Source organism: Marmota marmota, unplaced genomic scaffold, assembly GCF_001458135.2.
Source record: "Marmota marmota marmota unplaced genomic scaffold, marMar, whole genome shotgun sequence".
Lineage (NCBI taxonomy): Eukaryota > Metazoa > Chordata > Mammalia > Rodentia > Sciuridae > Marmota > Marmota marmota.
The window spans coordinates 25,565,667-25,637,755 of record NW_025999990.1 but is presented as its reverse complement, the minus strand read 5'-3'; positions in this window follow the sequence as shown (position 1 = coordinate 25,637,755).

Below are 72,089 nucleotides of genomic sequence, written 5' to 3'. Positions count from 1 at the left end.
AATAGAACAAAATGTTTAAGTTCCATGATATAGTCATACAGAAATAAAAATAATCCAAGTAGCTTGGGAAACAGTCTTATGACATTCAATCTTTTATGTGACACACTTGAAAGACAAAAGATCAAAAAAATAAATCTTAAATTTCACAAAGAATATTTGTTCCTAATGACGGCATTTTGCAGTAATTCTGAAACAACAGTGTCTATTGTGAGATGAACCAAATGAGTTAGTATATTAGGGACCAGTGTTCTCACTATGATTAAAAAGAGATAAAAATACAAAATGGCAGGGTCAGGAAGAAACCTGTGCCAATGGGTTTGAATTAGAGATATCAATATTAGTTTATGATTTCAATAAAAATGTTTAACTCTATTCTCTAGAAGAGTCTATAATGAATAAACTTAACAGCAGTATATTGATTTTTAAATATTATTCCTCAATAGCCAGGGCTTCTTAGGGAAATATCTGTTTCTATGTAAGAGATGGAAAAGAAACAGAAAACAAACAAATTCTCAGAAACTAACAGGAAGCCATCAAAAGGAGCAAATACTTGCTACAATTGTGACCACTAGAGCATTAAACTTAATAATGATGACATTTATAACATACTGAATACATCCTAAAAGCGATGTTAGAGTCAATATAATATCAAAATGATAAAGAAAAAAGATGATTACAAACAAGGAAAGAGAGCATAGACTTTCAAGATTTCCAGTTAATTAAAGAAATGTGAATGAGAAATAGAAAACAAATGATTGCAACATGAAATCTACATTATCCATAAAATAATTGATTCAGTATAATTAATATATGTTCATAGGTACTAAAAACCATTGGTTGTTTGGGAAGAGGAATTACTTATTCCTTTTGAATTATAGATAACAATGGTATTATTACCATGGGTATATCTAGTAGATCTGACCTTAAAAAGACATCAACTTAAGTATCATCAATAGAAAAAAAAATGGACAGAATGGGCTTATTAATTTCCTGGGCTTCCTAATGGATTTCTTAGATGAGGTATATAATATCTATGAGGACTGCACTTTAAAAAAATTTAATCTAACAGCATGAAAAAATAATCATTGCAGACAAGCTAATAATATCAGAAATTGCTCATATGTTTTAAAAATAGCAGTGTTATGAAAGGCAAAAATGGTTAGAATAAGGGTCATTATTGAAGCAGTATAAGACTTGACAATCAAGAGCAAATACATAACCCTTTACAATTCCAGACCTAAAGAACTAAATAGATAAAAATGGGGGAAATTAAATAATTGAAGAAATATGACTGTTCAAAATATATCAGAAAATTGTGACTTAATATTAACTCTCTTGCATACAGTGTCAGTGTAGTAGGTAGTAGGTATGTAGGTATGTAAGTAGTAGGTATGTAGGAAGTTACAGGTGCATTTAAAAATTAAATGATGAAATACTTAGAGGTGAATAATCTCATAACATAATTTTAAATGATTCAGAAATAAGAAAGGAAAGGAAAGAAATCTTACAAGGGAGAGAACCCTAAGAATTAATGAATGTAAGTAAAATGCAGATAGCTGTTAATTTAAATATCTTTCAACCTTTCAGTCACTTTGGCATTGTTCAAAAAAAGAACTACAATTAAATATGTAAAAATAAAGTGCAGTAGCCTTTTCTCAAAAATTAAAATCAAAACCAACAAAACAGAAAACAGAATATGCCCCTGACACATATATATTTGAATAACATATTGAAAAGATATAACTTACCCCAGGATTAATTGACACAGAGCATTTAGATAGCAAGTCACATGCTCATAAAATCAATGAATGTGTCAGGTTAAACAAACAAACTTATTTGATTGTCCCGACAGAAAGAAGACAGAATGAAAGCTGTTATCCAGTTATTGTCATTTATAGAAGACAATGAATTAATGTCTTTCAACAGAGAAATAATTATAACCTGAAGTTTTATATATAAATAAAAAAATAGTTCAAGTATAAATGTAAAAAAATAAGCATATTTAAAAATTCAAAAATTCAGAAAATATTATTGCCAAAATTCCATTCTGAAGAAACTTCTGGAGAATAAACTTTACTGAACAAGTAATAGTATCTGATACTAAAATCTCTAGGATATATAAAGCACTCAAAAAACCTTAACACCAAAAAAGACAAATAGCCCAATCAATAAGTAGGCCAAGGAACCCAACAAACACTTCTAAGAAGAGGATATACAATCAACAAACATATGAAAACATGTTCAACATCTCTAGCAATTAGAGAAATGCAAATCAAAACTATTCTAAGATTTCATCTCACTCCAGTCAGAATGGCAGCTATTAAGAATACAAATAACAATAAGTGTTAGGAAGTATGTGGGGGAAAAGGCACACTCATACATTGCTGGTGGGCTGAAAAATTGGTGCAGCCAATCTGAAAAGCAGTATGGAGATTCCTTGGAAAGCTGGGAATGGAACCACCATTGACTCAGCTAACCCACTTCTTGGTCTATACCCAAAGGACTTAAAAACAGCATACTACAGGGGCACAGCCATATCAATGTTTATAGCAGCACAATTCACAATAGCTAAATTATGGAACCAACCTAGATGCCCGGTCAGTAGATGAATGGATAGGGAAACTTTGGTATATATACACAATGGAATATTACTCAGCATTAAAAGAGAAAAAAATCATGGCATTTGCAGGTAAATGGCTGAAGTTGGAGAATATAATGAATGCTAAGTGAAGCAAACCAATCCCCAAAAAACAAAGGCCAAATGTTTTCTTTGATATGAGAACGCAGACTCATAATGGCAACTAGGGGGATCATGGGAGGAATGGAGAAACTTTAGATTGTGAAAAGGGGAGGGAGGGGAAAGGAGGCGGCAAGGGGGTAGAAACCATGGTGGAATGAGTTAGACATCATTACCCTAAGTATATGTACAAGATACAAATGGTGGGAAAATATTCTGTGTACAATCAGTGTCCTGAAAAATTGTGCTCTATATGTGTAATATAAAATGAATTGCATTCTGCCATCATGTATAACAAATCAGAGTTTAAAAAAGAATGACTTTAACTATTGAATATTACTTAATGTAAAATTATGACTGAAACAAATTTGAGCATGATGGTTATAATATAGATAGATAGATAAGATAGATAGTTTTAATCCTGATAATGTAGATTTTTTTATTATGTTTTAACCATTTCTTTTTTTATTTGTTCTAAGTAGTTATACATGACATTTGAATGCATTTTGACACATCAGTAAATAAATGGAGTATAACTTCTCAATTCTTCTGGTTGTTCATAATATAGAATCACATTGGTCATGTAATCATATATGTACATAGGGTAAGAATGTCAGGTTCATTCTACTATCCCTCCTACCCCCATACTCTCTCCTCTCCCTTCATTCCCCTCTGCCTAATGTAAATTACCTCTATTTTTCCCTAGACCACCCCAGCCCTTACTGTGAATTAGCATCGGCATATCAGAGAAAATATTCAGTCTTTGGTTTTTCAATTTGAATAACTATTCACACATGAAAATAATTCACATATGCTAAGGAAATCAGCTGAAAAGTTATAGAACTTGAATTAGAAGAGAAATCAGAAAAGTCATGTTGAAGAGGGTATGAAGGCTAGTTTTACATGTCCTATACCAGGCCCAATCCCAAATTCAGGCAGCATAACCTAAAGAAAGAATGTCAGCTATGGAAATGAGGAGAGAAGGGTATGCTAGATTTCTCTGGGACACCAACATCAGACCCACTTCAGAAAAACCCAGCGCTTTCTAGACTCCCACAGTCCACCCTCCAGGCCGTACATATATGTCCCAATGCTCCACCATATCCAAGATCCAGGCTTAATCAGGCTACCCTAGGTGCTAGACTCATCCCAATATTTACCAGCACTGGGCCATCCATGACAGACCTAAGCTTTGGCTTGGCCCTGTTGACCCAGGTTCCAGACCCAGGAATGAGAACAACTTTTGAGAACCTCACTTCCAGGTCAGTATCTACATGCCCAGCCTTTGGAAAATTCCCCACAGACCCCAAATCTAGGCCACTTCCATGTTTCAGGCACTAGAATAGGCATGTTAACTCCAGGCACCAAACTAGTATTATAATATTAGGTTCCAGACTGCACCCCCCATAGACTCAGGCTTCATGTCTTGTCAGTTCCAGACCAGATGTAGACTCTGATCCAAACTGATCCCCATGGACATACCATCCAGTACTACTTCAACAAATTCAGGATCCTGGCCTAGCACAGTATTTCTCACTGTCAGGCAGGCTCTTGTAGACACAGATTTCAAGCTAGCCCTGATAGACTAAGGACTCAAGCTTATCTCTGTGAACTCAGGCTACAGGCTCTCCTCATAGTTATACCAGCCTCTGTGGAGTCAGGTTTCAGGTCTATCTCCATAGATACACACATCAGACCCATTCTAATACCTCGGTATTCACTGTAGACTCAGGCTAAAGGATTATCTAGCTCTTGATATGCTCCATGAAATGAGGCTTCCATCTGGATCCCACAAAAACAGGTTCCACACTCACTTTTGCAAATTGAAGACTGAGGCTTATTATACTGTAACAATTCAACAAGTCAACCCCAATGAATACAGGTTTTGTCCCAATCTCATGAACTTAAGTCCCAGGCCCAGCTACTTGCTGACCCAGGAATTCAGGAAGCCTGTCAAACAAATCTAATAGTAAATCTTCCTATGACCTATGTCTACTCATAATCTCTGAATGAGGTAAGTAGTGAAGGGCTTTCTCAGACAAAGCCAATCTGCCAATCTGGAATAAATCTCTACTTCTTTAAATATCCATACACCAATGCACAACCACAAAGATCAAGTATAACTGGAAAGATAACATTTTCAAGCAAACACAATAAAGCACCAGTAACCAACCCTAAAGAAATGGAGTTATATAAACTGTCTGACAAAGAATTCAAAATATTAGGAATTGGGGAACTTCAAAAAAATACAGAAAAACAATTCAACAATATCAAGTTAATAATAAAAAACTAAAATGAGAAATTTAGAACAGAGATTAAAATTATGAAATAAAAAACAAATTCTGGAGTGGAAAATACAATGCATGAAATGAAAAATGCAATGGAGACTGTCAATAGAAATTGTTGACATAGAACTGAGGAGGCAGAATAAATAATGTTGGAATTTGAAGACAGATTAATTGGAAATATACAGAGAAAAAAAAATTTAAAAACAATGAAAAGGAATAAAACAAGCTTACAGCATTCATGTGATAGCAGTAAAGAGCAAATATTTTAGGAATAGGAGTTTTAAGGAAGTAAAGGGAGATAAGAGAAGAATTCTTATTTAAAGAAAGTATACCAGGAATGTTCCAAATTTGTGGGAAGACACCACTGTCTAAGTATGGGAAGGTCAGAGGTCTCCAAATAGATTCAAACCAAATAGTTCTACACCAAATTAGTTACATTAAAATTGAACTGTTAAAAAATAATGACATGCTGGGCATGATTTTACATGCCTTTAATGTCAGAGGCTCAGGAAGCTGAGGCAGGAGGATTGCAAGTTCAAAGCCAGCCTTGGCAACTTAATGAGAACCTAAGCAACTTAGTGAGACACTGTCTCAAAATAAAAAGTGAAAAAGGGCAGTTCAGTAGTTAAGTGTCCCTGGATTTAATTCCTGGTTAAATAATAATAATAATAATAATAATAATAATAATAATAAAATGTTTTTGAAAGAAAAAAATCAACCAAAAATAATATTTGAAGCTAAGCTACCCTTTATAAATTCAAGAGAAAGACTATCCCAGAAAAACAAAAGCTAAGTACTACTAAATCTGTTTTATGAGAAATTCTAAAACAAATTCATCAAGCTGAAAGAAAAAGACAATTCAGTAACATTAAAAACATGGAAGTATAAAACTCACTGATAAAAGTAAATCCAATCAAATTCAGAATACTTAAATATCATATTGGTGGTATATAAGGTACATTATTGTTATGAAAGTTAAAAGACAAACCTAGTTTAAAAATAATAGCTAAAATGATTGTTAAGGGATACACTATAAAATAGGTGTAAATTGTGACATCAAAAACATGAATATGAAAGAGAATAAAATAAAATGAGATTTTTTTATGCAGTCAAAATTAAGTTGTAATCAACTTAAAAATACATTATTATAACAATCAGAATTTATGTAGACCTCATGGGAACCAGAAAGCAAAAGCCTATGGTAGATCCACAAAAGAATAAAAATAAGGGACCAATGTATACCACTAGACAGTGTCCCCTCATCTCCATGGAAGACAGCAGAAAAGGAAGAAAGGCACAAAGGATCTATAAAAAAAAAAAATCAGAAAAAAACATAGAAAAATGATGGAAATGATTATTTTCCTATTTATTTCTACCTTGAATATAAATAAATTAAATTCTCTAAAATACATAGAGGGATTGAATGGATAATAAAATAATACCCCAAACTGTATGCTGCCTACAAGACACTCATTTTACTTTTCAGGAACCAAAATCAAGCGCTACAAAAAATATTAGATGAAAATGAAAACCAACATAGCACACGGGATGCTATACTTATACAACACACACCTTACCAAAATCTGTAACAATAGACAAACATGTCATTAGTATAAAGATAAATGAGATAGATAGCAATACAATAAAAGTAGGGTGTTTCCATACCCCGTTTTCTTCAATGCTCTGTTCATACAGAATTCAGTAAAAAATATTAACAATGACTCCAATGGTAACAGAATATAAATTCTTCTCAAAAACATAGAATATTCTCGGACTCCAAAGCACAGGCCAAAAAAAAAAAAAATGTGAAGATAGACAAGTGAGATCATGTCAAACTAATAAGCCTCTATGCACCCAAGGAAACAACGGACAAAGTAAATTAATATTGGAGCTTATTTTTTCTCATTAGGAGAAATATGAAAGAATGAAAGAAAATATTTTCACACAATACAAATATCTGATAAGGGGTTAATATTCAAATCATATGAAGAAGTCAAACAACTAAATTTTATGAAAATAAATTACCTGATTTGAAATATGGGCAAAGACCTTAGTAGATGTTTCTTGAAAGATGATACAAAGGTTAACAGATGCATCAAACAATGATCAATATCATTAATATCAGGGAAATGCAAATTCAAACTACAATGCAAATTCAACCTAACACCTATTAACATAGCTATTATAAAAAAATAGTGCATACAAAGATGTAGTGAAAAGGGAATCTTTGAAGATTGTTGGTGAGAATGTGCATAGTATAGACAAGGAATGCAGTATGGTGATTCTTTGAAATATTAAAAATAGAGCTACCAGATGCTCTAGTAATCATACTACCAGGTATGTATCCAAAACAAATGAAATCAGTATATTGAAAGCACCTCTGCACTCCCACATTCACTGTAGCATGATTCACATTAGCCACGATATGAAATCACGATATAGAGTCCATCAAGAACACAGAATAGAATGGTGATTGCCAGGAGCTGGGTGCATATGTGTGGGCAAGATTGTTCAAAAACCAACAAATTTCCTTTAGACAAATAAAGTTCAAGAAATTTGTTAGACAACACAATGACTATAGTTTATCGTAATGTTCTATATGCTTGAAAGTCTCTAAAAAAGTAGATTTTAAGTGTACTCACCACAAAAATGAAAAATATGTGACGTAATGCATATGTTAAATAGGTTAATTTAGCCAGTCTACAAGGTGTACATATTTCAAAACATCATGTTGCACAAGATAACTATTAACTATTTTTATTTCATTAAAATAAATATTTATTTTAATTACATTCAGGATAAACATTACAATTGAAATTCAAAACTTTAAATTGATTACAATAAGCACTCTCTTAATAACATAAAGGGACCACATAATACAAAGATTACAAGCACATCTGTACACTGAACAATGAATAAAAACAAAATGGATGACATAAATATAAAGAATTATAATTTAACACATATGCTATCAATGAATATTAATTTTCTAAGATGAACTATTAAAATAAAAATAATTTTAGAATTGACCATAGAATATAATTCCTATAAGTTGAGTTTTCATGAGATAGTAAAAACTCAAGACTTCAGAAAAGTTAAAAGAAAAAGAATGGTCAAATATTTTGCTCACAAAAAGAATTTTAAAAAGGAATAAATAAGCCATTCTATCTGAAAATATAAAATTTAGGTAAAAATGTTAAAAAAGATAAACAATATGCTTTACAATATGAAAGTGCAGTGTCCATAAAAGACTGAGAATAATGCTTATCAATTTAACAAATACTGTAAATTCAAACTTCAATAAGCAATATAGAGAAAAAAATACATTGGGAGAAGACTTTAATCTCTCCCAGTTCGTAACAGATAGATATTTTTAATAATACATAAAACTGAAATGACATATTTTAGCAAGGGCTGAACCCAGAGGTAGAGTGCTTGCATAGCACATGTGAGGCCGTTGAATTCAATCCCAAACACCATAAATAAAACAGGACTAAATAATATTAATATGGTAGGTGTAATTAATATATCTTGAACAATATTTCTTTAAATTAAAAAATGCAGATTATTTTCAAGTAATAACAGCAATAGAGAAAGTGACTTGTATGAAGCCACGAAGAAAACCCTGGAACTTCTCAAAAGTGGAAATAATACAGGGTTTTATTATATTATCATGACTTAATAAAGTTTGAAATTGATAGCAAACAACAATAAGTACAACCAAAATAACGAAGAAAAAGACTGTATAAAAAAATCGAAATTTTTGAAACAAAAATCTTAAAAAATGTAAGGCTAGTCAAGAAATATAAATTAATTCCTTAATAGCTAAAAATAAGTATTAAAAACTGTACATTAAATTCATAGCAAAAATTATAAGTTACACATAAAAAATTCATAGCCATGAATATATGAATAAAAATCGATTTAAGCATTTAAAATGTAAATAAATTCTTAATGAATCTGATTGTGCTACAAATAAAGAAACAAAATACAACTAATGTGAACAGAAGGAAGAAATGAACATATATTTTTAAACCATGCATGTATGAATTAGAAAATAGAAAAGCAATAGCAGTGTATTAGAGTTCTCTAAAGAAACAGAACAGGACATAAATATATATAATTTTAAAAAATGGATTTATTAGACTGACTTACAGGATCAGAAGCTGTTTTGTTAGCCTCACAGTAGCTGTCTGCAGGCTGGAGAGCTGGAAGAACCAGTCATTACTCAATCCAAGATGCTGGAATTTAGGAAGAACTGATGAGACATTCCCTGTCCTGGACTGAAGCTCTGGAAACCCTGACAGTCTCTGGTTAGAGTCCATTTTGGAAAAATGAAGGAGCTGGAATCTGATGTCCTCCGGTGCTCACAGCAGTAATGGAAACACCCATTCAAGAAGAATTGAGTTTGCCTCTGCATGGCTCTCTTCCACCTTTTTGTTCCATACAGGCCCCCAACCTATTGGACTGTACCGCCCACATTTAGGGTGGGTACTCCCTTCAGTTTGCTGTCCCACATGCCAATCATTCCTGGAAACACCCTCATCCACACATCCAGAAGCCTCTTAATTTTAGGCATTTCTTAATCCAATCAAGTTGACAATCCAGATTAACCATCATAAACACTATGACTATTTCAAAGGCCTAATAACAGACTTCTTGACAGTGTTGCTACTGGCATTTTATGAAGAATCGTTTGTTTTATGGGCTATATGATGCAAAATGGAAGACATTTAGCATGCCTGGCTTTGGGAAGAAACTATTATTCCTTTTGGTGATTGTGACAATCTAGAAGTCTTACATATTTTCAATGCTTTGTGGAAGCGTTTCCTTGGTCGGGAGCCATCAAAATAAATTCTATTGTGAAATAAGATAAAAGAGATAGAAACAGGTATACTTACAAAATAAACATAAATTAAGGAAATAATCAGAAATACAGATTAAAAGGAAATTTAATTTATATGTTAGTTTGGCTCTATTCAGAAGTCAATCTTCAGACAAAAATGCTGGTGCCATTACAGTAGTTTATTTGGAAGGCTCAGGATGTTTGGTGTCAATGGGAAAAAAAATAAAAGACAAATCAATCTGTAAAAGATTGTCATCTCTAGAGTTACCACCCTGGATAGGTAACTGACGTTTAATTATACGGAGTTCAAAGCACAAACTCAGCTTTACCTCATTGGTTGGGTGAAGGAACCGGATATATGTACACCTTCATCAATCATTGTTTGAATGCTGACCCCAGCAGCTGTAAATTAATTCCCAAGCATTTCCAGGTGTCTTGCACAGCTTAGACAAAGGCCTCATGCAAAGAGATGCAGACACTGACTGAAGAATTCCTGAGGGAGACTGGCAGGATACAGACTACTGCTGTGCAGTGGGTTGCTTTGCTCAGATCTGTTTTGAGAATGTGCATGAAATAGATTATTTTCATGACAAATATAAAAGTATTAAAGCTGAGCCAGAAAACAAAATCTAAACAGACCAATTCCATTGAAGTAAAAGAGAAAATAACCAAGTGATTTACTACCCCCATTACCAACTCCTACACTTGAAACAAAACAAACAAATAAGAAAAATAGGCCCAAGGTTCAAAAGAAGAATTTAACCAAATCTTTAAGGAACAAATAGCATCACCATGATTTAAAGAGAGTGCAGAGGAAAAGCAAAGAAGACTCAAAAAGCTTCTAAGTGAAGCAAAAGGAAATATCAGTGAATTAAAACATATTGTATTATCGGTCCTTAACATAGTACATATGCCAATCTCTCTATGCAGCCTAAAAATTTAACATAATTCAAATCAAAACATAGCACTGTAATTATAATGAAGACTACATTAAATAAAATATTTCAGAAAAATGTAAAACCATGAATGGAAAGAAAACTCTGAAAATAAAGAAAAAATATTTGTGATTCTCTCATGCAATATTAAAATATAAAGTCACAATAATTAAAATGATACACTATTAGCAGATGATTAGACAAAGATAATGTCTCGGAATGTAAAAAACAGTCATAAACACATGTACATTCTTGAACACATGCAGGTGTATATAAACAACCATATACATAGCACATATATAGAGAGAGTTATAAACATGCACATATTTGTAATTTTGATTGTATGCTCATAAAGTTCTAGCAATAAGTTTACACAAGAAGAAAAGCCTTGATTTTTGACATTTGTCATTTTCTATGATGGAAATGTTCTTGTCATAGAGAACTCCAGATATAAACTTGATGCTATAACAATCATAATTTCAAACAGCTCATCACTATACAGAATTTCTCTCATAGATCTTTAGATTTAGTCACCTCAAAAGCAAAAATAATAGTAAAATAACTAAAAAGGTGATTTTTGTTATTTGTTCTCATTATAATTTACATGCTGATGACTTAATTTAGAGTAATGTCTATGTTTAAATACTGGTTTCATAAGCTTAGAAATAAAACAATGCCAGTATAAGACAGCTTCACATATGGAGATTTCACATAGGATGATTTCAAGAATAAATGGGTTATTACATTCAAAGTGTTGAGAATGAGTGTGGTCCACATTAAGTGTTCTTACTTGTTGGCTTTTAATTTGAAATAATAGAATAAGAGGATTTTAAATACATTATAATTGACTAAAAAATAATAAGCTGGATTTCTGTTATAATGTAACACCCCCCCCAAAAGCCAAATGATTAAAACAAAATTCAAGAAAAAAACTATAATATTCCTAGAAAGTATAATAGTTTTCAAATGTTTATGGGACTTTTGAAGAAGCCTATCCAGAGGCAACAAAGAGAATTGGATTACATAAAAATCTAAATTTTTAAATAAATCATTAAAAATCAAATAACAGAGTCTAAAATATTCACAACTCATATTGTAGAAAAGTAATTAATCTCCTTAATACAACTTTTAATATGTAAATTGATTACTTACAAATCAATAAGGAGAAGCCTAATAAGCCAATATAAAAAAGGAATCAAGGAAACAGTTAAATAAAACGATGAGATATTACTTATGAACTAACCTATTGGGAAAAGAACAAATGATTTATCACTCATAATGTGGGTGAGGTTATCAGGCAATGGGAATTTCTACAAATTGCTGGCAGAGTATAAACTTGACAGTTTTATGTACTATAATTTAACATTATCTAATAATTTTTTTTAAAAAAAGAGAAAATATTTATACTGTCTGTACTGGCAAATACAATTCTATTTACTCTATAAATATGTTCATATATAATTATAATATAATTTGTGAAAAATGTTTTATTACCTATTTTGATTAGCCAAAGATCGTAATCACAGTCATGCACCACAGAATGACATTCCAGGCACAGTATACCACATATACAACATGGTCCTATAAAATTGCAAAAATGCTGAAAAATTCCTATCAAATATATGTCCATTATACAGTCATACTGAAATGCATTAGGTGTGTGTTTGTGGTGATACCGGTCAAAAAATCCTACTGGGCTGTCAATCATGTATATAATTATGGCTGGTAGGAAATACTTGATAATGGTAATAAATGACTATGTTGTAATTTTTGGAAAAACGAGATTTCATCACTACAGGTTAAAAGGAAACTAAATCTGGTAAACTATTTGAATGAACAAGTGGGCATGCAGTACTTTGTATTTCCGGAATTATTTCATATAATTAAGTGACACACTATTAAAGTAAATGTCTTTCTGACCCAAGATTTTTCTATTTTTATATAAATGAATTTTTTAAAATACCATTTGATTTTCTCTGGAATCAGTCTATCAAAAGAACACATTACTTTACAGACTTAATGAAAAGCAATAGTTTCAACAAATGAATAGGGAAAAATCGGAGAAATGGAAATGGACAAGCTGGTTTAAGCAAAAATAAGAATTATCCCAATCTCATTTTTATCCTGGTGAATCTTAATTAGACTTATGGTAAGCTGCATTAGTGTTAATAAGGCTTAATGTCATAGTGATAAGCAGAGCATACAAATCAATAAATGCTGCCATATCAATATATGAACAGCAACACAAATAGTCATTGGAGTTCTTAACAGAGAACTTGGTATGGAGTTACATATTTGCTATGTGGATTTAAAACACCTTGAGGAACAGGGGAAGACTACTTGCATGCAAGATAGTCTAACATTGCCTAGAGAACTGTACTGGGAAACTTCACAGATAGATGTGAACCTTAAATGATTTACAATCTTGCCTGTAGGAGTTATTTCATAACTTTGCCACAGTTGCAAGTACTGTATCTGGGTATCGGGGAAGCAGAATTATGATCAATTCATCAATTAAATGAGTTTTTACTGATTATTACAATGGAACTGAGTATTTGAGTTTAATCTCCCTCTGAGGGCAATGGCCACATGAGGAACTTGCAGTACTATTGAAGAAAACATAAATAAAAATAAAACATGAAACAATTATAAAGCAACATGCATCAGTTAGATTTAATTTTAAATTCAAGGAAAACAAAAAAGAGCTTTACTGATAATGATTTAAAGAAGATCCCTCCCCACTCTCCTGGGTGGGGGGGAACAAGGAAAATAATCTGGGGACCATATGACAGTGTTCTGCTATGGAAGAACTCAGAAACCACCAGATCTCTCTGTTAAACCATCTATTTGATATGACCTCCAAATTAATAGCCCAAGATAGGTCCCACCAGGTAGCAGGTGGTGAAAGGGAACAGAATCCTATTCTATTTTGAGGAAGCTCCTAAAGTCACATACAGCCGTTTTTATATATCATTGAACCACCGAGTAGACACATAGAATAACAAGGAGATTGAGAAAGGCAATCTTCATTTGGTTGACAATGTAGGCAGCGGTCAATTAATTTTATTTTTAAGAAACAAGACAAGAAGATATCCTAGAAAATAAGTAGTAATTTCTGCTGGAACCATAACAAGGAATAAGATAAATAATTGAACCATGCAGACTAATGTCTAACTGGTGAAGTAATTCACCACTCTTTCTACCAACATCCCTTTTCTGTTTCAGAATTTAGTACAGAATGCTATGTGAAATTGGACTGCCATGTCTCTTTAGGTACTTTGAATCCATGACAGATTCTCAGAATTCCCTTATTTCTCATGAACTTGAACCTTTTGAAAAGAACTGATCAAGGGCTGGGGATGTGGCTCAAGCGGTAGCGCGCTCGCCTGGCATGCGTGCGGCGGGTTCGATCCTCAGCACCACATACAAACAGGGATGTTGTGTCCGCTGAAAACTAAAAAATAAACACTAAAAAATTTCTCTCTCTCTCTCTCTCTCTCTCACTCTTAAAAAAAAAAAAAGAGCTGATCAAGAATGAACCTCAGTTTCCCTTTGTGTATTTTTTCCTTGTCAGCTAAGGATACAGATTTTTAGGAAGTATTTTATCATCTCAGGGATATTTGATCTCAAATGGCTAATAACCGGTGATTTTGATCTTGATTTCTTGATTGTTGTGATATCTGCTACATTGATCAATTATTAATTTATTTTCTTTCTTTATTCTTTGCCAGCGAGATAGTAACTCTGTCAAGCCCTCAGTAAAAAGAAGAGAAGTTAAGCCCCACCTCTTGGAGGGAGAAGTATCAAAGAAGTTGTGAATATATCTAAAACCCACCTCAGTTATTAATATATATTATGGGAAATTACTTTAAGGATATGCAAATTTCCTGCCTCTCTTTCAAGTTTCACCCACTAATTTTAGCTTTCATCAGTGGATCTTGCCTGAAGTAATTATTACTGTGGTGTTTTAATGATGATTCCTATTTCTCTCATTCCTTCTACATTTATTTATTGGAATTCTTCAGGGAGGAAGACTGTTCCATGCCAATCATTATTTAATTATTATGCAATCATCCATTTATATCAGATATGTTCATGTGTACATATAATTTTGGGATGTGATAATTTTCTACTCTCTTATTTGTTTTGTTGTTGAAAGTATTGTTCCTTCATCTATGGGAAACTCAGATTGACTCCTATGTGTTTTTTTTTTTTTTATATATACATCCTTTAATTTTGATTTGCACTTCCTTAACTTCTGGAACTATTAAGTGCTGCAGAATCATTTGGTGTTTTCTCTGCCTCAGCCCTAGAATTAGTCAATTTCTCCAGGATTCTCTGATTCCCTGAAGAGAATAGAATATAGATATGTATGTATAATATGTCAAAATGCATTCTACTGTCACATATATCTAGAAAGAACACATTTTTTAAAAAAGAGAAAAAAAAAGAATGGTATTATAGAGACCAAGAAGTATGCTGTCAGCATACTTCATATGATTCCTAATATCTTACTTGCTTTGTGTTGTATTTTATTGGTCCAGAATATTTTGTTTTGGTGAGAGTTTATGCACAGTTGAAAACTTTGTGTGTTCTATTCATTTTAAATAAGGTACTCTATGAAACTGATCAGTGTTTTTAAGATTGTGTATATCCTTGCCAATTTCATGCCCAATTGTTCTCTTAGTTAATGAGAGAGTGAGGTTGAGATCTCCAACTATAATTTTGGATGTGTCTTTGTCATTTCCAGTATCAGTTTTTGAGTGGACATCCACAGATGGATAGTTGAATAAAATGTGTTATATGTGCATAATGGAATACTATGCAGCTTAAAACATTTGCAACATCATGGCTGAAACACAATATGTAGTAACTGAAATAAGACAGGCACAGAAAAGCAAATATTGTGTGAAGTTAGTTATATGTGTAATCTAAGAAAGTCAAATTCAAAGTAGTAGAGAGTGGGAGGATGACTACCAAGGGCCTGATCAGCAGAGGAATGGAATGGTGTTATTAAAAAAATGAATAAATAAATAAATAATAAAAGATTTCAGATACAAACAAAAGAGTAAGTTTGGGAAATCTGTAGAACAATAGCTGAGCATAGTTAATAACAATGTGTTGCATACTTGAACATCATTGAGAGAATAAATTTGATGATTGTACCACAAAAAGAAAATAGGTATGTGAGTTAATGAGTGCGTTAATTAGATTGATTTGTTCATTCTACACTATCACAATACACACCTATGTCAAAACATAATGTTGAACTGGGCATAGTTTTTTCCTGCCTGTAATCCCAGATACTTCAAAGGTTGAAACAAGAGGAAGCGAGTTTGAGGCCAGAGTGGGCAACTTATCGAGTCCCTGTCTGTAAAACAAAACAAAACAAAAGCAGAACTCTTCTGTCTTCTCTCTCTCTCTCTCCATATGTGTGTATATATATACCCATATATAAATGCTTATAAAAAATAAAATTTAGATATGTGCACAATTTTGTCAATTTACAAATAAATAACATAAGAAACAAATAATGTTTTTTGCCTCATGCATGTGTGGCAGTTTTGTTTTTATCTACATATATATTTGATTTTTATGAATCCATGGATAAGTGACTCGTGGATGCTTTATAGTATTCTCCTTTACCTTTAATAATGTCTTGAATAACAATCCTTGTTCTGAAATTTACTTGGCTTAAAATAACAATAGCGGTTCTTGTAGCTAGTGTTTGCATGATATATATTTCTCCATCCCTTCACTTATTTATATCATCATATTGAAAAGAGTCTTTTACAAGTAACATATAGTTGGGTTCTTTTAGAATAACTGATGTGGGAAACCATTTACATTTAAAGTGTTTTTATATGGTTGGATGAGTACATACTTAATCTTTTAAGCTATTTCCTATATGTTCTGTGTGTACTTTGCATCTTTTTTTTTTCTTTTTGCCATCTCTAATTGATTCTTTTTAATGATTTCATTTTATCTCAGTCACCACATATACCATATTTAGGATGGTGGGACAATGATTAATGCATGCTGTATACATGTTTGGAAATATTATAATGAATCCATTAATAGGCACAATTAATATATATGAATAAAAATATTTAGAGGCTCCACTGAGTTTTGAAATATTCCTTCTTAAATAATTGGACTAGAAGTTAAAATAGTATCATTTTGCTTTGTGCACAGTACAAGATCTATATATCCATATATGCCCAATATCTCTTTTCTATACTTGTCCATACATTTCACTTTCACAAAGACATGAAACAGTGTTAGGAATCTTGTTTGGAATAGTCAGTTATCTTTATAAGTAAGGAAACAGTATTTTTTTCTTCCTTTTCTGATACTCTTCAGACAAGTTTCTAAATTGTATGATATTGTTCTTGTTTAACAACTACCTTCAACATTTCTCATAAAGAAAATCTGCTAGAAATATTTCCATAAACTCTGATTACTGAGAATGTCTTTGTTCTTAAGTTTTAAAAGATATTTTCCCTGGATCTAGGGTCCAGGGTAGGCTTCTTTTTAATTTTTTTCTTTCAATATTTTAAATTATTATCCCACAGTTTTCTTGCCTGTGTGATGTCTGTTGACAATCCACTATAATTTTTATTTGTTTTCTACTCTAAATTGTGTAAATCCCTCCACTCTGGCTGACTTTAAGATTTCATCTTTCTTTTTAGTTTCTCCAGTTAAATATTATGATCTTAAATTGTAATTGCTTTTTCTTTATTTCTAATTTCAACAGCTTGGTTTTCTACCAGCTTCTTAGATTTTTCATTTGGAGTCTTCATTCATTTGGGGAAATTACTGGTTATTATATTTTTTTTAATTTATCTTCTGTACTACTTTTACTTCACCCTCTGGAATATCAATATATACACATTAAATTATTTAGTATTGTCCCACAGTTTTTGGATATTGTATTATGTTCTTTTTTTTACTGTTTTTAATTTATATTTTAGTTTGGATATATTTCATTTAAACTATTTACAGGATCACTGATTCTTTCTTTGTGTTGAATCTCTGAATGAGACCACTGAAGATTTTCTTCAACTCCATTATTGAACTTCTTTCTATTTTTTTCATACTTATCATTTGCATTTCTCTAAAATTACCTGTCTGATATTGCCTGCTGTCTAGCATTTTCATGTAAAACTCTAACATGCTTAACATATATTTATTTTTAGTTCACATTCTGATGCTTCCCATAGCCATGTCATATTCAATCTGGTTCTGATAATTGCTTTGTCTTTTCTATCATATATTTTCTTGCTATTTTATATACCTAATGATGTTTGGTTGCAAGTCATTTGTGTTTGGGATGGTAGTCTGAGTTAAATAATTTTATGTTTGGAGATGAATTTAAATACTTTTGCTAGGCATTTAATGAGGATATTTGTGTTACACTAATAAAGGTTTGGGCTGGGATTGAAGTTTGCTTAGCTTTGGGTCTTCCTGTTTGTTGTGCATTGAAATATACTTTCTCTTGAAACTCTAAGGTGTATTCCAGCTTTACTTTTACACAGTATTCATTAGCATGGTGGCAAGGAATAAGAAAGGGGAAAGGCCCCTGAAATTCTGATTGGATCAGTGTTGGATAAGTGTTATGAACTTGGGTTTTAGGAGCATAGCCCTAAATAGTATACATGTCTTCTCTCCAAAAGCAGTTCTGAGCCTTGAAGATATATTGCTAATCTCTCTCATGGAAGGAGCATATTTTTTATTATTTTTTTAAAAATATTCCCCTCCCCTTAGATGCATCATGTTTCCAAAACAGAGTCCAGGCTACAGTTTTGATTCCTATCCACTGTGGAATAGGATTTTTGAAACTCAGTGAATATACTGTGGATTTTCTGAATAGAGTTTTGGTATTGACTGCCATCTCCCCCTCCAGCTGCAGGTAGTTTCCTCTGGTATTCTCAGCATAAACTTTACTATTGTTACTCTTTCATTAACTATTTAGTCTTTTAGTTTCTTAAACTGATGGGGGTAGGTGTCTGGATTTTGACAAGGTTGCTCTTTCCCACATTGAGCAAACACCACTGAATTATTTTTCCAAGAATCCCTCAATCTTATTTGTGAATATCAGGTGGGATACACTTATGTTTGAATTCCTCCAGGAGCTTCATGCTGTAATTTTTGGCCATTCTTAGAATCTAATAATTCTTTTAAACAGCTAGCTGAAAATTCTTACTGGCTTACGTACTAGTCAGCAGTATCCGTCCTAGTTAATCGAATCCTAAAGTCCTCTTTATACTGTAGCTTCTTGTTGTAAATGTGGGAATGATGCTATTTCTATCATTGTCTATTTTTGTCTCATCCATTTACAGGATTTTTTTTCTTTTATGTTGATAACAAAACACTTTGTTGCTTATGTATATAAAAAATATTTTTCACTCTGTTTCCTTCTCATTTTTTTCTAGTGTATAGAATTCCCTTGCTTCAATGTAGTTTAATTTCTATCTATCCTCTATGCTTATGCTTGATAGGTAGTTCTAAGAAATTTCTATCTATGTGGATACCAGAAAGATTTCCTGAAATTTTTACTTGAAGAATCATTGATTTATCTTTCATTTTTAGAACTATGATACATCAGAAATAGGTTTAATATGTTGAATAGAGGTCACATTTTATGTTCTTTATAAAAGTGTGTGCGTATATATACTTTATATATACATAGACCTACTTTAAATATACATATACTTCTAGAAAATTCCATCACATGGAGCATGATCATAGTAGCTAAATCTAGGTTGTTTTTCTATATGTAGCTTAATTGATTCTTGCAAAATTCTAATATAATTGCATACACAATGCTGTACCCTATTGTTTATTATGAAAATGTGCCACAAATATCTCCATAATTCTATGTAATGAATATTTATAAAATGTCTATCTAGTATTCAATTTCCTCACTGTATTTTGGCTAATCTGACAAGTTCTTAATATACTAATTGACAATTTTGTCTTTCTGAAAATAGAAGAAATTATACTCCTATAATTAGGGCTACAACTCTAGCCTTAATTATGCATAATATGGAGGCACAAGTTGGTGGATACAAATGATAGGAATCTTGGGAGAAAGCGATTTTGGAATATTCTAGAGCCTGATGAGTAGGGGGGAGATGTAGATTTTTTCTTAGTGTTACAAAGGCAGATTGCAAATACTTCAGAGAAATAGTAGACAACTTCACATGTCTTTAACTTAAAAAGAGGGAAAAATAGTAGTTGTAAAACCTCATGAGGAGATTTTAGATTATTTTATTAGTTGAGAAATCACATTTTTAGATAATATCAATAAGAATTAAGTGGTAATGGTCTATAAGTCAATGTGTTCCTTTGGTAATAGAGTTTAAGATTCATTAAAAAAAAGCACTCTGCATGCCAAGAAGAAAATCAATAAGATAATTCTGTAAGGATATACATTGCAAATATCTATTTGAATTTTGTATGAAATATGTTCTGAATATGTCAAAAAATAAAATATTAAAAGTAAAGTTGTTTGAAATAAAAATTCCTGGATCTTCAAAATTTGATCTAGAAATATGTTCAGAACAACATGATTTTGATAATGATTTTGAAAATATTCAGCACTCAATAAAGACTCAACAATATGTAAAATAGATCAGGAAGATAAATATCAATTTAACTGCATAACAGTGAGATAGTTATTTCTTTGTTTTGTTTTTACTACACATAACTTCTAATTAGCTATTTTGTTTTTCTAAACATATCTTTTTAAACTTTAATTTTGTTATCTTTTCTTGATTTTTTTAAATTTTTTTCATCTAAATAGAATTTTAGTTTTTATCTATCATATTTATCGAGAGATGACTCATCCGTCTCTTGGTAGACATTCATTAACTTGTATTTGATTATGCATTTCAACATTCATAAGTTTTGGCAAGTTATTCTTTGTTAATTCCCTTTTATGGGCAAAGTTAGTGATGAAAACTAGAGTGTTCTCTTTCAAAATGGTGGTGTTACCTCTGTTTGATTGACATTAGTAGCGTTTTAATGCTTGTTTAGCATTTTTCTACCTTTGCAATTTCATGTCTTTGTAAGATGATGAATGCTGAGGCCTTTTAAAGGCTATTTCTTTTCGACTGCTGCAATGCTTTTGTGGCATCCCTAAATTTTACTCTGGAGGAGCACTTTTAATCGCACCGGATACAAAATGGATACATTTAGCTTTCAGTGTATTAGGAAAATATAAATGTACAGAAATCCATTTAATAATTGTGGTTGACTGGGCTGTAATTATTTAGGACTACTCCAAGCTTAGTTGAGATTTCTCTATAGTAGAATCTTTATCTACTCTTCTACCACATTATAGGTATCCCAGGAAAGGCAAGTTGAAGAAAAGATCTATTTTATCATGGCCCCTGCTCATATACTGTGAAATAAAGTCTCCTTTGATGTCATCTTTTTGCCAATTTTTTGAGGGGGGACTTCTCTAAGTCAAGGATTTGAGGAAAAGCAAGTTAGGCTTCATGCATGACAAGATTCTTTCTCTCTTGCCTGATTAAAATGAGAGAAAGAGAGAACCCTGAGGGGTATTTTTAATACATTTTCCCCTGACACTGCATAAATCTAGGAACATTTATATGCTAATCAAATCAAAATAGGAATTATTAGTGACTGGAGAGCCCCAACATGGCTGTTATTTTCCCATCAACATATGATAACAGCACTGACACCGAATTAAGGAGCTGAATATTATATAAGCCCCAAAAGGTTATAATACATGACAGGTTTAAGCAATAATAAATCCTAGAAACCCTGACCCATCTATTACATATTTATTCAGTATTACAAATTGTAAATATTTAAAAATACACAAAGATACAGTGTGGGTAAATTCTTAATGTTTAATGAAATTATTCATGATATACAAAGAGTCGAGTAACTCAACAAATACCATGAAGGTTAATGCATGCGAATGAAACTGAAAAGTCCAGCCATCAGAATAACACATTGTGTCCTTTGCGAGGATGATCATGAAATGGAATTAACGTAACCTGATTTTCGTGGTAAAGGATATCTCTGAGGATAAAAGGAATCAACTTTCACCAAAGACCTACTAGCAGGTAATCCAAATCCAAAGTCAGGTCTCCATCTCCTGGGCTGGAACTCATTGATTCTTTGTACTGTTCTCATTTTAATGCCTTTTAAAGATAGAATCCTGGTTCCTGGGCAGGGGTGTGTGTGTGTGGGGGGGGAGGAGAATCTACGTATTTAGCTTGTCTTTTGACTTTATCTTTTTTATCTCTTATGAGGTCAGCTTCTAGTTGAGAATAGCTATGATATGTAACCATAGATGAGCAAATAATGTGAAGTTCCAGAAAAAGGCCATCAAAAAAAAAAAAAAAAAAGCTGAGGAATGGGCCCTGCAGAAACATTCTATTTTTATTTCAAGGATATTAATTGTTCTTATTGATAATGATTCCAGATCATAATACACCAGGTTTAAATTTACACATCCCATTTTTAATGCTGCAATGCCCACACAAGAAAACCTTGCCTGCAGTGAATGGGAAAGCAGAAAAATTTCTTTGGCAGACTCAATTTGCATCTACATTCAAAATGCCATTTTCAAGTTCCCACTCTGAGTAGCAACTGCAGAACTGCTCTGATGTTTATAGAGCCCCAAGGAACCAAGGCAGACAACTATGAATAAGGTTTCAGACAATGCCCTATGAGAAGTTCAATGTTTATAACACAAGATGAAGATTAGTTGAAAAAAAATTTTGGATGTAGAAAGTTAAAACCATTCTTAAGTACTTTAGTTGGTAAAGTTTTTTTTAATGTTTTTTAATATCTATCATCTATTGATATTCGGACTTTATGTATACATAACATAATCAGAATTCTTTTTTAAAAGACAAACATGAGAATTTACGTGGACCTCCACTTTCTGGATCCAAAACAGTCATGTTGAATTTGTATGATGATTTCTAAGAAATCCCTTTTTACAATTCTTCATGAGAAGTATGCAATTGTTTCAGTGCAATGAAAGTAGTTTTGCTCTTAAAAGCAAAAACATTATTCATTAGCAAAAGTTTTCATTTAATTTGCAGTAGTAAATTTAATTTTTGAGCATTAATCAAACAGGAATGGATTTGATTTCATCAAATGCATAAGATTCTATGCATCTTTTCAAATACAGTTTTCTTATGAAAAAGAAAAATATACTCTGCTTTACATGACTTATTTGATTAACTTAAAATATTTGTCATTTCCTGAAGAAAGAAAGGAGCAATAATCATATCATTTACCTTCCATCTAATCTCTGTATTTTGGGGGGTATTACTGAGTAGTTCAAATTCAATAATTATTTGATTCTCAATACATATATAGATATAAATATAAAGACTTAACTGTCATCTCATTGGATGACCTCTTTGGCTCCCTATCTAGCATATGAATGAATAAACAGTTGCAAATATGCAAATACCGAAAGTCTTAGGGTTTAGTCTTAGGATCCACATAAATATGAGTTTGAATTTACTGATACTAATTGCCAATGGGGAAAAAATATATATAACTGTTATCTAATCACTCCAAACTTTATGTTCTCAATCACAATATAGAAGCAATAATATTAAGTTATAGGGTTGTATTAACTAAATTACAAATGAGTCAAGACCCAGTCTCTAAGAGGCAAGCCAAAAATTGTAGGTACCTATGTCTGCTAAAACCTTGATAATATTTTCAGTACCTCTACTGACCAATAAGTTTTGAAAATTAGGCTCAAAGCTTGTTGAAATTAGGGAGTTGGATTCGTGAATGCCAAGTGAAATTGGTTAAGTAATCCAAAAGGTCATCTTTTAAAAATCCCAAACCTTTTCCTAATTTGAAACATTTAATCCAGAAACATCTTGTATAGCCAGATGAACACTCAAGGCACAGTATTAACGAGACAGAATATTAACTGTTGCAAAGAATTGTCTTATATGTCATGTCACAGAAATGATTCCCTGCTATATTTCATAATCTGGTAGAATCTGAAACACAGAGGACGCACTGAAAAAATACTTGTGGCATAAACTAACTAAACAGAAAATTTCTATTCAAGAGTTACTCAACCAGGGATATATTCTACTTTCACTTAATATTCAGAGTATGAATCAGAATGAGATTAAACTTCAATTCTATGTGGGGCTCATGCATAAACAAGAAAAATGATGAAAAATTTCCAATAGGGGCTATGACACCTATCAGATCAATTTCTAAAAAGTTCACCTAGTATTCAAAGTGCTTCACGATTTGTGTTTTACTGAATTTTCATCTATATCTCCTATCATTGGGCCAAAGTCACAGCATATTATTTTACCGGGCCAAGATCCACTCCCTCTGTAACTTTAAGTCATCTTTTACTTCTTCTACAGAACACTTTTCTTACTTCATGTACACAAAAAATCAGTTTCATGATTCAAAGTTTAAATGTAACAGTGTTAGTTCTGTGAAGATGTTCTCCTCCTACCAAAATTGTGTCACTACCTCTACTGTTATCTCATGGTCATTTTGTTTGTATCTATAATGTAACTGTTATTGAATTTTAGTAAAAGAGTTTTATTTATAATATTCTTGGGACATGCCATGTACTCCATGAGAATAGGATCTTTGATATTTTCATGCTTTGTGGACTTCCATTTATTTTACTTCCACTTAGTTTTAGTTAATCAAATTCACTGATTTATTATATTGTGTTTCAAAAGAGGAGGCCTGCAGGAGAACAAAGAATGCAGTAATTGGCTAACCTTTTGCACTTCTAAGTACCCAACCAAAATCCTGATTGCTGGCAGAATGATTCAAATCCAACCCTTTTCAATTAAATTGTAAGAGTTTTAGTGGGTAAATAACTACTCTATCATAATTTTCAGCAACAATCTGATGGGATTAAAATGTAAATCAGGGCATCCATCACATATCCTGCTGTTGATAGCAAAACACCCTGCACCTTTGGGTTTCTGAGAGTAATGGTTGTGCCCTTGTCTTTCTCTTCAATGAAGAAAAGTGTAATTTTGCTCTGAACAGTATTCTCAGCAGTTGAATGTCATTAAAAATAAAAATACTGATGGAAGAAATGAGCAGAAATAAACAATGAGCAATTTACACACTGAAAACAGTGACATAAGGTGGAAAATAATGGAAAATGAAAAAAAAATGTATAATGATGACTGGGTGACAGATTGCCATCATTTTACTCTCTGGAGTTTTGTCACAACCTTCAGTGGGGAGATAACACTGAACATCTGGTGGACAACCAGTGCGGAACCTCAATGAAGCTGAGCGTGTGCAGTAGAAGAGCAATGAGCTCAGGGCTGTGGTTCATCTCCTTATACATACCTAAGAAAATAAACTGGGCCAAGAATAATATTCACTGATAAGAGTTGCCTTCTTGGAAAACATTCGAGTCACAATACACAGCTCTTTCACTGCCACCAAACAGTAGAAAAATCAGCTGAACCATGCTACAAATTGTCAAATACTGTGGACAACACTCAGCCTCAGTGAAATTGAGTTTATCTTATAAGGTATGAAAAATAATAACTGATTATTAGTGCTACTGCATAGCAATTATGATGATATTTTTACCTGCACTTTTGAAACTGCTAGATAAGGATGCAATAAAAGAATAAGCTTTGTTTTACTTCTTTATAGCTGTGTAATTATCTGAGTAGGGACCTAGCTTTGCCAAGAACAGAAGATACCATGTTCTGTTTTGCAGTTCTGACATAAAATTAACATCCTTGGTACAAAATGTTAAAAATCATATGTAACTTTGTTGTATTTTGTTGGTTATTTAACTTACTACATTTCTGGTATTTGAACAGGACTAGAATATATTTTGATCATTCTTGGTTAATTTATTGGCCTCATCTCGCTTTCTGTTAGTGACCTTAATGTGACTCCAGGTTTTTAGAGGTTCTTCTATCTGCCATGTTCATCATCAGTTGAATTCCAGTGAACACTGAATAACTGGAAAAGCCCAAATATAAAGCAGTTGCCAATTCCTGAGGTGTAACTACTCCCTATTTGGCTGATCTTAAGCTACCAATGTTATATTACAAAGCTGGAAGAGTAGCCTACAATCAGTTCTCACCAGCTGGTAAGAGTTGGCTCTTGCCTATCCCTGCCTAATATTTCATATGCACTAATTTCTTCCAAGAGAAAATGAAGACATTTGGAAATTTCTTTTTTCTCTTAAATTTCTGTCTCAAAAACAAGCAAACCTTACTCTCTGAAACCTTTCAATTTGTACATTGAAAATAAACAATGGAAATTAGAGAGAATAATAAATAATTCAATATGACAGGTGCCACCTTCTAAGAGTTTTGATGATAATAGGTGGTCTGCTTTCCATTCAAATGTAAAACCAGGTAAAATTTTGCTAAAATTCCTGCACAGATTTCTTGCTGAACCCTCCAGTGGAGAAAGATACTGGCTTTGCCTGTGTTGTATTGACCTCTAGTACTTCTCTATCCACCCCTAATTAGATGAACCTTCCTATAATGAGAGCATGTTTCCAATTTTGTCCCAGAATTCATTTCTCCCTATACATATGGAAACTGCAGATGTATTATTTATTACAGGCATATCAGGTGTGCTGCTTCATACTTCTAGTGGGCACATATTAGACAGTTGACCAGGTGACTTTTTCAGGGAACCAAATATTGACAGTGAAAAAAGAAAGTTAAAAAAATGTGGGTTTCCCTCTATTGTGAAATATACTTATGAAACTCCCTCTATCTGTGAAACCCAGCCTAGTATTGACTGTAGAAGACCTGAAAGGAACAGGGTTCTATTTGGTAGCTTAGATGTTTTTGTTCTGAAAGCCTCAGGAGACTGCCTTTACAGGACTGCCCTTCTGAGTTGGAGCACTGAGGAATCTTATGTGAAGTTTGTTCTCTTTAAACTGGCCTATTTTGATTTTTATGTAGTAATTCCCTATACAAATTAATCAATTGGATTAATTGCCTATTAATCACCAATTTCCATTGATTATTTTCAATATTTTCTAGTAAAAATTTCAGAGAATAATATTTGGTTGTTTGTGAGACAGAAAGTTAAGAAAAAAATTCAAGAGTCTCTTAGTTTTTTATTGACTCATGGAAAAAAATAGTTCATATTGAACTGTGGAATACATGTGTACCAATCCCTTGTCTTCCATGTTAAAAAAAAAAAGAGCTCCGTTTAAGACACCAAATATTTCTGCTATGAAATTCATAAGACCCTAACTTCCAGCAGAATCTTTGACGATACCACAAAACTATTTTCTATAAACCCTAAAATTCTTTCATTTATTCCTGTTTGATATATTTGATGGATTCTCTTTTGAAATCTAAAGAAATAATCTCTCATTAAAAATATTCAAAGCTGATTATTAGGTCTGATTTTAGCCTAGGTATATTCACCCTTCTTGTGGTTGACATTGTCAATTCTTCGATGTATTTGTATCACATCATTTTTCCCAGGCAACTTGCAACAGATGGCAATACTCAATTTCTTAAAGATATCAACTGTTTTTCAAACCCCCAACTATGATTGCATTTTCCTTACCTTATTTTCAAGGCAGATATAATGTATAAAACATGTACCAAGTGAGTAGCTAGGACTTTCCTAATCTGATGTTTTAAGTTCTTTTATTTCCAAGCTGGACAATTCTGACTCTCTTCATCAGGCACAATTGCATTAATACAAAGAAAATAACACTTTTCTACATTTTCCCTCCTTAAGAGCAACTGGAGATTTGTTTTTATGTAAATAGAATTTTGCATTCAGGACTAGTTGGCAGATATATTTCCCAAATGATAATTTTAATTCAGACTCTAGAGAGGAAAAACAGAGGAAAGAAACACCTTCTCCTGATCCCCAAAGACTAAATGGCTATGGACTTGACTGAGATAATTCTGCTCCATGTACACCCTTCAGGCTCAGCTTCAGAGAACAGCAATTGGAGAGGAGTCAGGACTCAGCTCTGCCAAGAACATAAGATACCATGTCATCTTTTGTTGTTCTGAAATGAGGTGCAGGATGTTAAAAAATTATAACAGATGTTACTCTCCTAGAAAAATGTCAGATATCTCATTGAATTTATCCAGTTTCCACTGAGAAATATGAAAGAACATTGCATTTTATTAGAACAACCAAAAATTAGCAACTTGATAGTTAAACCTGCTGATATTATTATTTTTTTTAGCATTTTATGTGTCTGCTTCTTAACATGGACATGAAAAAATTAAAAGTAAAGATTTTATACCACTTTTCTTTCTAACTTACATTTCCATGATTTTACTTAAATCATTAACTTTTAATCTAATATTTTTTTCTAATATATTTTTAAATTCTAATACTCTATGCCTTTATCCTCACTTGTATTTTCTCATTGGATTTTTGGAAGAACTGTGAGAAAAAGCGGGCAGCCATTAACATGTTCACTAATTAATAGAGCAGGAAACCCAGAATCAGTATCCATCAATGCTAAATTCACATTCTAAACTTAATTTCTAAGTGCTCAAACTTTGACTTGCTTCTTTTTCTAAAAGATTGATTTACTGCTTACCTGTATATGGGAGGTTGTTTTTAAACTAGTCAGTATTGACTTAATTATTCTCCTAGAAGAATTTTTGAACATTCATTTGACTTTAACTTTGAGGCAATTCTATTCTCCTAGCACTAGTAAAATCCACAATATTCACATCAAATGAAGAGGGCCCAAGACACAAAAGATGATTAAGTTTTAGACACATGTGGGAAACTTGCTGTCTTAGCATAGCATATTTCTCCAATAGATCTAGTAGAAACCTACAATATGAGAAAAAATAAGAAAAGTAGAAGAGATTGTTTTCTCTTCATCATAATCATAAAATACAATGCTTGTGCCCTCTATTCAGTGAGATGAATAATATTGATGAATACATTTTAAAATATTCACTCATAATAATCAAAGAAAGATCGTTGAAAACACCAATAAAAATATTGTTTTTCCAACTAATGATCTACAGAGAAAATGACTATGCTTAGGATCACTCAGGCTGCAAAGAAAAGTAATCTCTTCACCCTACTGAAAAATCATATATTAATTAATAGAGGGTGGAATATTGGCAAGAAAATAAGTTCTACTTAGCAATTTCATACAGTAGATTTTCAATAAATATTTTTGTATTGATTAAACATAGTCCATATCTAGTCTTCTCAGAAGTATGTGTTGCTTATATGCATTTTGGAAAATGATGCATACTCCAAATCATCAAAAAACATAAAAGCTCGTAAATAATAATGACACGTGTAATATGAGTGGTTCTGTTCTTATTATTTAGAAGAAAAAAAGTATTACTCAAGTACAAATGGCCAAAACAGGGCACACAGTGTCTGAGTGACACTTGCCTAGTCTTAAATCTGGGGTAAAACTCAGAGCCATAGAAAGCAAAGATGAAGGAATCCCAGGTGTAATGTAACTGCTAGGGAGAGAATTTTTGCATGAGTATGAGAGACATAGCACACTATTTGAACAAACAGAACATCTGAATGTGACAGTGTATAGGAGACAAAGAACATTTTCTTTTTCAGTTACTCACATACAATCACTATCATTATGGTACATTCCACTGATTTTTGCTAACTCTTTTTTTATATCCGTAAACCAATTTAGATTTGTTAAACCAATCACCCGGTGTAGTTCATAAGTGAAATCTTTAAAAAAAATTTTTTTAACTGTTGATGAACCTTTATTTTATTTATATGTGGTTCTGAGAATTGAACCCATTGCCTCACACATGCTAGGCAAGAGGCCTATCACTGAGCCACAACCCCTTAATTGGAATCTTAATGTTTTTAGTACTTGAATTTTAGGTTGCATATTAAATAAGTACCTTTCTTTATAGCTGTTACTAAAAATAGAATGACAAGGATTGTGATGAGATATGGCTGGAATAGGCTATTAATCCTTTAAAAAAGCCCTATAGGATCAAATTGAGGTGTGGGGATCCAAGATGGCAGGCCAGATAGAGGCAGCATTCTGTGTTGCTCTGTGACCTGGGACTCAAGAAGTGAGAATACTGCTTCTCTGTGAGAACTATTCCTGCTTCTGCACAGAAATCATGGCCACTGTGTTCGTGCAGGGTTCTACGTAGGTCTCAGCATCAGAGTAGGTCTCCCAACTACTCAACCCCACAGGACTACCCAGCACCTGCACAAAACTTTCAACCACTCACCTGAGCAGAAATCTTGAACGAAGCTCTCACTCAGGACACCTGGAAGCTACCCCCTCAGGATCTCCAGTCGCCACTCCTGTGTGACCCATATCAACCATTGTGGGGCTCCCCAGGTCACCTCCATCTTGGGACTCTGCAGCATCGGAGATATTCCCCTACGGGCCTTAGCCCACTTGCACCTGCGTACTTCACACAGGCTCTGTAGACAGCCATAACCACACAGTGCACGGCACAAACCCAGTCTCTGAACTCATCATCCAACATAATGGCCTGGCTCCCCCCGCCATCCAACCTGATACCCCATTGCTGAAAGCAAAGGTTTCCATCTTGGGTCACCTTCATCACCATCTTTACTGGGGGCAACTCTCAATTTGGAACTGCAGCTGGCCAGGTACACAGTTTCTAACTTCCTCCTCTCCCCAGCAACTGCTAACTGCCACAGTAACTGCCCAACAAAAAAAGTATATCAGCTCTCAGCAGGACAGGTGCTGAGTGCGCCCAAAGCACCACAACAAGAAACCTGGAGAGAAAGGTCCCTTATTAGGAAGCAGTAAGGGAGAGGGAGAGTGTGATGTAGTTCAGAGACTAACACAAATACCAGGAACAGGGAGGTCTTAAGATGGGATAAGGAGATAACCCCAGGTGCTCACATCACAGGAGCAGACCCCAAAAGAGTCTCCCTTGAGGGACCAGAGGGCGACACATGGTTCTTCCAGGTGCCCCCTTCCAGGACCAACCCTCCCTCCCCGGTTACCTTCACTATCCTGAGGGCAGAGATACCAGCTAAGAACAGATGACCCCACCAATTGGATGAGAAGGGAAGCAGGAAAGATACTGATCTCCAGCCCAAACAATCCTTGTTTCTATCTTTGAGGGCTTTTTTTTTTTTTCTTCCTCTCTATTCTTCAGCCCTCACATCCCCAACATAGGTGAAACCAAGTAGTTTGCATGAATTAGGGAATTGCTTCTTTTTCTTTTTTTTCAGTTTTTTCTCTATTTTTTACTGTTTTAACATTTTTTAAATTTTTCTTAATATATGTATGTGTGTTTGATTTATGTACTCTACTGTCTTCCCACTTACTTGTCTACCCCAAATTACTTCCTCTCTACTCACCTGCTACTAACCTTCTTCTTTAGATTTCTCTTTCACACTTCCTAAGATATAATAATTCTATATCCTCACCTCCTACCTCCTGAACATATCTTGCTATACCTCACCACAAGTTATTTGTCCACCATCAGAAACTGTAAACTCTTTTACAAACCTACTGATTATATTGTGGATAATAATTGAATTCACCATTTCTGTACATTGTGACCAAACTATGAATGTCTATTAGCAACTATTTGTTTTTAGGTGGTATATTGCTTATACTGGGATCTATTAACATTGTCCTACCCAGCAAAGGAGAGGTATTGGAATCCTACAGGGGCGCTATAAGCCTATAGGGTAAAAAAAGGCAATGCATCGGATACACAGAGCTAGAAGGGAGTACACACAACAACACAAAAAGACAAGGAAAGAAAGTGACCAAAACAAATCAAGGTACCCCATTATTAGAATCCATGGCCAGCACAGCAGATGAAATTACAGAGAAAGAGTTTAGGATGTACATAATTAAAATGTTCTGTGAATTAAAGTGTGATATAAGAGAGCAAATACAGGTAGCAAAAGATCATTTGGACAAAGAGCTACATAAACATATACAGGAACAAAAGACTACTTCAATAGAGAGAGTTTCTAAAGAAAAACCAATCAGAAATCCTTGAAATTAAATAAAGAAACAAACAAACAAATAAACAACAACAACAACAACAAAAACACAAATTAAAAGTTTAATTGAAAGCATCACTAATAGATTAGACCACTTGGAAGACAGGATCTCAGACAATGAAGAAAAAATATATAATCTTGAAAAGAATGGAGACCACACAGTGAAAATGGTAAGAAATCATAAGCAGAACATTCAAGAAATATGGGATAGCAGAAAAAGATAAAAATTAAGAGTTATTGGAATAGAGTTCCAAACCAAAGGAATGAACAATCTATTCAATGAAATAATATTAGAAAATTTTCCAAACATGAAGAACAAATTGGAAAAACAAATTCAAGAAAAACAAATTCAAAAACACGATGCCAAATGTACAAAATCACAACAGATCCACACCAAGGCACATGATAATGAAAATGCCTAACATACAGAATAAGGAGAGAATATTAAAATCCCTGAGAGAAAGGATCAGATTACATATAGGGGGAAACCAATGAGCTTATGTGTAGATTTTTCAACCCAGACCCTGAAAGATAGATGATTGTAGAATAACATATATCAAGCTTTGAAAGAAAATGGATGCCAACCAAGAATCTTGTATCCAGTAAAATTAAGCTTTAAACTTGATGATAAAATAAAAACCTTTCATGATAAACAAAAGTTAAAAGAAAGAATTTACCACTAGAAAACCTGCACTACAGAACATCCTTGGAAAATATTCTGTGAACAGGAAATAAAAAACCACAATGAAAATCACCAGAGGGAAGTATTACACTAAAAGAAAAATTATTCAAAGGAGAAAACAAATTAAGTTAAATAACAAAAATAAACAGAAGTGGCTGGGAATACATATCATGTCTCAATAATAACCCTGATGTTAATGGCCCAAACTCACCAATCAAAAAACATAGACTAGCTGATTGGATTTAAAAAAAAAAACCAACGACAACAACAAAAAACAACCACATGACTGATCTCATAGAAAAAGACTTACACAGACTGAAGGTGAAAAGTTGGGAAAAACCATACCACTTACATGGACTGTGAAAGCATGCAGGGGTTTCCATCCTCATATCAAATAAAGTAGAATTTAAGCTAAAGTTAATCAAAGAGGATAAAGAAGTATATTTCATACTGACCAAGAAAATCATACACCAACAAGACATAACAAATATAAATAGATAGGCCCCAAACAAAGGAGCATCTATGTTCATCAAACAGTTCTTCTTAAGTTCAAGAGTCAAATTGACCACAACACAATAATTCTGAATGAATTTAACACACCTCTTTTACCATTGGATTTTCTAAACAAATGCTGAAGAAAGATAGGATAGAACTCAATAATACAATGAATAACTTAGACTTAACTGATACATATAGAATATTTCATCCTTCAACGAACGAATACACTTTCTTCTCAGCAGCATATGGATCCTTCTCTAAAATAGATTATATATTATGCCACAAAGCAACTGTTTAAAAGTACAAAAAAGTAGAGATACTATCCGGCATTCCATCATATTGCAACGGAATAAAATTATAAACCAATGATAAAATAAAAAATAAAAACCACTTCAATGTCTAGAGATTAAACAATATGCTACTGAATGAATAATGGGTTGCAAAAGACATCAAGGAGGAGATTAAAAAATTCTTAGAGATAAAAGAGAACACTTATAAAACACTGAAATCTCTGGGACACTATGAAGTCAGTGCTAAAAGGAAAGTTCATTGCATGGAGTTCATTCCTTAAAAGAAGAAAAAGTCAGTGAATAAATGACCTGATATTACATCTGAAAGCCCTAGAAAAAGAACAAATCAACACCAAAATCAGTAGAAGACAGAAAATAATTAAAATCAGAACTGAAATTTGTGAAATTGAAACAACAACAACAACAAAAAACACAATTGAAAAAAATGACAAAACAAAAAGTTGGTTCTTTGAAATAATAAATAAAATTGACAAACCCTTAGCCATGCTAACAAAGAGCAGAAGAGAGAAAATTCAAATTACTGGCATATGTGATGAAAAGGAAATATAACAGACACTACAGAAATACAGAAGATAATTAGAAATTATTTTGAAAAATGTACTCCAATAAAATAGAAAATATTGAAGGCATTGACAAATTTCTAGAGTCATATGATTTGCCCAAATTGAATCAGGATGATATACACAATTTAACCAGATCAATTTCAAGCAATTAAATAGAAGTTGCCATCAGAAGCCTACCAAACAAGAAAAGCCCAGGACCAGATGGATACACAGCTGAGTTCTCCAGGACCTATAAAGAAAAACTAATACCTATACTCTACAAATTATTTCATGAAATAGAAAAAGAGGAGCACTTCTAAACTCATTCTATGAGGCCAGTATCACCCTGATTCCAAAACCAGGCAAAGACACATTAAAGAAAGAAAACTTAGACCAATATCTCTAATGAACATAGATGCAAATATTCTCAATAAAATTCTGGCAAATCAAATACAAAAACATATCGAAAAGATCATGCACCACAATCAAGTGGGGTTCATCCAAAAGATGCAAGATTTGTTCAACATACAGAAATCAATAAATGTAATTCATCACATCAAAAGACTTAAAAATAAGAATCATATGAGTATCTCAATAGATTCATAAAAAGCATCCAACAAAATATAGCACTATTCATGTTCAAAATACTAGATAAACTAGGGATAACAGGAACATATCTCAACATCATAAAAGCTATCTATGCTAACATCATTCAAAATGGAGAAAAATTAAAAGCATTCCCTCTAAAAACTGGAACAAGACAGGGATGCCCTCTTCCACCACTTCTATTTAATATAGTTCTTGAAACACTAGCCAGAGTAATTACACAGACGAAAGAAATTAAAGGGATACAGATAGGGACAGATGAACTCAAATTAGCACTATTTGCTGACAATATTATTCTATACCTAGAAGACCCAAAATATTTCACCAGGAAACTTTTAGAACTAATAAATGAATTCAGCAATAGATCAGGATACAAAATCAACACCCATAAATCAAAGGCATTTCTGTATATCAGTGATAAATCCTCAGGAATTGAAATGAGGAAAACTACGCCATTTACAATAGCCTCAAAAAACAAACAAACAAACAAAAAAACTTGTGAATCAACCTAATGAAAGAGGTGAAAGATCTCTACAATAAAAACTACAGAATGCTAAAGAAAGAAATTAAAGAAGTCTTAGAAGATGGAAAGATTGTCCTTGTTCTTGATAGAAAGAATAAATATTGTCAAAATGACCAAACTACCAAAAGCATTATACAGATTGAATGCAATTCCAATTGAAATCCCAATGACATTCCTTCTAAAAATAGAAAAAGCAGTCATGAAATTCATCTAGAAAAATAAGAGATCAGAATAGTTAATGCAATCCTTAGCAAGAAGAGTGAAGCAGGTGGCATCACTATACCAGACCTCAAATTATACTACAGAGCAATAGTAACAAAAACAGCATGGTTTTGGCATCAAAATAGATCAATGGTACAGAATAGATGACACAGAGAATAACCCACATAATTACAGTTGTCTTATATTAGATAAAGTCTCCAAAAATATACATTAGAGAAAAGATAGCCTCTTCAACAAATGGTGCTGGGAAAATTGGAAATCCATATGCAACAGAATGGAATTAAACCCCTATCACTCACCATGCACAAAACTCAACTCAAAGTGGATCAAGGACCTTAACAGATACCTCTCAAAAGATGATATTCAATCAATCAACAAATATATGAAAAATGTTCAACATCTCTAGCAGTCAAGGAAATGCAAATCAAAACTACTCTAAGATTTTATCTTACTCCAGTTGGAGTGGCAGCTATTAAGAACATAACAATGATAAGTGTTGGCGAGGATGTGGGGGAAAAGGCACACTCATATATTGCTGGTGGCACTGCAAATTGGTGCAGCCAATATGGAAAATAGTATTGAGGTTCCTTGGAAATATGGAATGGAACCACCATTTGACCCAGCTATCCCACTTCTCGGTCTATACCCAAAGGACTTAAAAACAACATTCTACAGGGACACAGCCACATCAATGTTTATAGCAGCACAAATCACAATACCTAAACTAAGGAACCAACCTAGATGCCCTTGAGTATATGAATGGATAAAGAAAATGTGGCATATATACACAATGGAATATTACTTAGCAATAAGAGAATAAAATCATGGCATTTACAGGTAAATGGATCGAGTTGGAGAATATAATGTTAAGTGAAATTATCCAATCCAAAAAAAAAAAACAAATGCTGAATGTTTTTTCTGCTATAAGGAGGTTGATTCATAGTGGATCGAGAGGGGGAATATGGAAGGAGTAGACAAACTCTAGATAAGGCAAAGGGGCATGGGGGTAAAAAGGATGTGAAATGAGATGGACATCATTACCCTAAATGCATGTATAAAGACACGAATGGTGTGAATATACTTTTTATACAACCAGGAATATGAAAAATTGTGCTATATAGATGTAATATGAATTGTAATGCATTCTGCTGCCATATATAAAAAATTAGAATTAAAAAAGTGTGTGTGCGTGCAAAAAGAAAAAAAATATCAAATTTAATATCAGAGATAGTTTATCATCTGTATTTACGTTTACTTTCCTCACTGGACTTCATGGCATTTGAATGCTTTTCCTATAGAAACTATATCCCTATTAAGAATATATTCAAATTAGGCAACAGAATAAGGTCCAGATACACAATAACATGAGTCTTAATACCAGGGAGGGCACAGAACAATTTTACAGCCCTAGAAGAATGTGGGTATTAAAAGTCATGCAGTCCTCCATAAAAATCTTCCATTGTAATATCAATAAGAAGTTTATTTTAGAGACTGAGTATTTTTTAAATGAGCATATTTAAACTTGTAATTTGTTTTATTTTTTTCTATTTTCTTAATCCTCTCAATCACATACTTACAAAGAAAAAATTGTGTAAGCTACACATGTCTATCCTTTTAAATTCTCAGGTATGGTACATTTAAAATTATCTAGGGGTGCATATATAATCCACTACCATTTTTCATGAATTTCAAAGGCCTCCATCTTGTTTACTGGCAGATTTTATACAATCTCTACTTCTAGATAATTTCTTATTTTCTGTTCAGGAGAATGGTACTCTTCAAGGCAATAATAATTTCTTCTATCTATAACCAAAGGCATTTTGATAGCAGGAATACTTTGTCGCGACCCCTTGCCCGCAAGGAAGACGCAACTCAGGAATCTTCTTTCAGCAGTTTATTCAGGCCCTTGATATTTCTTCTTTTCCCCCTTGGATGCCCCTCCCAGCCTTAATAAAGCATCTCAAGCCCCAATGCAAAGCTGCCACGTGGAGCTTTCTCATAGGGTGGTGAAAAATCATGTGCCAACTCTCCCAAATAAGGAGTTGTTTGTCACAGACCACAGCGGAGCCAGCACCATCTTGTAATGGCGACCATAGTCTGCAGAAACGGCAGAAGCGGCTCACCACAATACTTATAACACATTTTCCTCTTAGCAACTGAATTTTTTTCTTTTATTTTGTTTCCTTCATTCTGTTCATTTTGGTAGGGACTATGTATTCTCTATTTGAAAATGTGCCTGCTTTTCCAGTATTGATAGAATGTATTGTCTCTGCAGATTATTGGGTCTTCAGGAATAGTTGGGATCAACCTAAAATCATACTTTCAACATTGCTGTAGTAATGTCTTTCATCTAAAATGAGAATTAGGAAACTTCTGAATGGTCTTGTTTATGTTTATATGTATTATAACTTAAGTGCAAGGATAATAAGTATGATGTAATCTGCACTAATATAAAGCTTCACTTATTTTTATTTTAATCTGAATCATAGGATTGCATTGTCTATGAAGATATTTGTCCATTTTTATGACCATCATTGTTTCTGTTCTTGCTAGATATCCTGGACAGAGTAGACATTAATTTCTCTATCTCACAAAAATGTACAGATGACTTATATGGCAAACTCAATTGCTTATGGTAATGCAAAGGCATTATTATTATTATTATTATTATTATTATGTGTGTGTGTGTGTGTGAATGTTCACTTTAGGCTTATCTCTGCTTCACTTGATATCCACTGGGGCACATTCAAAAGAGCTGAAGTCTCCATTTACAAATGGTTCACACACATGCTCAGAAAGTTGATGGTGGTTTTCAGCTGGAAGCTAGGCTGAGGTCCTGGCTAATTTACAAATGGACCTCTCCATGGACAGGAGGAACCAAAGAGTAGTGGCTGTTCTCCAAGTCATGTGATGTAAGAGTAGTTATCTAACTCTTCATACACAACATGTACATACAGATAGTGTTGTGGGAAGGTTGGGAATGTCACAGAAGGAACTGTGCTCCTTGGGTTTTGTGTTCCAATCCACTATGATTACTGACCACACACACACACACACAGCTGACACATCAAAGGCTTAATAAAAGTGAGAGTACATTTCTAATAGACACGGAATGGTCCACCTTCAGAGTAAGAATGGCACCTGTGTTTCCCAGGAGTCCTGATAGTATACCCTTAGAGTTCCTGGTTTTACCTGATCTGCAGACCTAATTGAGAGCAACCAGGTGGTATGTTGATATATCTCTGTTTTAATGCTCAGTTTTCACAGGTATATTTACTGATTGATTTATGTTTTAAGGTCTGTTTTGCATATGGGAGATTGAAATGGTACTTTTTTTTTTTTTTTTGGCCTTGTAGTGTATAGACCTCCATGATCCCTGGTTGAGACATCCTATTCTTTTGCGACAGCTCACTGTACATTCTGTCTTCTTAAGAAAGGTGACCTTTGTGACTGTGTCTCTGTGACCCACTCCCATGGTTCCTACTTATGCCTGTCTACCCTACCTGTAACAACAGTAAACTTCATCTTTAAAAAGAGAAGATTTAGTACCTAGCTAGCTCATAACATTTCTGAAACCTACCTTAATGCATGCTATAGGTTCATTGATTATTGCTCATTCTGGTTCCCTGGAAATAATTTATTGAATCTCTTTGCCTTACACTCAGAATCACCCTTTTTTTCTATAAATAAACACCCTACATTAGTAGCTGAGTAGTATATTTTTTTTAACTTCTGATATAGAAGGTTAAGACTTCAAATGACTCTTAATTTTGTATCTTCACCATACTCTTTATTCTTTGTTAGTATAATTACTTAAAAATTCGTGAAAGTTCAATGAGTCAATTTCAATTTATTATATTAAATAAAACCTATTCAATTGCAATCTCTTTGAGATACCCTCTATAGTACTTTGGGGTCCAATGAGGTTAGTGTGGGACAACAGTTCTAAGATTCTAAGAAATCTACTGTTAATTATAAGGCACATACTAAGGAACATTAGAAGTTCTGTTAGGCATTTCCTTAAAGCATTTTGAGTTAAAGAAAAAAAAAAGTCTTTCAGTCATGTTACAAAGAGATTTGTCATGATGTCATCCATCCTATTTTGGTAACCCTTTTGATTTGATCTACTCTAAAGTCTATTTCTGACTTTAAGAATCTATTCTCTGGTAAACATGAGAGACAGGCAATATCAAATCCTTAAATTCCCAGTTCATTTACATTTTCTCTGAATGCTTCTCTGGATAGATTAATACCGCCTTCATTTCTCTTTTCATATTTTATGATAAGCAGATAGATAGAAGTCAGTTAGAACTCTATGTTCTATTCAGAAAAATCTATCTCATGGAATATGTGAGTTTATTAGTACTCCTCTCTAATTCATTCCCATATTGCCTCAGACAATAGGGTTGACCAACCTTTCAGCCACTTCCTATAGTGTACCTCCTCTGGTCTCCTTCCCACACCTTTGAGATCTGTGTTGCAGTAGTAGTTTACTTCCAGGAACCAATTCTGTTCTGTTCTAGCTGTCTGTTGCTGACTGAGAAATGCTCCTTGAACTTGGTGACTTCAAACAACAGTGATTTTATGTATCCTATCATTCTGTGGCTCAGGAAGGTGGACCAGGCTCAGCTGACATTTAACTGGCAGCCAGGTTAATCTGGAGGGCACCTACTGTCATTACTCACATGCTTGGCATGAGGATGGAGAAGGATGAAGGAATGGCTTTAAATGTTTCTCTCCACATCCATGAGGTCTCCAGGCATTTCCAAACATTATCTTCAATAGGATAGTTTGACTACTCATTGGTAGTTCAGGAATCCAAGCATTCTGGAAACAGAAAGTAGAAGTGACCTGTTACTTAAGATCTGGACTCAGAAACTGGCATCGAATCACTTCTGCCATGTAGTCATAGAATTTGTCAATATTCAAGGGAAGTTCACAAAGATTCTCATCAAAATTAGTACCCTGAAAATGTGACTATCTTTATTGAACACTAAATAGTCAAATGCAAATATATTTGCTAGCACAGATGTTTCAAATTGTATTTAACTTCTATGATTAGCCACAAGTCTAAAATTAAAGGTGGTGGTTTGGATTACATATTTCCATATCTTTTTAACAGAGAGGATTAATAGGATCTATTTTGAACCTTGAAATGTTTTTTCTTTTTTTTCTTTCCCCAAAAATTGACTTAGCTTTGAAGGGATAAAAGAAAGCATAACTCTTAGGTGATAACATTTGGAAATTTCTACTCTATTCAATTTGTAGGCATTTGCCAAAATTTGTCCTCATAATACCTTTTGCTCTTTGTCTCTTTCTTTTCATTCTCACCATTAACTAAAGGAAAACTTTTCCAGTCTTCCTGCAGTGAAGGTTCACATTCATTTTCTCTGATCATTTCATGTTTTTATGCTTTCACCTCCTATTAGTTTCTGCTAAGGCTGACAAACTTCATATGCTCTTCTTTGCTGCAAGCTAAGAGATCTTTCTGTCTCTTCCTGAAACTTTTGATCTGCTATCTATCTCTTGCCTTGAAACCATCAAGCCTGCTGTTTTTATATCTTAATTGGTTTTCATAATTTACCCATATTTATTCCCTAAAAGATGGCAGGATAAATTTTTCAATTTCCTCCAACTCTTACAGATTTCACAACATTTTCATTTACAATATACTTTAAAAGGCATATTTCTTTTTCATTTCTAATATCTTTTAATAAAGCTCTATTAACTTTTCCTCTCTGTTCCTCCCTTGTACTTGAGCATGATAAGCAAATATTCAAGAAAAAAATTACAGAGCAGAGAATATTTTTTCTTGTTAAAAAAAATAGTTTGCCTGACCAAAGCTTCATTTTCCGATGTTATTGGTTTCTTTTTTATCATGAACCTTAGTTTATCAAATCTAGAAATTGTGTGGGATTCTTGACCCACTATAATCCAGAAATATATTTAGACTGGGCAAAATGCTCTGAAAGAAAATAAAACTATGACCTTCTCTGAACTCTGTCCTATTTGTAGAATAAAAGCAAAGAGCAGACACAGAAATACTGAAACACTGGCAGAAAGCCTGTGAAGTAAATCCCAGCTCAGAAAACTTCTGTGCAGATGTGGAAAGTCCATTTGTGTTACACTGTTCTCACGTAATGGATGGGTCACCACATTGTAATCCAGTATAATGTTGTCAAGGACGAGCATAAACTGTTTTATGATTATTATATGTTGGCTGTGAGATCGGGATTATCAGGGAAGAAAATTTAGACTAGCCCTAGAAAAAAAAATCAATGATAGATTTCTTTTTAAAGATAGTTCTCTTTGGACAATAAGAAATTGTTTTCACATATGTGTGCGCACACACACACACATATTTGAATGTTTAAGCAAAAGAACAAGGGGTGCTTTTACCATTGTCATCTGTCTGAAATTTATTAAGACCTGTAGAGCACTCATGTTGAGAAGTTCTGTATAAAGATAGAAGTTAAGATACGTTTATTGAGCATTTGGTAAATCACCAAACTTGTCTTAGGCATGTTTATTTGTGTTATAATCATCATTGCAATGATTATGATGTGAAAATATCAAGTAAACTTGCCAAATAAATACTATAGATCATGAATGACAAAAGCTAGAGAAATGCAAAACAAGATAGTCTTCATGAGTTCTTAGCCATAAAATATAGATTTTTATGAGAAGCAAACTAAGTAGTGTGTTCCCTCTACTAAATATCCAGCTGAAGAAAATAATATTGAGGTACTGTTTTCAGTTTAAGGGCATAGATTTCATTGGTTAATAAAAGAACCTTGCCAAAGGTCCCGATGGGCTGGGATCTTCATTTTACACCATACAGATTTTCTTTCTTCTGGCACCTGAATAGTAATTTCCTACCTTCTATGACAGCTACTATGACAATGGTCTTTTGAAGGCATCTTTCTGATCCTTTTCTTCTTTGAAGATGGGAAGTCGGGGTGACTACTTCAGGCTCCTCCTCGTATCAGGATTCTGGTTCTTATCTTCATTTCTACCTTCAATGTGTGTGTGTGTGTGTGTGTGTGTGTGTGTAGTCACGATGTTTGTTTTTAATTATATAATAATGTACCCAGTTGGTTCTTGATTTTTTAACTATCACAGGAGATAAAGAAACAAAATAGACCAAGGGATAGCAGGCCAGGGCCCCCAAGCCAATTGTGCTGAATATTTTCATATAGCCCACAGCTAAAAATAATTTAAAAACATAAAAGAAAACTTATTCCATGACTTTTAAAAGTATATGAAATTCAAATTTCAATGTCCATAATTGAAGTTTGTTTTGTTTTGTTCTGTTTTGTTGTTTTTGGAACAAAGCCATGTTCATTTGTTTACCTCTAGTCGGTGGTTGCCTTCCTGCTACTACAGTTGAGTTGATTAGTTAGGACCAAGGCCATATGGCCCACAAAGCCATATTTACAAATTTACATATTTACAATCTGGCCCTTTAGTTTGCTGACCCTTGTAATGCATGCACAAGTCATTCTTTCAGAATTGAATGTTTTCTTAGACTAATTTACATTATCAACTAGGGAAAATGGAAGACCTTGATGAATTCTTTACTGGACTCATGTTCAGGGTATTCTCACTCACAATACTCATCCTTTCATTATATGGGGTCTGCCAGTAGTGACTGGGGAATCCATACATTTGCCAATCAGAAGAATAAAATGAAAAATTGGGTTGAAAAATCGAGGAGATAGCTGTAAAGTTTCTGTTTGATTTTACACTGACCGAAAGGAAGGGGATTAATTAGGTTTATGTATTCAGGGACAGGAGACATAAGTTTTCTAGAAATATGGAAATTGGTGGAAAATAATGTTTACTTCTTTAAAGAAAGCCTTTCTATGTCCACATCTAAAGACATTGCTCTAGGAAGCTTTAAATCTCTCCTGTTTGGTAACATATATTTATATTTTTGTCAAGTGCCAAAGTAACTATTTCCATTTTCACTGAATGGTTTTCTCTTCAATTATTCCTAATGTATCTATTCTCTCTGTTTAGAATTCTCTCTATTTGTCTAGAAAGTGACTGAGGATCTAACCCTAGAATCCTGAAAGAACGTTCCTATCAGCTTGGAATGCCCAGTTAATGAAAGGTCACCAAAGTCACTTTGAAATCTACTGATATCATACCCCCAAATTACTGGGACTTGCTATCAATCCATCTCCTTGGAAAGCAGCACAATGAAGGACTCAGATAATATAGTGGAATGATTTGGTATATTTTTTTCACTTATGAAAAAAGTTGTGATATTTTAACTTCTGAATGAATTAAGAATGGTAAATCAACCTATTTATTCTAAGATAAACCAGTTGCATCTTCTATCATTATGATATGGAGACAGTGAATAGTAATAAAAAATGACCTCCTCTTACTTCTTTATTCATCTCAAACCAGATCAGATGTCTCTTTGCTACACCCATTTATTCCATCATTAATGCATTGGAGATTTCTTTTCTATCAGCCTGATTTATTCATATTTTCTCTTTCTTATTATATCCAACAAAATGATTTTGAGGCATCTTTAAACACATCAACATTTTAAAATCCAGAACCAAATAATAAGCTAAAGAGGCAATTATTCAAGTCAGTTTCCAGGCACAAGTAAGATCAGTAAAAATGATTGGAAAGTGATAGGAAATAGAAAGCAAGACAAGAAGACAACTATAGTCAAATATGGGGTTGGAGATGCTCCACAGACTTAGTTTAGACACATAACTTGGAAAGTCATGAAACAGTATTGACCAATATTGACCAATAGACTTGACGAAGTTTACATATGAAAACAAGATACACATTCCCTCTATTTACCTCTTGTAAGAGGTAAATTGGGCATGAAATTTCTAATTAATAATTTTTTTGTTATTTTTATCTAATATACTTATGTTGGAATATTTAGTAAATACACACTTGTCATCATTATTTTTATCTTGTAGCACTAACAAGTTCTTTTTACCTGATAAGTTCTAAGATGCCCTTGCCTTGCAGATGGTTGATGAACAGTGTTGCTAACCTTTATGCAGAAAATGTTCTTCAGTTATGCTGCAGAAAATGGGCTTATAGAAAATTTCATTCTGCCACTTAGACTTGGAAAACTAATTTCAAATAACAATCAAATAAGTTCTTAAAATTAATATATAAAACATTATAGTTGTTATTTAGTGGATCCAATATAGTAAATGAGAAATTCAACAGCATAGGTAAGACTTTTGGTGAAAGATGGTAAAGCAGAAGTATTTTTATCTTCTCTAATATCTCCCCAAATTAACTATAATAGAAATGTCATTTGCAAACTTCCTTTTCTTTCAAATTTAGGAAAAACAATTCTACATCCTGTGAAGCCCCAGTCTAAGCCTTGCTCTATTGCTGCATCCGACTTTTAACTTGTGATCCTCCTTCCATAGTGTCCTGAGCCAAGATTACAGGCATGTGCCACTGCACCTGGTTGAGTTTTTCTTTCTTTCTTGTTTTTTTAAGAATGAGTAAATGAAAGAGAAAGATATGTAAAAAAAAAGTGATATACCTAATAAGACAAAAAGCTATTGCAATCTCAAACTACAATGAATGCTTACTAGTATAATAACATGAGCTTATTAAGGGACATATGCTTCCATTGATTTTGAGAAAGATGCTGATATCTTTGAAGTTAAAAGTTCTTCCCTATTAATTCCAACAAGCAATGCTTTGCTCAGTTTTGTGAGGTGTACTCACCCGGGTGTATTAAGATAGAACTGAAGAATGGTCCGACAGAATTGTGGCAGGTGAAGTGACCAGACCAGAGCCACAGAGTTTGAGAGGTGGCCCTTTAAATTTTTACTATTTAACTCTATTCTTTGAAATGACATTAATAATAATATTTATAATGGTAAAGATGTATAACAATTAGCAAGAACTTTATACAGATATTTTTCTAAGATTGTAAAACTCATCTTTTTGTTTAATAGTCAAGACTATAATACTAATAATACTGTTACCTCCCATTTTGCAATGAGGTTTTAAAGACTGTGTATCTTCACAAGACCACATAACCACTAAGAAATAGAGGCACTTTTGGATCTTAAGTCAACATGACACCAGCATGCATCCTTTACAATGATAGAAATACCCCTCCAGTAGGCAAATAGTCTTGATTGTAACTCAAATTTTACCCTTCATGGCGTTATACATTCAGGTTACCTACATTTTTTAACATCATCATGTCATGTTTCAATAGCCATTAGCAGTTCCCCAGTGTTGGAAAAATCAAGTCTAAGTTCCAGAGAATGACTTTTAAGATGTTTCACAATACAGACTTGAGCTTTCCACCTTACTCCTTACTGATCCTTTATATAAGTCTCCTGCTAAGTCTAAGTAACCCTTTTACTCTGAAGGTACTGTGCACAACCTCACCTCTGGATGCTTTTACTCATGTAGCATCACATTTGGGACATTCTCTCTCCTTCTCTTTGTAAAATAATACATAGCACCAATGACCAAGCTTTACTGTCCCTCCATTTCTTTGGAGTTTTCTAGATTATTTCCACCCATAACAATTTGTCCTAATCCCAATGTCACAGCTTTTACTCTGTTTTCATTTATCTTTCAGAGCCTTAGGATTTTTAAATATCATATGGTAGTATGTAACTTTTAGCAAGTATACCAATTCAAGTCCCTTATTAATTATAATATAATAGAGAATGGTGACACTGTCTTATGTGTCTAAATTTCCTTACATCATAGTATGGTGGCTTTTTCTAGTGAATTCATTATAGTAATAACTTAATATTATAACTAGAATACAGGGGTTTAGAATTTGAGCACAGGAAAAAAAAGTTTGTATTTCCAAATTTGCATATGCTACAAAGTAAACATAATATTGCATTAGTTGAATTTTAATGGAAATGAATTTTTAAGAAACATTGGTATTATCACATAAAATAAAATAATATTTGTAGCAAATGTCTTTGAAAATGACTTCAAATGATTCCAGAGTCCAGAAATTCTTGTCCTGTTCAGTCCTCTCCCCCTGAGTGTGGTCTACACATGCTGACTTTCTTCTAACAAATAGAATGCTCTAAGAGTAATTTCAGGTCACTTCTATGATTCAGTCATGTGAGACCATGACTTCCAATTTTCTGGTAGACTTTCTTTCTATCATGTTGACTTCAATGAAGCAAGCAGTGAAATTACAGAGGCCCACATGGCGAAGAACTGGGACAGCCTCTGGCCAACAGCCAGCAATAAACTGAAGTTCTCAGCACATCAGTCCACAAGGAGCTTAGTTTTCCCAGCTACTAGGTCAGTGAAATTGAAAGATGATGTTTCTGCAGTTGAGCCCTCAGATGAGACCCCAGCCCATGACTGTAGTCTGTGAGAGACCCTGAAACATAGAATCCAGCTAAGATCAAACTCTTGAACACAAGCAACTGAGAAGATGCAAGTGTATTATTTTAAACCATTAAGTTTAGGGATGTTAATAAATTAAATAATTGTTTTACTTTCATTTATGTTTACATGGTTTTATTTCCATAAAATCATTAGCTGAGACTTTTATATCTTTGTCACAGTATGTATTCTCTAAATGATCAAGAACAATCAGTCACATAGACCTGATTATAAGCAAAAATTGGGAAAGCTTTATATCTACTATATCTCATTTCACAGTTACAACAATGCTGTGAAGTAGATTGAAAAGATGAACCAGGTGTACTGGTGCCCACCTAATACCAGCGACTTGGGAGGCTAGAGTAGGAGGATTAAAAGTTTAAGACCCACCTCAGCAACTTAGTAAGGACTTAAGCCACTTAGCAAGATAAAAAATAAAAATAAAAAGGACTGGAGATGTGGCTCAATGGTTAAGGAACTCTGGATTCAATTCCCAGTTCCAAAACTAAATAGATAAATAAAGAATTAAATAAATGATGGGACAAATGTCTATTTTTCCCCGTTTTTTTAGAAGCTACTGACATAACATGAACAAGGTATATATAAGGGGATATATCTACTGGAGTTAAGATCATATTTTATTTTAAAATCCTCACATCACAAAAGAATTTGCCTGTTTCATAGATGTTTATGGTTTTCACTGCTCTTTAATGGAAAAATAGATAAACAGAAAATGGATTAAAAATTATGTGTGGGGCTGGGGATGTGGCTCAAGGGATAGCGTGCTCGCCTGGCATGCGTGTGGCCCGGGTTCCATCCTCAGCACCACATACAAACAAAGATGTTGTGTCCGCCGAAAACTAAAAAATAAATATTAAAAAAAAATTTCTCTCTCTCTCTCTCTTTAAAAAAAATTGTGTGTGTGTGTATGTGTGTGTGCATGTAAAAGAACATCAGCAGTATTTTATTTGAGAAGTCTGTGTTCACTCTAGGTAAAAGCCTTCCACTTTCCTGGCAGCTGAATGTGTCAGACCATTTGCAGCTTGCCAGGCTGGGTGAATTTGAGCTCCCACAAATGATTTGTTCTCCTAAGACTGACCCGCATCATTGTAGATGAAGGCTGGCATATCTGCCTGCACATTGGGAAACTGTATGAAGGCAAGGAGGATGTTGGGGGAGGTCCTCACCATTTCCCCAGCACTTGCTTTTACACCTTTTTGTGCCACTGAGCAAACATTTACCAGAGAGGAAAAAAATTATAATTTGTTCTGATTGCTAAGAAACTCAACAGTCAATGCCAAGTTATAGCATTATAGTCACTTTCCTCTTTAGAGTTACTTTCTGGAGACTAAGTATGCTCAATTAAGAGTATATGGGTGAACGTGTGTGTGTGTGTGTGTGTGTGTTCCCAAAGAGTTCATTGAGAAAAGGAACATGGATTTAATTTAGGTATTTATGAGAAACATCAGAAAAGATATTACAGCATGAGGAAATATTATAGAAAGCACATATGTATGCATATATGCATGAATATTTGTGAATATGTATGTCCGATTTATTTTTTAACAATGGTTTCTTAATCTAGACATTGTCCCTGGGGCTACTTCTGATCAACCAATTTAAAAGACCCTGAAATTATTAAGGGTTCCTTAAATATTGGATCATAAGAAGTCCAAGCATGGCCACTCTTGGGTATAATGGTTATATGAAACAGCCCCATCTTGGCAACTGAACTGCCTTCTGCCCCAAGTTCTCATGGTGGAAGCAAATACAAGGAGAAGTTGGTGAGGGTACTGAAAAGGAGGCCAGCTAACTCTGTCATTTTTCAAAGTGCATAATTTCTCTCTTTTCTAATCCTTAAAATTTGTCTTACAAAAACTAGTACTGCATTGCATACTTTCTTGTATTTAATTTTAATCATTCTTTGGTGATTGGTTGTTTTTTCAGGAAATTACAAACAACTATAGAGCAGGAGCTATGAAGGCCATCACAGAATCATTCAGGCTGCAGGGCGGTGCCTGCTGGTAATGGTATACTTTTCAATCCAAATGGACTCACCATTCCACCAAAGGCCTGGTATTCACACTGTGCTCCAGGGTCCAGGGACACATGGGCAACACTCAGTATATTGCATCTAGTAAGCTAGGCTCTCCATTCTAGTGAGAGAGTCATGAATACTCATTGTCCTTGGGTTTACATGAAGTAGGCTTCAGAATATCTAGAACATGGTTCCATTATTCCTATAATTCATGGAATGGCCCCTATGCATTTACTCAGTTTGCCCAAAGTGTAGAAATGCAATATACTGATGTAATAACTCTGACTCTAGGGTTCTGAATAAGAAATACATTAGAACCCATCAGTTTACTAATACTAAATCTAGTTACTAGGTCTCTCTCAGCCAAGGAAAATTTACTTGTACTATTATCTAGAGGATTATTGTATTTTTACCTATATTTCTTATTGTATTTTCTTTGTTTTGTTTTTTGATTGTTCTTTGTTTTTGTTATTTTTACATAAATAAAGATCAGGAGAATTTCCTGAATTATAGAAATAATGTTACTAACAACTTCTATTGCTAAAGTGGTTTTAGAATATGGTTTACTTTTCAAAGCACTTTTGTGATATTTTATTTATTTATTTATTTGTTTATTTATTTTTGATACTGGGTATTGAACTCAGGGAAGCTTTATCACCAAGCTACATACCCAGCCCTTTTTTAAATTTCTTAAACATTTTCAAAAAAATTTTGAGACAGGATCTTGCTAAGTTGCTGAGGCTGCCCTCAAACTTGTGATCCTCCTGCCTCAGCCTCCTGAGTTGCTGGGATTTTAAGCATTACCAACATACCTGGCTATATTTAAATGTTTCAATTATATGGTGATATACAAATACCGGTATTCTCTCCTGTATAGCAGGCAGATATTTTAGCTCATTATGGGGAAATTGCTTTTTCATATTAAATTCGTTAGTACTAAAATTGATACTTGAATATATGTTTCAGGTTTCACAATAAAGTTTTTTTTTCCATGAAATGCAACAATTTTGACATTCTTTGAGTAGAGTGTATTTCGATTTTCATTTTAAATCTAATACAAAGTATCTATTTGTAATTTGGTTTTCTAAAACTTAGAAATCTCTGGGTATAAAAGCTGTGGCATTAATATCACAGTCTAGCATGTCCATCACTTACTTTATTTTTCCCCATTTCCCATTGTCCTGCGAACACAGTGAAGACATCTCCTATTGTATATTTTTTTTTATCATTTTCTCTCAACAGACTATTTTTTTCAGTTCCAAGGAAAATATGAAAAACACTACAATGAATAAATCCAGTGTGATTTATAAGCCAGAATTTTATTGTTACATTATGGAATGGTCCACGGGTTTTTCCTCTTGACCTGAATGAAAAGACCAGGGATGTGTCTTTAGTACCTTAGTATCCTTTAAAACCTGCGGGTGGACCAATGGTACAGAATAGAGGACACAGAAACCAATCCACAAAACTACAACTATCTTATATTTGATAAAGGGGCTAAAAGCATGCAATGGAGGAAGGATAGCATCTTCAACAAATGGTGCTGGGAAAACTGGAAATCCATATGCAACAAAATGAAACTGAACCCCTTTCTCTCGCCATGCACAAAAGTGAATTCAAAATGGATCAAGGAGCTTGATATCAAATCAGAGACGCGCCGTCTGATAGAAGAAAATNAGGGGAGGGGAGAGGTGGGGAGGGGGGAGGGTGGAGGATGGGAAAGGCAGGGGAGCACAACAGACACTAGGATGGCAATTTGTAAATCAATGGATGTGTAACTGATGTGATTCTGCAATCTATGTATGGGGTGAAGGTGGGAGTTCATAACCCACTTGAATCAAAGTGTCGAATATGATATGTCAAGAAATTTGTAATGTTTTGAACAACCCACAATAAAAAATTTAAAAATAAAAAAAATAAATAAATAAAAAAAATTAAAAAAAAAAACCTGCTTATGAAAGTACGATCCATATTTGAAAGTTTTCTCTCTTTACAGATTGCAATGATTTTTGCTTAACGAGTGCCATGTGTTTACTCTCCCTTTGTGAAATAAGACTTATCTTTAATGTCTTAAATTTAAATTGTTTGAGTTTCAAGAAAGCCTAGGGTTGTTAATTAGTCCTCCAGGATTCAGTGGTCAAGGTTGTATTCCCCTCAGCTGGTCCCTTCACCATTTCAGAAACAGCCGTGGTGTTCCCTTCTCAGCCTTCATTTCCAGCCTGAGAGTCCCTAACTCTTTATTCTGTTCCTCTGAGGACATGCTACACACATAAATCAGCCTTCCAAGGAAGCTAAAAGAGGTAATTATTATTTGCATTTTGGGCATTTAAAAACTCAAAGCTCAGAGGTGAGGATACTTAATTCTAGCTACTTCACCAGATTATAAATTTCTCCTGGGGACACAGCTCCTTCTGTTTGTTTTATCTGCATCTCTACTCCTTAAAAGTCCTGGGATACAACCATACAAATAACCCTGATGCTAGGGCTATGAATAAGAAATACATTAGGACCCATCAGTTTACTAATACTAATTCTAGTTACTAGGTATCTCTCAGCCAAGAAAAATTTACTTGTACAATTATCTAGGGGATTATTGTATCCAAAGAAGGTGTCTCTTCATATTAAAGGTGAGAAATTCACTTTTCACTTGTACAAGTGAATATTTCAAACATATTTCCTCCTGCATCATATGAATCCACATCTATGTGTCTTGAGGGGTGTTAGATACAAACCAGGTGTGCTGAAAAAATAAAAGAAAGAAAGAAAATCATCCTCCCCAAAATGAATGACTTTCAGCGGTTTAGTTGTTACCAAACGATGAAGTAGAAGTTCTGTACAAGGTCTTTTTAGGGTTTAAACCAAATTTAAACCTTTTTTCCCCTTCTTCTTTGGCCTTAAAGTTACATTTTAATTACAGTGCAATAATTTGAGGAACATTGGTAATAGGGAAAACTTTTAGACCTTTTGTTCTTTAGTGCAGTCAAGGGAAACCTCATTAGAGAGGATTTTCTTAGTTAGCAGGGCTTCGAGGTTAATGAGCTGTGAGTGATAATATATAGTAGTAATCCCTCCTGGCAGTAACAGGTTGTATTTTATACATTCCTTAATCTCCGTAGGAAAAGAGGTGATGGGAGAGGGTGAGAAGGAAACCAATTTAAGGGACTGAGGGATGTTCCAAAAATCACATTCTTGGTAAGAATCATAATTGAAAACTTCCTATATCAAACCAGAGAGGCTGAAATCTGAGTGTTTAAAACCTTCCTCCATGAACTGACTTCAGTGACTACCTGGTGATCTGTGTGTCTCACCATGAATTGCATGAGGTTTCCAGTGCTTAGAGTCAACAGGGACTAGTTTCTTTTACTATCATAAGAAGGAGAGAGTAAAGTTTGTAGCCTTAAATGTCAGAGCAATTTGATATTATGTGTGGGGACACTGGAGGGAGAAAGAACGTGACAGTGGTATTACTAAGGGGATATCCTGATCCGAATGCAATTTGGGGAATACCATATATGACTAAATTCCAAAATGGATTGCTTTGGAAATAGTCTGGAACCCTTCAGTTGAGAGCATTTTAATGGATTTACAATGGTCCAGGGCAAACATTTTTTTTTTCCTCCTTATTACTTGGGATTTTCTTTGCTGATGACCAACCTCTGGAAATCAACTCTGATCATGCCAGAAGTTTTTAAAAAACAGGACTTCCTTTCTTAGCAAGGTTTAGAGCTCAGTTGGCCAAACCAGGTCATCTTGTGTGTGAGTGTGAGTGTGTGTGTGTGTGAGAGAGACTAGAAACCTTTATGCAAACTAAAGGAAAAAAAAGTAAAAGTGAAGTTTTCTTTCTCTCCCTTTGCCAATTTTGTGTTTGTAAGTTTGCATTCCTGATCATCATAATGAACTTTTTAGTCTTAACAAAATGAATTCTAGCATCCTAGTTCTAACATTCAGTCTTCCACAGTTTGTCATTGTCTAGACCTCTCTCTTTCTCTCGTTCTCTCTCTCTCATTTCCATCTCCCATAAACTCTGTTGTTAGAGCCAGACTGGAATATTACCTCTGTTCTAAATATGTAAAACCCTTTCCCCCCTTGCATATTGGGTTAAAGTTTCCTGGAATGTTATTCTACTTCACTTTCAAGTCATCTGCCTTCTTCTAACTCTAGCATTTAGCTAAGAAAGAAAACATAAATTCCGTCAAATTTTTCTTATAGCTCAATTTAGAAATAGAAAAAAATAAACTACCTCCTTTATCTCTTGAAATGGTATTTTATGAATATATGTGAAAATATTTTGAAAACAAAAGTGCAGTATAGCTAAACAATACTATTAAATTTATTGGCCCAAAAGTAACATGTCAATTTTTACTATCATAAGAAGAAGAGAGTAAATTTTGGAGCCTTAAATGTCAGAACAATTTGATATTATATATGGGGACACTAGGAGGGAGAAAGTACGTGACACTGGCATTACTAAGGGAATATCCTGATCTGAATGCGATTTGGGGAATACCATATATATGACTAATTTCAAAGTGGGTTGTCTCTGAAATAGTCTGGAACCCTTCAGTTGAGAATATTTTAATGGCTTTACAATGGTCCAGAGCAAACTTTTTTTTTTCCCCTTCCTTATTCAACTTGGGATTTTCTTTGTTGTTCAACAACTCACTCAGTTTTTTTTTTGTTACTGGGACCAAAACACATGACAAGAAACATTTGGAGGAGGGAAAATTTATTTTGGCTCATGATTTCAGAGATTAGTTCATGGTGGGCTGACTCCATTGTTCTGGGAATGAGGTGAGGCAGAACTTCTTGGAGGGTGGAAAGGCTTAGGAGAAGGCGGCTACTCATGACACAGCAGCTAGGAAATGGAGGAAGAAAGAGAGAAAGAGGGAAATGGAGGCAGGAAAGGGCCACAGAGTAGATAATTTTTTTTCAGGGCATCCACATCCCGCTCCCCCATGACCCATTGCACAAGCCATGCTCCAAACTGCCTATAGTTACTAAGCACTTGATCTGTTCAAATGAGGATGGACTGATTAGGTTGAAGCTCTCACAATCCAGTCTTTTTACTTTTGAACTTTCCTGCATCAACATAGGAGTTTTGGGGGGCATACCTCATATCCTAATTGTGGCATAACATTTTCATAAAACTAATGATATTTTCATACTGAAAACATAATATTATTTTAAGATGAAGGGCAATCTTATAAATCAAGTAGATTTTACATCACAAATTCAAAATCATTTTCCTTATTAGTATTTTTTAATTTAACCATAGATTCATACAATATAATTATCCACCAAGTCCCTTGAGCCATTCTTAGATAAATCCGAAAAATCACACAAGAGAAGATTGATTGAGCTGAGAAGTATTTCACACAGCTCACTAACAGAGCAAAGGAAGTACCCCTCTCTGAATGAAGGATCTTCCCTCCGGGAGTAGGATTACTGAGAACTGGAGTCTCGGCTCTTGGCATGTCCTGCATGAGCTCAGCCCAATGCTTCTCCTTGTTGAGGCTTTACTCTGACAGAGAACTCCCATCCTGTTTTCTCTACAAATGGAATAATACAAGGATTGCATCTATTTTATGCTTTCATCCCATTGTCAGGTACCAGAGAAATCAGTAACATACTAGATGGACACATGGAATATAGAATCATAATTTACCAAAGTTAGGAGGGAACTCATAATAATTTTTTCTCCAAACTTCATTTAATAAATGAAAAATTAAGACCCACATAATTAAATAAATCTTCCATGACCTTAAAGCAGGATCACCCCCAAAGAAATGTGAAGAGAATTACCAGAGATGGTGTAGGTAGAAGCTCCCAGCCAGACAGATTTGAGCACTGAAGAGACATGTATTAAATTTGAGTCATTTATGTAAATCCTGTCCATAGAAATATTAGGAAAGGAATGAAGCCAAGACTTGCTTTAATAATTAGCTAGATATGAACATTTATGCTCTTACCTAGGTGTATGTAACACATATTACATAATATGCAAATAATTCACTTAAGTAAATACTTGGCTTCCTTTCTCTATAATCAATTGAAGAAAATAAACATAATTTTAATATTGAGTGATTTAGTTTTGTAAAACTTATGCATTCTTATCTGAAAATAGAGATTAACCTTAAGAACTTCATACTTAGTAAAAAAAAAGTCTGACTAAAAGAAAACAGGTTATATAATTCCATTTACATGACAGGTCTTGGGAAGGCAAATCAGGAGAAACAAAGTCTATTAGTGGTCTGCTTGGTCTGGGAACTGTCTACAATGGGCCTAAGATTTAATTTTTGGTGATAAAAATGATTTAAAATAAAATTGTAGTGATGCCTGTTGATGTGCTCATTCCCACATCTGAATTACTTCATTGGCCTCCTAATGATCCTGACCACATTTATATCTCATTTTATTCTCCTCTAAATAATGTTTTGATAACGGTATTCCCATTTAATAATAATAATAATAATAATAATAATAATAATAAAGAAAGAAAAAGTTAATCAAAGACTTTTCATAGATAATCTCTCTGCAGAGTGAACACCAGTATTGATTGTGAAGGCCCATTATTGATAAGCACGCCTCCCCTCCAGGTTCACATCTTAGTATTCTTCACTAAGAACCTTCTTGTATACTTACCTTGAGTATAAAACAATCCTGAGTCATTAGAAGTGCCTATTCATTTGGCATTCTCTGTAGAGAAAGCACCTCCTTCTGCCCTCAGCCTGTCCCAATGCCTCCTTCTTCTGAAGCTCTGCTCAGGTGGCTCCTCCTGGACCTACTATCTCCTTCATCTGAAAAGTCATTGTTCTAATTGGTTATAATGCTCCTTGTCCATTTATTGAATGCCTTAGGACACCCTTTCATTGTGCTCTTTTATAATTATTTCATTGCTATAATTTAGTTATGTATGGATTATTATTAATTCCTTACACATTTATTTTATCTCAACTATAAAGAATAATATAAATGCCCCGATGAAAGATACTCCATCTTTTACTTCTTTGTATCCTGGCCAGTTTCTAAAACAGTACTTTTTACATGTGATTTGTTTCAAAGAATTCTGCTGTCATTTCTTGGTGGCTGACAGTAGTGCCACTGTTAAAGTTGCTCAGTTCCTTATCAAGGAAGCAGACACAGCTCTCCCCTCACAACTTGAGGACAGTTTGGGGGAAACCAAGAGAGATAACAAGATATTATGTCTAGTCAATGTTGAGACAATCTACTGCTAGCTAATTGAAAAGGAGTCACATACTATTTGAAATTTCTTTGTAACTAATCTGGCCGTTTGGTATAGAGGAAAAATTGGTGGAGAGAAAAATAGGAAGCAGTTTCTTGTTAGAAACACAATACCACATAAGCTCAAAGATAGAGAAGAATATGTAAGGAAGGGTTCAGGTCATTTGTGATATTTAAAATGAATTATTTAAGTATCTCTGATAGAGCCAGTTGAAATAAATTTAGGAATAAAGTATAATATTACCATGGAGTCATATTGTTGGTGACAAGAGAGCTAAAATAAGCAGGGAAAAGATAACTGGCTGGTAATATTTTAAAGGGTAACCAATGCTCACTAGCAGCTGCAGTAAGACATTAAGTAATAGAGCACAGTAATGCTAACTGTTCTCCTGGTAAGAGTGGTAAATGAAATAAACCCCAGCATCCAGGGTATCATTAATCTATAGTGAATAATGGCAGCGGTAGTGTAAGGAGATTAAAAAGGGCATTGTAAACATTTGTGGCTGTATAATATACAAATTAAAAATGTGAGAACGCTTGCAGCTGCATAATCTACAAATTAAAAAGTGTAATAGCATGGCATTAATTACTGGCTGATCAATTCCCCCATAATTGCTGGCATGTAGATGAACAATTACAGGTCTGAAATGTTATTTGAGAAAGAGACATTGACCTTGGAACTGTAAGGAATGATACTCTGTTATAAGGTAATACAGGATCCTATCAAATTCGGTTCCAGTATTTGTAGCAGCCGCCAGCTCAGCACAGGACCTAATCACCACACTATTTCTTTCGATTATGGTGCCAGAGGGGTTACACATTGTTTTCTCTTTTTGAACAGAAACTCCCAGTGACCTTCAGCCTTCTGAAAATGGGACCATCAGGCCTCATTTCCAAGTTCAAACAGTTTTAATAAAAATGAAATAGCAGGAGATAATGTACTTTACCCTTCTAGTCCAACAGAACAGTATGGAAAGTTGGAAAGACAAGCTTCCTTTAGATGTGAACATTCCAACTGGGATTGTAGCTGTAGACTTAAAGCTTTCCTGACCAACTATTTTCAAGTTGATAGCTCAAAGTCATGTAGCCGGAGACTCAAATAATTGATTGACGTTGAAAGTCAGAACATTTACCTCTATTCTCCAGCCCTCTTTAATAATGGACAATACAACAAAGCTGTGCTCCAGTCAACAATTTATTGTATGATGCCCAATAAGATAAGTGAGCTGGCATCTAGGGCTATATCAGGCTTGTGGTCAAAGTCAAAGATGACTGTGTTTGTCATTCTTGATAATGAATGACAACTTCATGCACAGGCATTACCAATGTTCTCAGTCCATCCATTCATTTATTGAATGTGATGATCTGGATATTGCTCATTTCCCTTCTATTGAAATTCTCTCCATTGGTCACACTAAATCCCAGACTAATGGGCACATTTTACACCTCACCTAACCTGACCTTCCTGTGGAAATGGACTCCTTTTAACTCTCCCATCTACAAAACTCTCTTGGTTTAACTTTTGCCTACTTCGTGTCTACATTTATGGCTGCCAGTTCTATTTACTATCCACTTATCAATCTATTTCCTTGTTTCTTCCTACTCTCCATTTGTATCATTCAGCTTTTTTTCACCATAACAAAATGCCAGAGGCGTTGCACTTCATAAAGAAAAGAGATTTATCTGGGCTCATGCTTTTAGAGGTATCAAAGCTAGGGGAAGCATCTGGTCATTGTTTCTAATGACTTTTTATCCAAACCTAAACACGTCCCAAAGGGCCACATTCCCAAACATCATATTCAGATGAAGTTACCACCCTTTTAATAATTAGCATCTGACTTTGGGGATTATACTGTATGAGTCTGGAGGAACAGACCATACTCAAACAAGAGCACTGTTCTTCCCAGTGTAGTATGACATTCTATCAGCTGCCCCACCTTTTGGTTGTCTCTCACAGCTAAGTACACAGCCCCAACCTCTTTTCTGGGCCTCCTGGCCTATAGCCAGAACTCCACTGAACATTAGCAAATGCAGGACTCAAACCCCAACTGCTGCATGTGGACTTCACACAAGCTGCAGAGCCAAAATCGTCCCTCCTCCGGCTCTCCCAATTGTGACTCCATTGCAAGCTCTGAACATTCCTTTCCAAGGCACTCATGATGGTTTTTTTATATCATCTTCCCAAGGTGTTTTGAATCTTTCCTTGTGATTCCACTGCCACCCTCTTCTTTGTCTCTTACCAGGATTCTGTCATAGCCTCATGCTTTCCTCTTTCACTTGAAGTAACATCCCAACACCCATTTTCCAACTCCTCTGTAGGGTCGTTGGCGGACATCATTGACTGACTTCTAATTTACCAATACACTGGGTGTTTTTAGCAAGTAAAACTACACCTTTCACCATGACCCATGATTCCATTCGTAACTGGTTTCTGATTAACAACAATGAAGAATGCTGTAACAGGCCAATCTTATTAAACCTCTGGGACTTTGCACATATTATACCCTTGCTTATATTCCAGCTCCCTCTCTTGGGTCCTCCGGGAACAATCATATATTTCCTAGGGGAGATCATCATATTTCTTAATTTGTCTTTTCCTCCCAGAGTTCTTCCTTTTCACCCTAGAGAAAACACCCTAGATTGTCTCCCTGATTTTCTCATTCCTGAAGATGCTTCAGTTGCTCCACCTTCCTAAATGGGCTAGTTGTTTAAATGGCCATCCTCATCTCCTATAAGAGACCTGTGCCTTTGTAAACATGGTTGCTATCAGAAAGCCTGATACACAATAGGCATCCCAGAATTTTTATTTTGTGAATTGTATTGAAACATGTAAAACCAAAAGAAGTGTTTGAAAAGTAGAAGTTAAAAAAAAAAAGTAGATAATGTTTCTCCATCGGGAGGATGGAGAAGGACTATACTCATGTCAGAATAGGAAAACGAAAATAATAACAGTGAATGCTAACACTCTAATGGCGTAGCTAGTAAACTAGAGTAACTAATGTAGGTAAAAAGAGTAACACAAATGCTAATTACTTCTTATGCACCAGGTGTGTGATTTTCATTGGCATGAATTAACCCATCTGATCTTCACAGCAGATGATTTGGTAACTGAAACTTAAAGAGTTACCAAAAAAAAAAAAAAAAAGCCTATTAAAGTCATTCCCCTAGAAGTGTGGAATTGGGATTCAATCCATGGCTATTTCATTCCAGATCCATTTATTAACCATTTGTTATCCCACCTCTCAGATGCCCTCTTCTAGAGAAATTGTACTTTTACTTAACAGTTCATTTTTTATTGAAGATACTGAATTACTATGCTAGCTTGGATTTGTTTAGGCACAGAACATTTATCCTTATATAGATATACTCTTAGTCTGCATATTTTCTTTAAAAATAGTCTTAAATACTTGGAAAAGGGACCTATCTCAATGAAGCTTTTATTTGAAGCATTTTAAACAATCACATATCACACATACATACCAAACAAATTTTCAAATAATACCAACTCCTTCTCCCAAAGTAATATTCATCAATTTCTCTACTTGACTGTTCCGTCTATTCAATACAATTATGGAGATTTGAAATACACAATAGATATTGATTCCGTCTCTCACACAGAGTCCATTTAAAAATAAGAACTCAGGAGGACATTCTGAGTGAAAACATTTACATAGAAAATAAAATCCTGGAATACAGCTTGAGAGTGGTCTCAAAAGAAACAATAAAACACACAAAATTAAAGAAGCAATAATTTTCAGGAACTTTTAATAGAATCTACCCTTTGTGCTAATCAAAATAATTAGCATTTCTATTATTCCTGTGGAATCTCACTATAGAACTCTTCACTAAAAAAAAATTCAATGGTTTAAAAAATGATTAGCATTTATATTATTACAGGAGCAATATACTGGAACATTATTTCTTACAAATTGGAATTCAGAGTTATGAAGGACAACATTTCTACCACCGTACTGAAAGTTTGTGTAAATTTACTATAAAAAAAGATATTTACTATGGAATTCATAAGACTGGACCAGTCTAAGGTCCTTATAAAAAGGCTTGGTTCCAGAGTGAAAGTATTGGGAGGGGCTACAAGAGACAAAAAAATCTTGTTTTTTTCTTCTAAGAAAAACAAAAATAAGAACACTTTTTTTTTCTTTCTTTCTTTTTCTTTTTTTCCTTTTTTTTTTTTTTTTGGTATTAGGGATTGAACTCAGGGGCACTCAACCACTGAGCCACATCCCCAGCCCTATTTTGTATTTTATTTAGAGACAGGGTCTCACTGAGTTGCTTAGTGCCTCACTTTTGCTGAGGCTGGCTTTGAACTCACAGTCTTCCTCTCAGCCCCCTGAGCCACTGGGATTACAGGCGTGCACCACCGTGCCTGGCAAGAAGAGCATTTTTCAAGTGTCAAGGTGAACTTGAAACATTACCCATGGGGTAGGCAGTCACGAACTCCCCAGAATGCCACTAGAGCATATCTTCCTAGAACCAACTTTAAGCTCTGCTACAAAGAAACTGAGATTGTAAGTAAATCTTAAGAAAGCAGAAGGAAAAATGTCAGAGTTCTGTTTCTTTACTGAATTCTCAATGGAAAATATTTTGAAGAAAAAAAATCAATAAAAATAATAGGTTTTTTTAAAAAACAAATCATCAGATAATCTGGTTGTTATAATTAAATAATTTTGACCAAAAAAATTTGATGTAGTACAGACACAACTTTCATTAAGAAATAACCACATTTTGTTTCCAAGGCTTTATGAATCAAATTTTTTGTTAAGCATTTGAAACTGTTCACCAACCTCTCCATAGATACCTTAGTAACTTTTCAGATTTCTTTACTTTATTTGAATCACTCTGGTCTGACCTTCTTCCCCTGACCCACACCTAGTTTAGAAGCAAAAATGAGTTGCATAAACAACAAGAGATCAGGTCAAAGTCATTGATTGAAACAGGATTTCAAAATAATACTCTGTCTCCTTCAGGAGTCCATACAGTGGGTCCTCCTTTTAATTCATGCCCAACAGGGCAACAGAAAGTGAGTGTTGTTAAGTAACAAAGGGACATCTCACTTGAGAGAGACCTAGCAGAGGTAGCTTAGTGCCATATGCAAGGCCCTTGAAAAACAGTGTTTTCCTCTAAAAAAAATCATATCATAGATTTTGAAATAATGTTAGATTGACGAGAAGTTACACAATGGCATGGAGAGTCTTCAGCACACTTTACTCAGCTTCTTCCAATGGGAACATCCACCATAACCATGTACAAAACCAGAACTCTTATTTGCCTGGCTACCATCATATTTTCATGGGTTAGTGAAATTGCTTCCTGCTTCTTCTCATCTTGTCTTTTATTTATTCAATGCAGCAAAATAGAAGCATTTAAAATAAGAAGAGCATATCACCCCACTGTTTAATACTCATCCCTATAATTTGGATATTGAATGCCCGCTAAGGTCCTTATAAAAAGGCTTAGTTCCAGAGTGAAAGTATTGGGAGAGGCTATGGACTTTTAAGAAGTGGCATTTATTGAGAGTCAAAGGATTGTGAGATCCTGGTCTCTCAGTTTCTCTCTACTTTCTGCCTCAAGGTGTATGCTCTGACTTCATTACTTTCTTCCAACATCATATGCCTCCTTCACCAAAGGTCCAAATGAGTGGGGCTGCCTGATCTTGGACTTGAAACTCTTGATCCAAAATAACCTTCTTTTTACTTCATAAGTCACCTGTGTCCAGCATATTGGTATAGTAACACAAAACTACATCTTTGTTATATTGTCATTACTATTAGAATATATTCTAGATGCCATATTTCTTTATGATTTGTCCTTCTCTAAACCTCCTCCATCACCTGTTATTCCTTTATCACTTTATATGATAAATTCCAACCTGCAGGATTCCTTTCATTTCCTCAGTTGGACTATGTTATCTCGGAACATTCCGATTCTGAATGTGCCAACTAGTTTCCAAGGAAAATGCTTTTTTCTTTCTTATCTATACAGTTTCTATTCTCCCTCACCCACTAGCTCTGAACTTCAGTGTTCCTCAACAATTCCTTCTCTCATTTCCCAAGTTTATTTGAGATGCCCCTTTAATTGCTCCTCATATGCCCTTGTACGTCTCCCACCATTGTATTCATCAGAACCCATATCCGTCCTGCCTACTTGCTTGTGTGTGCTTTTCATTATGTTGTGAGGATAAAGGGAGGAACTCTGTCTAGCCTGTTCATAATTACATCCCCAGAGTCTAGCTTAGTGACTGAAACACAGAACATAGTAAATATTTATTGAATATATTAATGAGAGAGGCATTTATCTAGGTCACAGATGGAACCAGGGAACAAAATAGGGCAAAAAATAGAAGGTAATCAAGTGGGGCTAACGCCCTGAAACTATGGGTAAAGGAAGAGAAACTCAACATTTTCCCCACCTAATGTTTTTTTTTTCATGTACTAGTAGTTTCAATTATATAGATAGTGATCTCCCTCTTTAATGATCACCATTGTGTTACATTTTGTATCTCCATCTTAAAATGTTGAGCAATAGCATGCCATGTGCTATAAAGAGTTTTATTTGAACTGACTACAACCTATTTCTTACAATAAAGTAACATGGTCAGTAAAGCTTAACTTCTCAAATACAGGTGACATGACATTACATTCGTGCCAGGTTTGAGCAAAATGAAACCCACCCACTCCTAAATTTTTGAAGCCGGTTCTCACCTTGTCTGTGAGTTCCTAAAGTTAGAAAGCTTTTCAGTTTAGAATACAAAATACCTTATTGCACATTTCATATTCCATATTCCTAGACTAACTTATTAGAGATGTGTACACCATTTGCTCTTGCTTTGTGACATTGGAAAATGCTTTTAAATCTTCTAATTTTTTTTTTAAATGTGTGAAATGTGTTCTTTTCAAGGACGTGAAAGTGAACTGAGGCCAAGTGGCAGTGGGCGTGTTAGCTATAAATCTACTCAATACATAAATATATGCATATTGAATTTTTCATCACTAGGCAGACTATAAAATATCTACCTTGTTGAATGTGTTATTTGTAATGTGCAAAGTTCACACTGCTAAGAGAATCATAACTTCTGCATTCATATTTTGTTCTGTGACATGCAAAAGTGAGTTTATTTTTCCTAAAACATAAAACTAGAGTTTTGTTAATATTAGACTTACCAGATTAAAAACTAGATAAAAATTCTTGATTATTTAGAAAGAAATTTTTTTCTATTGCTTTATATTAACTCTAAGATTAATTTCTTGTTTTCCAAAATACTTAGAGAATATAAAATATTATTGTTACTTTAATATTCTGAATGGAGTTATAGATATGACAATTTAAAAAAAATATATAAATATCTGTTTTGTATTGTATGTACTCAGTTATGCATGAACATATAAAATGCCTAAATTTATACTATTTAGAAATTTAGCGAATGGATTGGATTCCCATTGTTATTTGCCACTTGATTCCCCATGAAAAGTGAAAAGAAAAAAAAAGTTCTTATTTCAGTTAAATAGCTTTCAAAGAAGCTGCCTCTTCTTAAATAAGTAAAAGGATAAAAAATCAGTTAAGACAGCACTGTCCTTTGGAGAATGGACCTTGCCTTTAGGTTTTTGTAATCTACAACTGATTTAATAAGATTTATTCTTTTTGTGATTTATGAAACACTACTTGTAGTTGAGAAATAATTCAGCATTATTCTAGACAGGATATGAAGAATGACTCTTCTCAGCCTTTAAAAGAAGCTTATTCTGCTGTTCTTTTAGGCAAAGAAATAAGACTGCTAATCTTAGACACTATTCTACTACAGATGGTACTGGTCAGATCTACTTTCTTTAGATGAAAATGTGAATTTTATACCTTTATTATAGTAAAAGGATTGGACCACATCTTAAAAAAGGTTTGTGTTCCTAGGTAAATGCAAACTGTTTAACTCCAATCTGGACTGCAGTACTTGCTGGAAGCACTATTTTCATAATTGGCTATGAAAAAAAAAATAAGAAAAACTCAAAATGCATAAATTGCAGCAGATGCTTCCTTAACTTACCCCGCTGAAATAATTTTGATGGGTGGTTATGAATTTGTAAGTAATGTTTACTTCTGAAATGCCATAATTGCTTTTGGAACTATTTGAGGCATTTTGAATTGTATCTGTTTTTATTGTAATATGGAATTATATTGCCATTTTATGAAGTGGCATTTTTTTGATGCATGGAGGTTCTGGATATGTTTGTTATCCATCATGAGGAAACCAGATAAGTAAATATTACAACTATAACTGAAATGCTTCTTTTTTACATGAATAAATGAAAACCATTTTGAATCTGAAGGCAGAAACACTCTATCTGCAGACTGACAAATTGCATATTTGTTTGGTTTCAAAAAACTGGTGTCTGGCTTCTACACTGTGAATGAAAGAAATGTCTGTCTCTGCATGACAAAGCCTCTGAGATGAAGGAGCTCTCTCCTTGGTGGATGTGGAATGGGTCTACTGAATGGACCATAGAGAAGAAGGGTCCTTATCTATGAAATTACTGGTTATTGGGGGAAAAGACCACACAGACTTGCCATATGACACAAGGTGGCTTGTCTATATTGCTACACCAGAAAAAATCTTTTTTCAACTTTCTAATTCCTTTCACAAACATTCATCAAACACATAACTTTATACAAAATATTATTAAATAGTTTGTTAAGATCCCCTTGAATAATCATAACTTATAATCTTCTGATTAATCTGCCTTTAAGATAACTCCAAATATTGGCCAGATTTAATAATATTTTTCTCATATGTAGTTTACCCTACAGAAGTATGGCCTGGGTTGCTTAATGGCTCTAGAAGTGCACCTAGACTTTGGAGAAAGAACTGCCTTGTGAAAAACAGAGTAGATATCTGGAGATAATGCAAATATTTTGTTGGTTAGATGAAACATGAATCTAGAAAGCAATTAGTTACAAGGATATTTAGAGTAAAGGGAACAAGTGTAAAGACAAGGAGAAACTCTACACCAGTGTTTCTCATACTTTAATGTGGACATGAATCACTTGGAAATTGATAAAATGTAATCTGCAGTTCCATGTATCTTGGGTAACATAAGAATAAATTTCTAGCAGGCTTCCAAGTGATATCAATATACAGGTCCATTGAAAACATTGAGGAAAGCAAGGTTAGACAATGTTATAAAAAAATTCAAGAAGTGGGGCAGTGTCTTTGCCAAATCAGAGCAGGGCAAAATAATGTTAATAAGTAAATTTGACAGAGTAGAAACTATGTCCCATTTTCTTTGCTACATTTCAACATCTGTTCACAGTCAGAGTTTGTCTGTGTATTGATGACAATATCAAACCTCTATTCTTCAAATGTAATGGCATTTTTAATTTACTTTCTCTTAGGCATGACTTTATTCATTTATACAAAAACATTATATGAGAAAATGTTATTACCATTTTCAAAAGAAGGATCAAAGAAGTTATTACAAACTATAGACCAGTAAGAATAATCTAACTTCCAGACACAATTCTAGAATAATTATCGAGAAGCTGGTGTGTCAATGCCTAAGAAAAAGCAGCTACAAAAGTAGGACTTTCTGAGCATCGACTAAACATAAGTCATGCTCCTACAGCCTAGTTTCTTAGGCAGTAGACATTTCTGGTATCAATTTTCATAAAACATTTGACAATGTCCCCCTCATTAAATGTGTGAACAAGATTAAAAAATATAAAGTAAAATAAAAGGAAATTTGTTTTCACTGATTAATATTTAAATAACCATTCCAGTGTAAGGCTGTTTGATTGATTAAGATACACTGGATAAAATTTTCTAGAATTGGTTTAATGGGTAATGTCTGTTCTTTTTGATCTTTCATTGGCATTAATTATGAGATAATTATAATAAAGATGACATCTACACATTTTATAGCATTGAGATACCAGGGATAACAAAGAAATCTACTGGCTAAACTGCCAAGTCATATATTGAGCTTATAAGATAATAAATGCCTTTGTCTAAGAGTCTTTATCTTAAAGTTAATTGTGAAGTTTAAGTATAGGGCAGAACACTTTCCTAGCATGCATGAGGTGCTGGGTTCAATCATTAGCATCACACACATGCGTACACACACACACATGCGTACACACACACACAAGTCTGAGTATATTAACTCATAAAATCAAATGAACAATTTTACAATACAAATTATCATTTACTCAGAGGGGTCTGCATCTTCTAAAAATTAACAATCACTATACAATTCAAGGTGTGATAAGAGATGAGATAGTCCAGGAGTTTTTCATCAGGAATGTAGATTTGAGCTTTTGCAAGAAGTGCACTAACTTCCAGACACAATCCTAGAATAAATATTATGAATGGTCAAGATGGGGGTGACAGTGCTTATTCAGATTAGTTAAGATTGAAAGGAAGAGCCTGAGGAAATTTAGGGGATCAAAACTACATATAGCTGTGCAGAAACATAAAAAAAAGACTGTTTATAAAGAGGTGCAAATGTTAGGAAGGAGATAAAATCAGGCATCTACAAAAATTATGTCATTGCTTTATGTTTACTTTGATTCATAGATCTCAGTTTTTTCCTACTCTTTAACTGCTTTCAAAATTCTGTTAATGAAAATTGTAAACCCCCATAACACAAATGTTTAATAAAAGAATAAGACTATGAATGAATAAGTGATGTAGGGTATTTATTTTCCTTCTTAAAACAGGTACCAGTTACACGGTGAAAAAAGATGGAAATTTCTGTGTCAGGGTCAGAGGCAGTGTGTAGAGTCAGAAGACCTCCTGACAAAGAGTCCTACAGACCAGGAGGCCTTCATCCCTCCAATTGCACTCATCTGATCTTTGCAGCTTGCTTTAAATGTCTCTCAACCTCTTAGGTGGCCCATGACTGAAGGTTTTGGCTTTCCATGGCTGAAGGTTTGAATATAAATCAAACCAGATCAGGAAGACTGTGAAAGTGTGTGATGTGTGCATGGATGTGTGTGCGTGCCGAGTGAAGTACAGCCTCGAAGTCACAGATGGCACATTAGAAAAAAGAAATACAGTAAAATGAGTAAAATATATTCTCATTCACAATTTCCTAGAGGCCTTTTGGTTGTTAATTGAAACTTTTGTCTACTTTATTGAACAATAAAAGTGGCAGCAACTACTCCCAGGTGTCCTTCAGTATTAAAAAGAGGATAAAGGGTTCCTGGCAAAGGTGACAGAAATTAATGCAGTGAGCCCAGCTATCAAACATTCTGATATGTGAATTGCCTGATATTTCTATAATGCTGTCTTATGATTGGAAATGTTATCGCTTCTATTGAATCAATAGAAAATGTTAAAGCTCCACAGAACCCCAATTACAAACTAAAGCTGGAAGGTTAACATCGGGGAGCAGCAGAGATAGAAACAATCTCTATTGTCATACCTTCCTGACAAGTAAATGTCAGAAACATAACGCCTTCGCCTGGTCTCAGCACGCAGCACATGTAAAAGAGTGATTGTGAGGCTGCCTCAAGTCAAATCGCCTGTCATCTCAGCTTTGACACGGAATTACTTTTGTTTTATGCATCTATTAACCTTGAACTATCAGCATTTGTTTTAATGTTCCAGGCTGAAGTGACCTGAATGTTCTTCTCTCATGCAGAGGGGATTTGAGAGAGAAGACAGCATGGGGCCCAAGTTCAGGCTGGTCTTTATGGAAAGGCAGAGTGAATGTGTTTGGAAGGATCATCTTTCTCCCAAGTGACAATCCCGTGCTTCAGAGCCTACCATTATTCAGGTATTCCTTTAATCAAATGGTTGTCCTTTTCCAACACACTGTCTGCTCACTCCACTGTGGGTATAAACACAACGACACACACAATTGAGTAAGCAGACAGTTGCCACGCAGTGTATTATGAAGAGGTCCTTGGAACAATAGGTAGGAAAGTGGGTAGGTACCTTATTGCAGTAGATGAGACAAAGAGATCAAGTAACCTGACTATGACCTGAATCACAATGTTTTCCCGTTTTCCTTTCCTTTTTACTCAAGCTGGAACTTGCATGCTGCTGTCCACATCTCTCTCATTACCTTATCTGGCATCCCTTAAAAATACCCAGCTCAGGTTCCTTTTAATATCACACTAGAAAGGCGACCCTATGCAGAACTTTGCACTTTTGCAACTAGGCCTTTGATTCCAGTGCTTATTTTCTAGGATAAGGTTGTACCTTCTGAGAGGCCCATCTTCTTCACCTGGACTTCCAGGCTAGATGCAATCTGCTCTCTTATGGTCAAGGGTAATGTAGCAGAAAATTCTATCTGAATCAGAGCCCAATTGCAACACTAAGTTCTTTACAACTTTCAGAAGATGCCTTCTGGGTCTTCATGTGTGCTCTCCACTTGATCTTTCAGTAAGTGCTATTTGCCTGACCTTGCAAAATCTTGAATTCACAGCTCACTTGCAAAAAGAGATGACTAATAAACCTTGCCATTCCTGGTTAAAGATCTTGACTGTATTCAGTTCCTAAGGTTTTCCTTCTTTTCTCACCAGGTCACTTGTTCAATAGCTCTTTTGCTCCCATCGACCACAAACTCTAGCACCGGTGACCCAGGGCACATAATCATTTTCCATCTCTCTCTCTGTTTAAGAAATCTTATTTTTTAATTTAAAAATATTTAATGCGTAAAATTGTAAATTTTCAAGTTAGACAACATGAAGACTAGATACACATATACAATGTGTAATGATTATCACAATCAAATTAATTAACAGATCCAACACCACTCATGCTGTGCACCAGACCCCTAGGACTTGTTCACCTCATAATTGAGAGTTTGTACTCTTTGACCAGCACTGCTCCATATCCTCCAACCTCGGTTTCCCCAGAAACTGCTGTTCTCCTCTCTGTTTTCTGTGAAAGATCTCCTTTATAGAAGTTTCTGTGACATATCCTAAGTGACAGACGTTACTGTAAGCATTTGGCACCTACTATATCATGAGTTTTCCACAAGAATCTAATAAGATAGGAAGTCTTATGATCTTTATTGTGTAGATGATAAAACTAAAGCATGGATATGTGAACCCAAGGACTTAGATATAATAAGAGTTAGAACCTAGATTTGAACACAGACCGGCTGCTCCAGACCCCATAATGTAAAACCTGCTATACAGTCAGGTTGTCCCTGGTAACCACCCAAGGAGATTCAGGTTAAATAAAAAGAAGATAGAAAAGGAGGAATAGGAGGAGGAGGAGGAGGAGGAAAAGGAGGAAGAAGAGAAGGAAAAGGAGACAGAGGAAAAAGAGGAAAAAGAGAAGGTGAAGAAGGAGGAGGAGGAGGAGAAAGGAGAAGAGAAGGAGGAGAAAAGACATTTATTGAACATCTACCATAAAATCCAGACACTCTTAAAAGCTTTTATAAGATTCAGCAAAGTAAAGTGACTTATATCAGAGCATACAGTTAACCTAGATTTTTATTCCATAGCTCAAAGTGTGTTTGATCTAGTTAAAGAGCCAATGTTTCTGTTCAGATCTTGTGTGTCCCCTAAAGGTCCATGTGGTAAAGTATTGGTCTTCCTATGATACTATTGGGAGTTAGTAAAAACCTTAAGAGGTCAAGGCTTGGGGATGTGTTTGGGTAACTGAGAGCATGTCTGTGAGGGGAATTATATAACCATAATCCATTCTTCTTTCTCCCTTGTTTTGCATCTCACCATGATGGGAACATTTTTGCTCTGCTACATGCTGCCACCATGATGTGCTTCCTTGCCACAGGCCCAAAAGCAATATAGCTTACCGAGTAGGGACAATTTACCATGAACTGGAACTTCTGAAGCTGTCAGCCAAAAATAAACCTTTTCTCTTTACAGGCTAATTACCTCAGAAATTCCTTTTAGTGATGTAAATCTGGCTAATACAGTTAGTATATTTATATAAATTAAAAGATAACATTTAGGTTGTACTCACTGGTGATGATGTGGCATGAAAACTATATGCTAAAGCATTTAGAGTTTTCACCCTAAAAGCTGGAGGTATGAGCTGCCTTTCCCAGTGAGCCTGCCCCTGGACATCAATACAAATCCCTGCTGACTCTGCAGGAACATTTTCCTTGACCTTTACCTTTTCCAGAATCATTATCTATATCATCACTTCATTTCAATAAAGCGTGATTGCCAGGAGTGACTAATTTTATAGTGAGAATGACAATTGCACAGACAGATAAGGAGTTCTTAAGACAAAAGCTTTGAAAAATACAATGTCTTTAAGTCAAATTGGATAGATGTTTAGAAAGCTCAACTTATAAGAAGCAGATTTCATTATTCATAGCTTGGCCATATATTTTGGTCCTGATTGCCCTAAAATTAGATCCTACATTTATATTTCTTTTTATTTCTTTGTGAGAACACCAGCTTTTGTGAACTGTTTCAGATTAGTTCAATTTTAAAGCAAGGTGGCTGACACTAACCTCTATCGAACCACAGCAACATAAAAATCAAATTGTAGTAAGTGATTTCATTTTTCTATGAGCAACTATAAAAATACTGTCCATCAGTCTGGAAAAGTACTGTCTGGGTGAAACAATGCCTGTAGCCCAGAGATGAATAATTACTGTAGCACTCATTCGGCAAAATTCTCTTTGAAGTTAGTAAAAGTTTCCATTGAAGGAAACTGGAGAGGAGATCTGATCGTGACAATATTTCTCATTTTCAGGCCAGGGGATATTTAGGAAGATGTATGCTACAGGAGTGAGTGGTTGAGTGTAGCACCAGATAAGGCGAGTTTAGCACAGGACGATGGGGATAAATGTAAAAAGACATGGTGTTACTCATATCACAAAGCTCTAATTCACATTTATGCCAGCAGTCCTGTGCACCAAATTGCTTATTTTCTGTGTTATATTTGTGGGCCTTAGGACTAAAGAAATTTAAGTCTTGCAGGCAAGTTTATGAAAACCCAGAATTCCAAACAGCATAAGGAGAATTGTTTCCTATGAGGGTCACACTGAAACAAGAACCTTTTTCATTTGTTTTCTCTCTCTCCTCTCTCTCTCTCTCTCTCTCTCTCTCTCTCTCTCTCTCTCTTTAAATGCAATTGGAGCACTGATAATTATGAGGGATAGTACTGTCAGATAGCAGTGAGTTAAAATCCATTATGTTTGTGTTTGATTTGTGTAAAATATAAGCAAATGTACATTTATGTTTATATATTTATGTATATGCATATGTTTATATATATGAGTGTATGAATATGCGTTTTTATTTATCTGTCATCTATTGAGAGGACAGAAGCAGGTGAAGAGAAAGAGAGGGAGCGATAGAGACGAAAGACAGAGAGGAAATTAATTGTTGAGTCTATGGTAGAATTAGTGGATGTTTCACATTGTAGGAAGCTTAGGGGTGTGGGAGATGTACAAAAGTTTATTACTGATACTCAACTGTCCCCAAAACTTGCTTTCTAATTATATTACAAGCACCTGGACATGAAACAATGATCAAAGACCATTGCACAATGAAACATAGTTGCATACTACATTTTGTGGCATAGACAAGGTGTTTCAGAAAATCATAAAAGAGGACAATTCTAAAGCTTTGGATAATAAGAAAGACAAATGACTTAATCACATAAAAGGAACTGGTTTGCTTATTTATGCAGCCACCTTTTATTAGTAACTGCTGTAAAAGGTGAGGTTTTTTAAAAAATGCAACATAATACCTTCCTTCAAAGAGCTTAAGATTCAATGAGACAGTCAAGAAACAACTGTCTGGGTATATAACACTTTTATACTATTTTTAGCACAGTTTGGTGTACATAGCATTCAATTAAACCTTCATTTAAAACCAAACATTGTATTGGATCTATCTTATCAGCATATTGTATTATCTATGTAAGAAACAGGCAAAACCAACAATAAAATAATAAAGTAAATAAAGATCCAAAAGTCTAGGGATCTTGTCATATGATTTCTACCATGAGACTTCTACCTTTCATGGAGTTCTCATGCAAAGCACTTAGAAAGTTGTGCAAAGTAGAATCAAATGTGTGTGTATGACTGTGCATGCATATGCATATATATGTATATATTTATGTCATAAGCAGCAACAGAATATTTGAACCTATCACTTTTTCATCTAGATATGACAAGCCTGGTATAGCATTAAATATCTGAGAAACAAGTGAGCAAATAAAAGGAAAAATTAATGAGTCCCTCTCTCTTTATAAACAGAACCTCATCACAGTTAGCATTAC